General features: G+C 37.2%; 1 protein-coding gene across 1 annotated transcript; it reads left to right on the top strand.

The window, feature by feature from the left end:
• The first annotated feature begins 32,340 nt into the window (after nt 1–32,340).
• Nucleotides 32,341–33,874, top strand: LOC145030821 (CRIB domain-containing protein RIC4-like). Its single transcript, XM_078979246.1, has 3 exons — nt 32,341–32,647; nt 32,797–32,967; nt 33,435–33,874. The coding sequence occupies exons 1-3, from the start codon at nt 32,521–32,523 to the stop codon at nt 33,716–33,718; spliced, it is 582 nt and encodes a 193-aa protein (XP_078835372.1). The 5' UTR covers nt 32,341–32,520; the 3' UTR covers nt 33,719–33,874.
• The last annotated feature ends 38,215 nt before the right edge of the window (nt 33,875–72,089 follow it).

Below are 72,089 nucleotides of genomic sequence, written 5' to 3' on the forward strand. Positions count from 1 at the left end.
TTGTATTCATTACATGTTCAAAAGATAAATACATAAACATCTTTCAAAAGAAGTAATTAACGCCAGCGCGTTAATCCCAAAAGTTGATTTCCAAACCTGCTTAGCGGTTCCCTGAGAATACAAGTTATTTCAAAGAGAAAGTATCAACAATTAAGTTGGTGAGTTCATAAGTGGTTTAGAAAAAAATGAATGCCATTCCAAACTGAGTGTATGTTTCCCAGAAAACGCAGTATTTCAAATGTAAAGAGTTATGACTTGTTGTGTTGAAAATGAATGTATTAGATCCAGAAAATCCCATATTTTCCCTAATAGTTGAGATATGAATTGTTGTGTTTTCCAAGAAAAACCCTTATTTTCTTATAAAAGTATGAAATGCACATGAATGTTCGTGTTATAAGTTGTAAATAATTGCACTAGGAAAATCCCTTATTTTCCTATTGGTTGTTTGGTTTTTATACATGAAAAACCCTTATTTTCCTAACATAACTAGCAGTCTGTAAGACCGAAAATCGCAAGAAACCGACGTTCTTTAAAAGTTGTGTCATAGTTTTATATAATAAAGCTATACGAAGACCGCATTTGTTAGATGAAGAATAGTTTTAATAGATACTCGTTCATAAAATCGTAATACCATAATAATTGTATATCCGATGAGTTTTATAACCATACTAAACATAATATGCCTGTAACGACGTTCTTCAAAAGTTGTGTCATAGTTTTATATAATAAAGCTATACGAAGATCGCATTTGTTAGATGAAGAATAGTTTTAATAGCTACTCGTTCATAAAAGCATAATACCATAATAATTGTATATCCGATGAGTTTTATAACCATACTAAACATAATATGCCTATAACGACATTCTTCAGGCGTCGCAGCGTTATGACAACTGTCACCCTAAAGGACGAACTGTAGCTAACAGTCAGGGTGCGGGATCATGACTTCCCGTATAGATCTATACACATTTGACACGTTCTCCGAACGGGACACTCTGGTTATAGACAGGACTTGCAGCATTACTTTCTAATAAAGAAAAGTAACGTTTGAAGATATATATATATATATATATATATATATATATATATATATATATATATATGTATATATATATATATATATATATATATATATATATATATATGTCATGGATTCTCAACTAAGCCTGTATTAAAGTGATAGTTTTGTATGCAAAGTTTATCCTTTTTCACAATGTTTGACAAAGAATAAATCATAAGTTTTTAGAATGTATAAAACGACTTAACAATGAAAGGTACTTTGAACTCATTATATACTTTGTATAAGTCTAATGCACGGAAAGTATGACAAGAGTTTTCCATAGTAGTAATGAATTCCAAGTGATTTATTCGATAAAACAAGTGAAGTGAAACTTTATAAAATACACGATAATAACCATATGTTTACTTGTATTCCCCCCTAAAAGAGTATAAAAGCATTTAAAATGTATTTAAAGTGTGTTTGAAATGGGTATGAACTCACTTGGTTGAAGTGGTTGATTTGAAGTAGTCGGGAGAAGAATCGAGCAGAACTTCGACAGGAAGAGTTGAAAACGGGGAAAAATCTCTGGATTCTCGGGAACACAAAACCTTCCTTCGGGACTTGAAGGTGAAAACCGGGGCTTTGGGAGCGCTTCGGGAGCTTAACCGCAGAGTTTCAGCACGAGAGATGGAAGAATGGAGCACCTAAACCCGACACCCCAAGAGTTCTATTTATAGGGGCAATTCTGGTGTGCCACGTCGTGGCTAAGGTTGGCCACGTCGTGGGAGGAAAGACTCATCCTCTTCTGTTGATTGTACGCCCTCAGTCACTTGCTGGATCACGGCAAGCTTGTGCCACGTCGTGCGACGCCTGACAGCCTCGGATTTTGGACCCCGAACTTGTAAAATCCATAACTTCTGCGTACGACCTCCGTTTTCGACGTTCTTTATATGCACGCGTAGCTAAAAACATGATCTACAACTCTCATTTAGACTTCATTGGCTAATTTTTAATTTGTTTTTAATTATTTATTTTTAACGGGCCGGGACACGAAAATTCCGTTAAAATCCATAACTTCTTCATCCGATGTCCGTTTTCGTCAGACTTTTCGCTGTTGCACTACTAATGTTGAGACCTTAGATTCTAATTTAGGTTGTTTTGGCCAAAAGTATCTCGAGCTCTATTTCGAGTTTTTAGCTGTCTACTGCTATACCCGAATCTTGGAAAAATCATAACTTTCTCATACGAAGTCAGATTTGGACGTTCTTTTTATGTACGCTCACGGTTTGAGGTTATTTATAACTTTCATTTAGATACTTAAGGCTAAAAACTATTCTATTGAAACTTTGCGTTTTTCGTTTAATCGATGTTGCCGGTTTTGTCGGAAATCTTAGAATGGTCATAACTTCTTCGTTATAACTCGGTTTTTCGTGTTCTTAGTATTTCTATAAACCTTGACACATTATCTAACATAATAAACATCCCTATAGAGACTTTTACACATTTCATTTTTGAAGTTAATTACATTATTTCAAAAGTAGCCACAATAGTTGAATTTTTAGGTCATTACATAGAGTTGAAATATCGGGTTGTCACATCATCCCCTTGTTAGAGGGAATTTCGTCCCGAAATTTTAATACAAAGGAAAAGTGTAACAACGCAAATTTTCAAACAAAATTTTCATTTCAAATAAAGTGATTTTATTCAAAATAAATATAATTATTCCAAGTTTTATGTCAAAATACAATCATAAAATTCCCAAGATCTAAAAATATCAAACAGTGTGTACGCATCACGCCGGCGCCTTCCCACGGTCCTCGCTAGTACCTGAAACACATACATAACAACTGTAAGCATAAATGCTTAGTGAGTTCCCCAGTATACTAATTACACATATACGCCTTTCCAGGCCCTGACCTTCCGGTCCGCGACACAACGCCTTCCGGCCCGTAACATAATCGCCTTCCGACCCATAACATATTCGCCTTCCGGCCCATAACATATTGCCTTCCGGCCCATAACATATTGCCTTCCGGCCCATAAAACATACACAGCACATATAACAATTAACTTACCACATATAGCACATATATCACATATCATATCCGACCTTCCGGTCACACAGTCAAACCCTTCCGGGTACAGTATAGTGAGAAGACTCACCTCGTGAATATCGAAAGCTAGCAACTCCTGAAATCACTCGTACTCGATCCGCCGAGCTACAGACTCCCTATAATATCATATATCCCTTCTTAACACTTTTATCATTCAAGACAACTGCCCCTAAGAAATCACATGTAGGTCAACTCTGGTCAACGGTCAACGGTCAACTTGACCGGACTCGGTGAGTGCTATGGCGACTCGGCGAGTCTAGACGTCCTCACAATTTCCCTGATGTTCCCTTTCTACTCGTCGAGTATCTCTCTTGACTCGACGAGTTCCTCGTGGAAGAATCGCGGGGCCACCCCGACTCCACTCGCCGAGTCTGAAGAACAGCTCGACGAGTCCCAGTTATTGTCCAAGCTACTCGCCGAGTCTGTTCATTGGACTCGGCGAGTCCATGCCATGCAGTCGACCAAACTGCTTCCTAAGGTCAGAATTGTTCCGACCAATCATGGGTCTGGTCCTCCTAAACTGTCTGGTCCTCCTAAACTGGTCCATCACATAATGTCTTCATTTACGTGCTCATGCTACACCCCAAGACTTATAATTTACATTTTAACTTAAGGCATAAGGATTCCAATCCAAAACCTCTATTGATTCCCGAAATGCTCAGGCATGGGACATTCTGGACCTCTAAAGGTCCCAATACAAGGTTCCAATCGTTTGGGGACTAAGGTGCATTCAATCTAGCCACCAAAAGGGTTCCATAAACCCTAAATCCATATACACATCAACATGGAAGAGTGTAATTCGATTTATTACCTGAATAACGTGTTCTCTGCGTCCCCAAACCTCAGAGCGTGATTCTCTTGCTGTTCCTTTAGCAAAGCCCTTCTCTTCCTTGCACAACAAATCTTCTAAACTCAACATTGATCTTCAATCCTTGCTCCAGATGCACACAATCGGTTTAGGGTTCTTCTCAGTAGGCTAAAACGGACCATGACGGCCTATAAGTCCATTTTATACGTTCCAAAACCAAACGGCTAGGGTTTCCGCTGAACAGCGCAGACTCGCCAAGTCCATATCTGGACTCGTTGAGTCCAGTCGCGAACCCGCGACCAAGTCTGTGGTCCTACTCGGCGAGTCTGGCTCCAACTCGCCGAGTCCCTTCTTAAAACACCCCAAAAACATAATTATAACAATACCTGAAATTCCGGGCTGTTACAACTCTCCCCCACTAGGACTAGACTTCGCCCTCGAAGTCTCACTCTGCAAATAACTCCGGATGCTGCTCCCGCATCTCACGCTCCGGCTCCCAAGTCATCTCCGATCCTTTTCGGTGTTACCACTGAACCAACACCAGAGGTACCTCCTTGTTCCTCAGAACCTTGATCTTCCAATCCCTGATGGCCACTGGTCTCTCGGCATAATTCAGGCTCGCATCCACCTGAATATCCTCTAATGGAACCACTGCCGATTCATCAGCTATACACTTCCTCAACTGCGATACATGAAAAGTATTGTGGATCTGTCCCAACTCTGCTGGCAACTCCAACCGATAGGCTACCCGGCCTACCCTTGCAATCACACGAAATGGACCTATAAACCGGGGCCCCAACATTCCCCTCTTCCTGAACCGGATCACTCCTTTCCAAGGAGAAACCTTCAGGAGAACGAAGTCGCCAACCTGAAATTCAAGCTCGGATCGGCGTCTGTCCGCATAACTCTTCTGTCGGCTCTGGGCGGTCAATAATGTCTGTCTAACCTGCTGAATCTGCTCTGTCGTCTGAAGTACGATCTCTGTACTGCCCATCACTCTCTGTCCCACCTCTCCCCAGCAAATGGGGGTCCGACACCTCCTACCATACAACAACTCAAAAGGTGGCATACCAATGCTCGAATGATGGCTGTTGTTGTAGGAAAACTCTGCCAAAGGTAAATACGCATCCCAGCTACCCCCGAAGTCTAACACACACGCTCGAAGCATGTCCTCCAATGTCTGAATCGTCCGCTCGCTCTGACCGTCTGTCTGGGGATGGTATGCGGTACTAAAATGCAGTTTAGTACCCAGCTCCTCATTGAATTTCTTCCAGAACCTGGAAGTGAAGCGTACATCACGGTCCGAAACAATCGAGATCGGCACTCCATGCCGAGATACTACTTCCCTCACGTATATCTCTGCCAACTTCTCCGCTGATGAACTCTCGCTGATGGCAAGGAAGTGTGCACTCTTCGTCAACCTATCTACAATCACCCAAATTGCATCGACTCCCCTGGCAGTTCTCGGCAATTTGGTGATGAAATCCATAGTAATCTGTTCCCACTTCCACTCAGGAATCTCCAAAGGCTGCAACTTGCCATGCGGTCTCTGGTGCTCGGCCTTAACTCTACGGCAGGTCAAGCACCTCTCAACGAACCAGGCGACGTCTCTCTTCATACAGGGCCACCAGTATTCCTTCCTCAAGTCCAAATACATCTTCGTAGCACCGGGATGGATCGAGAATTTTGATCTGTGAGCCTCTTCCATCAAAGTAGCACGCGTACCGCCCATGAACGGTACCCAAATCCGACCCTGAAACGTCAAAAGTCCTCGTCCATCCTTAACAAACTCTGAAATTAACCCAACGACTCGCTCTTTCTTCTGCATCTCGGATCTCACAGCCTCGGCCTGTGCCCCACGAATAGCATCCAATATCGGAGTCATCACCGTCAGTCTCAGACATACATCTCACAATGGAGTGCTCTCCGCCCTGCGGCTCAATGCATCGGCTACCACATTAGCCTTGCCCGGGTGGTACAGGATTTCACAATCATAATCCTTGACCACATCCAACCACCTCCTCTGACGCATATTTAGGTTGGGCTGATCCATCAAATACTTCAAACTGTTATGGTCCGTGTATATCGTACATCGAACCCCATACAGGTAGTGACGCCAAATCTTGAGAGCGAACACTACTGCCCCCAACTCTAAATCGTGCGTGGGATATCTCGCCTCATGAGGCTTTAGCTGCCTCAATGCATAAGCTATCACATGACCTCTCTGCATCAACACTGCACCCAGTCCCGAAATCGATGCGTCGCAATATACGACAAAATCTTCCATCCCTTCCGGGAGAGCTAATACCGGGGCTTCGCACAGTCTCTGGCGAAGTGTCTCGAAGGAAGTCTGTTGCTCGGGTCCCCATGAGAATGTAACACCCTTCTGGGTCAATTTGGTGAGTGGCACTGCGATCTTGGAGAAGTCCCTAATAAACCTCCGATAGTACCCCGCCAACCCAAGGAAACTCCTGATCTCAGAAGGTGACTTCGGTACCTCCCAACTCATCACTGCCTCAACCTTGGCCGGATCGACCAATATCCCTGCCTGATTAACAACATGTCCAAGAAATTGGACCTCCCGCAACCAGAAGTCACATTTAGAGAACTTTGCATATAGCTTCTCCGACCTCAGTACCTCAAGGACCTCCCGCAAATGTCCCTCATGCTGCTCTCTAGATCGCAAATACACTAGGATGTCGTCGATAAATACAATCACAAACCGATCCAGCATCGGCCTGCATACCCTGTTCATGAGGTCCATGAACACCGCCGGGGTATTGGTGAGCCTAAAAGGCATCACCACAAACTCGTAATGCCCATATCGCGTCCTAAATGCTGTCTTCTGGACGTCCTCATCCCGCACTCTTACCTGATGGTACCCTGACCTCAGATCGATCTTGGAAAACCAAGATGCCCCTTGCAACTGATCGAATAAATCATCGATCCTCGGTAACGGGTAACGGTTCTTGATCGTCACTTTGTTCAACTCCCGGTAATCAATGCACATCCGGTGTGAACCATCCTTCTTCTTGACGAACAGAATCGGTGCTCCCCACGGCGAGCTGCTCGGCCGAATAAATCCCTTCCCCAGCAACTCCTGGAGTTGCAAGGACAACTCTTGCATCTCTGGAGGTGCGAGATGATAAGGCACCTTCGCAATAGGCGCAGCCCCCGGAATCAGGTCGATACCAAACTCTACTTGCCTCGCAGGAGGTACTCCCGGTAGCTCCTCGAGAAAAACATCTGGAAACTCACGCACCACTGGGACCTCCTCCACTGACCTCGGTCTCTCGGAAGCCTCCCGCGTATCCATCACATACGCCACAAAACCCTTACATCCCTGACGAAGCTGCGGGCACTCGGCCTTCCGATGGCCTGTCTGGTTGCAATGAAAACAAACCATAAACCCCTTAGGACAATCCCTGGCAATATGTCCCTCCTTGCCACACTTGTAGCAACCACCAGCTCGACATGCCCCATCGTGACCCTTGCCGCACTTTCCGCAAGTGCGGCCCTTCGGACCTCCCGTCCTCAAATCGGCGGACTTGGTCCGCTTGGCTGCCGGCTGAGACTGAGCCGGCCGCCGGTCCACCTGCCGAGACTCGGCCTCCTCCCTAGCCTGGGTCTCCAACTCGATCTCGCGCTTCCTGACATTCACCTGAAGCTCAGTAAAAGTACGATAGGTGGAGTTCGACACAAACTCCCGGATATCCCTCCTCAAAACACCTAAGTACCGGCTCATCCGTGACTGCTCTGTAGACACCAGCTCGGGGCAGAACATCGCCCTCTCATGAAACTTCCGCGTGACCACCGCAACCGAATCAGTACCCTGCTTAAGGGTCAAGAACTCCTGAATCAATCGTTCCCTCTCCACTGGGGGAACGTACTCGTCCCTGAACATGGCAGTAAACCTCTCCCATGTCACTGCTGTAATCTCCGCCAAAGTGAAGTTCGCCGTCACGAACTTCCACCAATCCTTCGCTCCCAGACGGAGCTGGTTCAAAGCGAACCGTACCCTCAGGTGCTCCGGGCATGAGCAAGTGTAGAAGCACCCTTCAATATCGGCGATCCACCTCATCGCAGCAATCGGATCCTGCGTCCCATCGAACTCAGGGGGTTTCGTGTTGCTGAATTCCCGGAATAGCAACGAGTCGCCCCCTTGTGGCCTGGCAGCGGCCACGGCTGCGGTAGCGGCAGCGGCTGCAGCTTCAGTCAGTGCGGCGTACCGCTCTTCGAACGTCTCCATCAGGGTGGTCTTAATAGACCCAAACATCTCCGGGATCTCAGCCCGGATCGCTGCAGCTACCTCCTCCTGAATCATCTGACAAATATCCTCGTCGCTCACACTGCTCGAACTCGCCCCGTGGCGTGTCGTAACCATGATGTCTCTAAAATACAACATAAAATTATCAGAGACTCCATCAAATACAATTGTACTCGATAACGCAACCCTACTCAGTCTTCGATATCCAGGGATTCTTACTTGGGTCTCCCACCGACCCGATGTCTTCGGTAGTATGGGCCCAATACTACCGACCACACCGTATCAGCATTCGTCCCAAATCTTCCTCCCCAAACCCCGAATAGTGAGTACTCTACTTTTGATATGCACTAACTACCTGCACGCTATCAAATATCTCATATCGGCAACTCCCTAGACTAAGGCATCACAAATCAGGCCACTCTAGTCCTATCATGAATACCTAGTCTTCTAGCATGCATAACAATTCGTAATTCATTGCATAACATAACATTGTAAGGTATTCTGGGGATCTTTACCGTTCGGGCGCTGGCTGATCGTACACACTGCTTCTTTCTTGTTTACCACATTATCTTTTATAAAAGTTTATGCCTTTATTTTTTATTTATTTTTTATTTTTTTTAAATTTTCCTCGAATCCTCGGTTTGAGTTTAGTTACACCCGAAGTTACACCCGAAGGTACACCCGAGTCCCTCAAACCAAGGCTCTGATACCAATTGTAACAACGCAAATTTTCAAACAAAATTTTCATTTCAAATAAAGTGATTTTATTCAAACTAAATATAATTATTCCAAGTTTTATGTCAAAATACAATCAAAAAATTCCCAAGATCTCAAAATATCAAACAGTGTGTACGCATCACGCCGGCGCCTTCCCACGGTCCTCGCTAGTACTTGAAACACATACATAACAACTGTAAGCATAAATGCTTAGTGAGTTCCCCAGTATACTACTTACACATATACGCCTTTCCAGGCCCTGACCTTCCGGTCCGCGACACAACGCCTTCCGGCCCGTAACATAATCGCCTTCCGGCCCATAACATATTCGCCTTCTGGCCCATAACATATTGCCTTCCGGCCCATAAAACATACACAGCACATATAACAATTAACTTACCACATATAGCACATATATCGCATATCATATCCGACCTTTCGGTCACACAGTCAAACCCTTCCGGGTACAGTATAGTGAGAAGACTCACCTCGTGAATATCGAAAGCTAGCAACTCCTGAAATCACTCGTACTCGATCCGCCGAGCTACAGACTCCCTATAATATCATATATCCCTTATTAACACTTTTATCATTCAAGACAACTGCCCCTAAGAAATCACATGTAGGTCAACTCTGGTCAATGGTCAATGGTCAACGGTCAACTTGACCAGACTCGGCGAGTGCTATGGCGACTCGGCGAGTCTAGACGTCCTCACAATTTCCCTGATGTTCCCTTTCTACTCGTCGAGTATCTCTCTTGACTCGACGAGTTCCTCGTGGAAGAATCGCGGGGCCACCCCGACTCCACTCGCTGAGTCTGAAGAACAGCTCGATGAGTCCCAGTTATTCTCCAAACTACTCGCCGAGTCTGTTCATTGGACTCGGCGAGTCCATGTCATGCAGTCGACCAAACTGCTTCCTAAGGTCAGAATTGTTCCGACCAATCATGGGTCTGGTCCTCCTAAACAGGTCCATCACATAATGTCTTCATTTACGTGCTCATGCTACACCCCAAGACTTATAATTTACATTTTAACTTAAGGCATAAGGATTCCAATCCAAAACCTCTATTGATTCCCGAAATGCTCAGGCATGGGACATTCTGGACCTCTAAAGGTCCCAATACAGGGTTCCAATCGTTTGGGGACTAAGGTGCATTCAATCTACCCACCAAAGGGTTCCATAAACCCTAAATCCATATACACATCAACATGGAAGAGTGTAATTCGATTTATTACCTGAATAACGTGTTCTCTGCGTCCCCAAACCTCAGAGCGTGATTCTCTTGCTGTTCCTTTAGCAAAGCCCTTCTCTTCCTTGCACAACAACTCTTCCAAACTCAACAATGATCTTCAATCCTTGCTCCAGATACACACAATCGGTTTAGGGTTCTTCTCAGTAGGCTAAGACGGACCATGACGGCCTATAAGTCCATTTTATACGTTCCAAAACCAAACGGCTAGGGTTTCCGCTGAACAGCGCAGACTCACCGAGTCCATATCTGGACTCGTCGAGTCCAATCGCGAACCCGCGACCAAGTCTGTGGTCCTACTCGGCGAGTCTGGCTCCAACTCGCCGAGTCCCCTCTTAAAACACCCTAAAAACATAATTATAACAATACCTGAAATTTCGGGCTGTTACAAAAAGTTTTAGGGGCTGAGGAAGAGGTGTGGATACTTCTGTTGCATTTGATCTTCTCGTTCCCACGTGAACTCAGGTCCCCTCTTAGCATTCCATCGGACCTTTACTATTGGAATGCGGCTCTGTTTAGTTTGTTTAACTTCCCTATCGATGATCTCGACGGGTTCTTCCACAAAGTTAAGATTTTCATTTAGTTCGATCTCATCGAGTGGAATTACAAGTGTCTCGTCGGACAAACACTTCTTTAGGTTTGATACGTGGAATACTGGATGTACTTTGTTAAGCTCGGTTGGAAGTCGGAGTTTGTAGGCCACTGGACCAATTCTTGAAATGATTTCGAAGGGTCAAATGTACCTAGGATTTAGCTTCCCACATTTTCCAAAGCGTATCATGCCCTTCCAGGGTGAGACCTTCAGTAGTACACGATCGCCAATCTGAAATTCCAAGGGTTTACGTCTTTTGTCGGCATAGCTCTTTTGCCTATCCCTTGAGGATTTCAGTCGTTCTCGTATTTGCACGATCTTTTCTGTAGTTTCTCTGATGATCTCCGAACCAGTGAGGGTGCTATCAGGGACTAGACCTTTTGCTAATTGTGTGTCGCCCACTTCCGTCCAACACAGAGGTGATCTGCACTTACGGTCGTAAAGGGCTTCAAATGGAGCAGTATTGATACTAGTATGATAACTATTGTTATAAGAGAACTCGACCAAAGGTAAGTGAACATCCCATGCCTTACCAAAGTCGATTACACATGCTCGCAACATGTCCTCCAAGGTTTGCATCGTCCTTTCACTCTGTCCGTCAGTTTGGGGGTGATAGGCTCTACTCATGTCCAAGCTTGTTCCCATGGATTTTTGCAATGATTTCCAGAATCTAGACGTGAATATGCTGTCTCCTATTCAGTTATTGCGGTCAAAATTTCAATAGCGGTCACATGCCGCTATTTGAGATCACGGTTATCTCGATGGTATAGCGGTGATATAGCGGCTTTTTAATATTACGTATAATTTATAATTTTATATTATATTTGTATAGAAATTATATATATTTGAGTATTAATACTATAGGTCTATATAGAATTAATATCATAAACCTAAAAAATCATATAAAAACATAACATAATATTCTATTATGGTAATATGGAAACTAGGTAGTGTCAAAGTATCAAATAGAATTTAATTGTATTGCTCGTGTTCAATATCGTATTAGTAGGTCATGATTGATATAAAGAGTTAAGTCCCAAGTCGTAGCCTCATAGGTGTGGTTCAATTTACACAAAGCATTAATGGAATCCGAGCATAGCAGTTCAAGTTATCGTGAGTACAGAAAGACATGAGAAAGAGAGTTGTCGGTAGACGTAGTTGCTTTGAATGCTTTTAGATATGTTAGTTGTTTGAGCATTTTAAAATGAAAGTGTAGTGAGATCATTAAAACTAGTTTTTCATTGACAAAGTAACCAAATGACCCAAAATGTGAATGAAAATGGAATAGCGCCCGTAGTGCCGCTATAGCGGTTATTGAAATAACGGTAAATAGCAGTGAATAGCGCCGCTAATAGCGGTACCGCGAAATGAAAATGCTAAGTTGAAAATAGCGGTTACTGACCTCCGCAAAACGCTATAGCGCCGCTATAGTGCGCAATTGATAGCTTAGGTTGTCTCTGTCCGAGATGATAGACATTGGCACTCCATGGAGTCGTACGATCTCTCGGATGTAGATTCTCGATAAATTTTCCATTTTATCAGTTTCCTTGATCGATAGGAAATGAGAGGACTTGGTTAATCTATCGACGATTACCCAAATAGTATCTTGGCCACCCTGAGTTTTGGGCAGTTTCGTTATGAAGTCCATGGAAATCTGCTCCCATTTCCAATCAGGAATTTCAGGTTGTTGGAGTAGCCCTGAGGGTTTCTGGTGTTCTGTTTTTATCTTGGCGCACGTCAAACACTTGCTCACATATGTAGCGATCTCTACTTTCATGTTTGGCCACCAGTATAGTTGCTTGAGATCTTGATACATCTTGTCTGAACCGAGATGTACGGAGTATGGAGTCTTGTGTGCCTCGCTCATAACTACCTCTCTAAGTCCACCAAACTTGGGTGTCCATATTCGGTTCATGAGGTAGCGTGCTCCGTCACTCTTGATTTCTAAATTCTTGTCCATTCCCCTAAGGGTCTCACCTATCACATTTTCGGGTTTCAAGGCCTCTATTTGAGCTTCCTTGACTTGTGCTGACAGGTGCGAATGGATCGACATGGCTAATGACTTCACTCTTCGGCTAGAGTACTCCTTACGACTAAGGGCATCTGCCACGACGTTTGCCTTTCCTGGATGATAGCGAATCTCACATTCGTAGTCGTTGAGCAATTCGACCCAATGTCGCTATCTCATGTTCAACTCCTTCTGGTCGAAGATGTGTTGTAGGCTCTTGTGGTCTGTAAAGATAGTGCATTTGGTACCATATAGGTAGTGTCTCCAGATTTTAAGAGCAAAGACCACCGCCCCAAGTTCTAAATCATGAGTGGTGTAGTTGACCTCATGCGTTTTCAGTTGTCGTGAGGCATATGCAATAACCTTTCCCCTCTGCATTAGTACACAACCCAGCCCTTGCTTCGAAGCGTCGTAATACACCACAAAATCTTCGGTCCCTTCTGGAAGAGAAAGGATGGGTGCACTGCAAAGGGTCTGTTTCAAAGTCTGAAATGCATCATCTTGCTTTTCTCCCCAATTGTAGGTCACACCTTTCTGGGTTAAGGCGGTAAGAGGCTTTGCGATGCTGGAGAAATTCTGAATGAACCTTCGATAATAACCAACAAGACCTAGAAATTGGCGAATTTCTGTTGGTGTAGTTGGTGCAGACCAGTTTTTGATAGCCTTGATTTTTTATGGATCCACGTGGATTCCTTCCTTGCTGACCACGTGACCGAGGAAGTCCACCTTTCTAATCCAAAACTCACATTTTGAGAATTTTGCATACAGTCTCTTAGTCTGTAACGTCTCTAAGATTTGCCTCAGATGTTGACTATGCTCTTCTTTATTCTTTGAATAAATGAGTATGTCGTCTATGAATACTATCACAAATTTATCCAAGAATGGATGACATACCCGATTCATTAGATCCATGAATATGGCCGGGGCATTGGTTAGTCCGAACGGCATCACTACGAACTCGTAATGTCTGTATCTCGTTCGGAAGGCCGTCTTAGGAACATCACTCTCCAGGACTCACAGCTGGTGATATCTCGACCTCAGATCGATCTTGGAGAAGTAGTTGGCTCCTTGGAGTTGGTCGAATAAGTCATCGATTCGGGGTAGGGGGTATCGGTTCTTGATGGTAAGTTTGTTGAGTTCTCGTTAGTCGATGCACATTCTGAATGATCCATCCTTCTTTTTCACAAACAACACGGGTGCTCCCCATGGCGAGAAGCTCGGCCTGATGAATCCTGTTCCAAGTAGTTCATTCAATTGGCTGGATAGCTCTTGCATCTCTGTCGGGGCTAATCGATAGGGTGCTTTGGCTACTGGGGTAGCCCCGGGAATCAGATCGATTCTGAACTCAACTTGTCTCGCGGGAGGTATTCCCGGAAGGTCCTCGGGAAAAACGTCGAGAAAGTCGCATACATCGGGCACATTCTTGATGTCCTGGACTTCGTGTTTCACATCTACAACATGTGCCAAAAATGCATGACACTCCTTGCGTAGGCATTTCTGAGCTTGGATACTTGAGATGATATGAAGAGTGGTACTGGGTTTGTCGCCCAAGACAATGAAAGTTTCTCCGGTTGGCAGATTAAGGCGAACGACCTTATCGTAACATAGAATGTCCGCATGATGAGAACTCATCCAATCCATGCCAACGATGACATCGAAACTCTTAATCAAGACTGCCATGAGGTTGATTGAAAATGGATTATCGTTTAAAGTTAGGGTGCAGTTTAAGTATATCTCCTTAGTGCCTTCGGTTTTCCCGTTGGCCATTTCTACTATGAATGGTTCACTTAATGATTGTGGTATTGATTTTAGCAGGCCTTTAAAGTCGTGACTCACAAAACTCCTTTCCGCTCCACTATCAAACAAAATGCATGCATACGAGTTATCGAGAAGAAACGTACCCATAACAACAGTAGAGTCCGCAATGGCTTCACCTTGTCCCATTGCGAAAACTCAGCCCCTTCCGCCGGTATTCCGGTTGTTTTCCTTTGGGCAGTCCCTGCGGTAGTGCCCCGTGTCTCCGCACTCAAAGCAGGCACGGCTTACCCCGGTATTAGTAGTGGGGACGGATGGTTGGGTTGGCTCTTTGCAATAGCAGGATGTATGTCCCTTCTTATTACACTTGGTGCATTGAAGATCATGACAAGGACCGTGGTGGTGGAAGTTGCATCGGTTGCACTTAGGAAGTTTCCCATTATATGAGCTTGTGGGGGCAGGGTTGGCAGGTACAGTCATAGTGTGGGTCGCTATTACTTGTTGTTTCTTGGGGTTTTCCTGGAGGGTTTGTCCCCTCCTTTTGTTCCAAGGCCTACTCTGGCCCTGAGCCTCCCTAGATGGATTTGCGGTTGTTGCAATGGTACCCTGTTTTACTCCGTGGTCGATGAGTCGCTGATCCAGACGTTTAGCGCTGTTGTAGGTAACAGGGCTGGAAGCTAGGACATGCCCTTGAATCTGGGGTGACAACCCCCAAATGTACCTTTCAACCTTCTTTGATTCTAGGTTGACCATGGTAGGGAACAATGCAGCGAGGTCGTTGAACCTAGCTGTGTAGGCGACTAGGTCAGACCCAGTCATTTTCAGATTCCAGAGCTCCTGCTCAAGCTTTTGCACTTCGCCCCTTGGGCAGTATTCTTCCAGTAGTAGAACCTTCAGATTGTCCTAACTCATGGCGTTGGCGACAGTGAGCGTCACCAAATTCACATGGCTTTTCCACCAAGTGAGGGCTCGATCTATGAAAGTGCAAGCAGCGAACTTGACTTTGCTTGCTTCTAGGCATGAGCAGATCTCGAAGACCGTTTCGGTCTTCTTGAACCATTGCATTAGTGCAATGACTCCCCCAGTTCCATTAAAAGTTTTTGGTTTAGCATTAGAGAACTCCTTGTAAGTACATTCTCTTACTTGGCCATGACCAGTGCCATGATTTGGATGATTCGTGCTGCTTCCTGACCCTCCATTTCTGTGGGAGTTTATTTGCGAGAGGGCTGCAGTTACTGCTGCTGTGATAGCATCCTGGACCATGGCTGGGTCATAAGTTGGTGGTGGAGGTGGTGGTGGTGCCATGCCCGGCCTGGGCCTTAGGTTTGGACGAGGAGGCATCGCGCTGCCAAAAGAAAATGAAAGATTTATAAGTTTTGGTAGTTCAGAGTCGAATGATATGGAGTTAACTCCTAATAGTTCTAAGAAATTAGGTTTGACTGACACAAGGTTTTGAGCTTAAAAATAAAGTTTGAATATATGTTCCTATGAATTGAACGAACTACGCATGATTAACAACAAGGAAAGGGATATACCCTTATATATATTAAACATATAGTTGTGTTACAGCGGGGTTTAGACAAAAGTTCTTGACCTTTCTAAAGGCCTCCGATTATAGAACAATTTAAAGAAAATAATACTTTTATCCGAAGTCCTAATTTTTAACAAAATTTGAGAGTCGGGCAAGTACTACTTGTGGTGCGGTTTGCGTTTGGAGCTCGACTCCGTGTCGGACTGCTTCGACTCCATGAGGCGCCTATCAAATGCAGCTTGTTGTTCCCTCAATTCTGCAAAGGCTGCATTTGCTTGTACTTGAAATGCTTCGGCGCGAATGCGGATGTCGTTCTGCAACATCTCTAGGCGGTTGATATCGGCCGTGTGGATTTGTACTTCCACATTGACCTCTCGGATTCGGTTGGCTTGCACTCCGGATTGATAGCACTGGTTGGCGAGTTTGCCAACCATGACCGGAAGTGCTCGGTCGGCTGATCCCCCACCTCTGACATCATAGAAGTCTCGGCACATGCCGTAGGGAGGGCGTAAGCTTTGTTGTTGGCTCCAATGATGGAGGTGACTTCCCCACACAGGAGTGGGTCCTTGGAAGTTCCTCACGTGGACGGGACGTTGTGGGATTCGTGGATTGATAATTTCTGGCTCCGAATCTGTGCCAGAGTCATCCCCTTCCTCCAACTCTATAGGCTCTTCGTCTTCTTCAGGATCTTCTTCGATCCATCCTCCATTACCTTGGTGGTAGTAGGGGTCATTGGGGTGATGGAATCCCGCCATTTAGACTGTACGAGAATAGGGTTAATAATTTACTATAAGCTAGAGCACATGAGACTTACCCTTAAGTTTAATGGTTGACGGCAACACAAAACTCCCTTAGTTTTATGTAATGATGTGCTTTTGGTAAGTTTTAAAATCGTTGTCCACTGCAGACACTCCTTGGCATACGTTAGTCGGCTCTCGGACAAATATAGTTGATCAGGCTATATTCTTCCCAGTTCCGATTACATAACCCAAGGCGTACCTGTACTGCACAACTTATTTATAATACTTATAGAGTTATTCGATATGAAACTGTTATTAGTATGAAATGAATGCATGCCTACTTTACAAAAATGATATGTGCATATTTAGTGTGTATTAAGTGTAGTTTATTATTCATATATTAGCTAAATTGTTGCATATTATGGACAAAAAGTACTTAAAAGTGTTAAATTATGTTTTTCAGTCCAAAGATGAAGCTCGGAAGCGAAAGGAAGCAAGAGAAGCGGTTAGGAGCTCAAGAGTGGAAAGAAGAAAGAAAACACCCATAAAAGGCTTCTACTCGTCGAGTCGCCCCTTGACTCGACGAGTCCGGTCGCGGATTCAGAAAGATAAGCATTTGGAAGTCAAGATAGTTATCAGGTTACGACTAATGTGAGAGGGACTCGACGAGTCACCATATGACTCGACGAGTCGGGACGCATATATAAAGATAACTCTATAATGCGAGAAGGGAGAATTCTGGGAAGTTTCGGAAGTGTTTAGCTGCGAATAAGAAGCCTGAAGAACCCTAGAAGTCGACCAAAGAGGCTAGAATCCAATTCCGGGAGTAATTAAGGCGTAATTTCACCATTCTACTTAATTCTTTTGTTTTGTCAACATGATTAAGCAACTTGAACTTATATGTTTGCTGTCATTTACCTTAGTTATGAACTAATTTCTTTAGACTTCTGTTTGGGGATACAAAGTTGACAATATGGTTTGATTGATTGGTAGGATTAATTCTAAGTTGGTGATTAATTGTTATTTTAGCTTGCTAAAGAACCTTGTGTATGAATGATAATTAATTTTCTGTTAATAGGAAGATAATTGATTAGCATGAACATCTATTGATTATCAACCTCATATGATATGTGACCACTATATCATATGTCTAGGATTAATGAATATGAAACTAGGATTAATAAGGAAATTGAGTAAACTCATGTGCAAGCTTGTAAGATGACCATCGAACAAGAGGTTAATTAAGAATAATGAATTAATTAGCTATTGCAAGTCTAACTTAACCCGAATAATTAATCTAGTAAATATAATTAAATTAAGCAATTGGCCACTGTTTGAATTAGTTTATTTGCTAAGGATTAGGGTAGTGAACACAAACTTAATCACTTGAATCGGTAACCAACGAAAGAATTAATCCATTGCACTATTACCTTAAATCAACCATAAAGTTAACCGAGTTGAACTAAACAGAAGTTTCTTTCCCATTATTGAATCTAGTTAATTTGTTCTTTTCTAGTCTTGCATTAGTTTTAGTTAGTAAGTTTCTAGTCTTGTAAAACTAGAGAAAAAACCCCTATTTGCTTAATTAATTTAGATAGAATTAGTTTTTAATTTAATTTGTCGTTCCCTGTGTTCGATACCCTGCTTATTTAGCTATACCACAATTGATGGGTTCACTGCATTTTGTGTGTTATTTGATAATTAAAGTAGGATTAAAACTAAGTGAGTTTTACACACATCAAGTTTTTGGCGCCGTTGCCGGGGAACGGTTCTAAAATTAGCATTAAAATTCTAATTCAATCGATCCTTTGTGTAAGATTCATCTTATACAAAGTTAATTTCTGTTCATTTTTTTTGTTTAAGTTTTAGTAAAAAAAAAAAAAGAAAAAAAAAAGAAAAAAATTATTAATCGCTGATTTTAACTTGAACTCGCCGAGTGCATTCGCCCCGACTCGGCGAGTCTGACGCTGAATCAGATTTAATTTTTGTTCTCTTTTACGCGCTTTGTTTTGTTTTAGTTTGCAGTTGGTTCATGACTCGAGGATCTGCTACGCCTCTAGTTCCCCCTCTTGAAGATCCGGAAACCGCATTAAGAAGAAACAAGGGCAAAACCGTTGGAGAAACCGCTTCTTCAAAGAACTCACCACTCAAAAATCTCAAATCCGTTTTTAGCAAGAAGAGGAGCAGCAAAGCAGGAGCATCCAGTGCGTCGTTGACAACCGAAGATCCGATTCCAAAAGACACCGATTACGAGACCGAAGAAGAAAGCGAGCACACATCCGAGTTTGAAGAAGACTTAGCCACAGCTATGGCTAATATTGACGAAATCCCCATGGGGGAGTGGAAGAAAAGGATGCGTGATGACACCGGCCCGGGACTTGTGCAACCCGCAATCCCTACTACCGCTACGTTTGAACTAAAGGGCCATATTCTCGCTCAACTCAAGGAGATACCATTTCACGGGAGAGATCATGAAGACGCCTATAGGCACTTAGATGAAGTAAATGATGTGGCGGATTACTTCAATGTACCTAATGTGCCCCGCGAGATCCAGCTACTACGCATGCTTCCTGTCACATTTAAAGGAGCTGCAAAGGATTGGTTGAAGTCACTCCCTCCTGGATCAGTTACCACATGGGCCAAAATGAAAGAAGAATTCATAGATCACTTCTGCCCACCTTCCAAAATAGCCAAGCTAAAGAAAGCCATTGCCAACTTCGAGCAACAACCCGGTGAATCCCTTTATGAAGCTTGGGAAAGATACAAGAGCCTACTTCGAAATTGCCCCCACCACGATCTCAATAGCCAACAAGAGGTCTCTATCTTTTATGATGGAGTGAATGTCACCACGAGGCAACTACTCGATTCACAAGGCCCACTCACCCGAAAGCCACCTCCGGAAATAAAAGAGTTAATTGAAGAATTCTCCAGGCACTCGAGAGAATACCACAACCCGAGAAATGAAGTGAGTCGCGGTGCAGTAAATTCGGTAAACGATGGTATGGCGGCGGTGATAGCTAAACTCGATAGCCTAGACCGAAGAATGACAAAAATGGATCAAACGATCCATGCTATTAGAGTTGGATGTGAAAATTGTGGCGGTCCCCATCTTACCAAGGAATGTGATCGAGACGAGAATGGTAATAAAAAGGCTCAAGTATTTTACTCCAACGGCGATAGATACGATGAAGACTGGAGGAAACCGAAGAAGGAATGGCTCCCATACGAAGAGTACAGAAAGGCTAAGGAAGAGAAATATAAACAAAGGGAGAGGGGGTATTATCAAAAGGAAGAACCGGTGACGGACAAGAAGACGAATTTAGAAGAAATACTTACAAAATTCATAGCCGCGTCCGAGAAAAGACATAATGATCATGATGTGGCAATGCAAGAAACCAGAAACATGTTGAGGAATCAGCAAGCTTCTATTCTCAACATTGAGAAACAGCTGGGCCAACTTGCACATCAAGTAAACGAAAGAAGACCGGGCCAACTTCCGAGCGACACCCAACCCAATCCAAGAAACGAGAACGTGAGCGTAATAACCTCCAGCGGTGAAGAAGAATCGGCAGAAACACGAAGAGTTTCCAAGGAGAAGGCAGAAAAGGAAGAAAAATCAGAACAAGAAGAACTCGATCCGACTCGCCGAGTCACCAAAATGGACTCGACGAGTCCAGTCGGGAATAAAGAAAATGCCAGATTTCTGAAGACATACAATCCTCCTTTGCCATACCCATCCAGAGCCATGCCTTCAGAAAAAGTTCAAGCCTATAGAACCTTCATGGAGCATGTTAAAGCTTTACAAGTCAATATGCCATTTGTGGACATAATGCTCCAAACTCCTAAATACTTTAACTTGCTTAAGGGCCTGTTTGCTGCTAGGAAGGATCTTGTTGAAGTTGCGGAGATATTGATGAGTGAGCTGCTTGAGAAGAAGGGTGATCCGGGTAACATAGTAATTCCGTGCCAATTTGGTAATGAAGTTTTTACACGAGCATTGGCTGATTCAGGGGCAAGCATTAATTTGATGCCCTATTCATTCTTTAAGAAGCTGAATTTACCAGCACCAAAGCCGGTAAATATGAGAATCCATTTGGCAAATAAAACGATAATTCACCCACAAGGTATTTGTGAAAATCTCCTTATCAAGGTGGACAAGTTCATTTTCCCAGTAGACTTCGTGGTGGTGGAGATGAAAGAAGACCCCGAAATACCAATTGTTTTGGGAAGAACATTCTTAAACACCGCAGGTGCCCTAATAGACATATGTGAGTCCACTTTGACATTAAGAGTGGGTGATGAGTCGGTGATGTTTAAAGCTAATCCAGAAGTCAAGCAAGAAGAAGTAAAAGGAATGGAGGTCCAACACGCCGATGTGGCATGCCTTGATACAAGGCCAATTGGAGAAGAGTCGAGCATAAAAGAGGATGAGGACATAAATGGAAGCAGAGCGGAAGCTGATCACCAATTTACTACTAAACCTAGAGCACGGACCGCTATGAAATATGAAGTTATCAAATTTAAAAAAAAGGAGGTTCGAAAGTTGGTGAAAAAGCATGGGTTGAAAAAGAAGAAGAGGACAAGAAAGGCCCAACCAGCTGAGGATGATACAGAGAAAAAGAGAAGAGACGAATTAAAAAGGGCTTACAAGAAGAAGATTCACGCCTACAAGACTAAGTATAAACCACAAAAAGTGAGGCGTACATTCCCGATGCTTGAAGATGACAAAACGTAAATGGGAAGGAGTCTAGCTAATGACTCCTCAAAAAGAAGCGCTTGGCGGGAGGCAACCCGTCATTAGAGTTTGCTTTCTTTTACTCTTTATTTTTTATTTTTGTTTTGTGTTTCAATTTTAATCTTCCAAATCATCGGACTTGTCTGCTTAAGGGAGCGCCTAGCTTAAGAGTGGGGTGAAAAGATTTTGAATAAATAACAAAATTTTAAAAATTAGTAATGTTTTACAAGAGACTCGCCGAGTCTGACCCTGACTCGACGAGTATATACTGATTTCAGAAAAAAAAATTTGTAACTGCGCGATTGGACTCGCCGAGTCTGACCCTGACTCGACAAGTCGATTTTATTTACAGAAAAAAAAATAAACATTTTCGAAATTACTTTTACATCTAATACGGTTTTAACCCTAAAAATTCAGTTTCCACACCACACTCGCCGGGTACAACTCTCTCTCAAACATTCAAGTGTTCTTCAACCTTTCTTCCAAATTCTCAAGAATTAAACTCAAAAGGTAACAACTTTCTTCTTTTTTTCTAGATAGAATGTGATTATAAGGTCATCTACACTTGCAATTTCATGAAAAAAAACCCGTTGTTGAAAAAGTGACTAAATTATAGGTTTTCGATTTTGTCATGAATATTGTTGTTTTGAACGTTTATTGTGGCCTTATTACTTAGTAGGAAGTCCCTGAACAAAACCCTTGCAAGAATTTAAAGGTTACATGGTTCAATTTTGTGAGACCCGTCGACCGACTCGTACAGGTCGCGCGACTCGCCGAGTCGGGCATGGACTCGACGAGTCCAGTCGATTTGCAGAAACAGTTCGTTTTTTTTACATTCTGTGTTTTCTGGGTATGGTTTATATGTTTTGCAGGAATCATGTTTAGAAGAGGACAATCTTCAAGTGGTAGCCAAGGGGAATTTCCATGGTTAAATTTCCCACAAATCGAATCCGCTTCAACAATGCGGAAGTGGAAGAAGCTTTCCGATATCAAAAAGAAGGAGGTCTATGTACCGAACAGAATTGATTGGGAGTGGTTGCAAAATGTGCGATATGAAGAAGAATTAGCTCCGTACCTTTTAAAGGAGTTTCAACATAACGGCGAGTCAATGATATGTGATGGGTGGAGCCGGGTCTTCCGCATACAAGAGCCGGTATATTTGGAGCTTTGCTTGGAGTTTTTCTCCACGGTATCATTTACCGGTGGAGTAGATGTATATCATCCGGCGAGTTTCACTTTTTGTCTTGGGGGCGAGTATCGTCAATGCTCGGTGGTGGATCTTGCTTGCCGACTAGGGATTTATGATCAACCTTTGGTTTCAACAAACCTCTTTCGGGCCTTTTTGGCAACCACTCACATGGTGTTTCCCGATGGGGTTACTAGCACGGGTTGGTGGAATACTATAGGGAATAAAGTTTATATCCCGAAGTCTGCGCAGGAAGGGAGCATCCGGTCCCTGACCCACCGCCTCATTCACCGCCTTATTTCCTCCACCATCAACCAAAGGAAGGATGATGACAAGGTTTCCAACCTTGATGTTTTCTACCTTTGGAGCATTATCACGCCCGGCGTCTTTTGCAACATCCTGTGGTGCATTGCTTCATACCTCTGAGCGGGTGCGGTCAAAGATCGCAAAACATCGCGTATCAATGGAGGCATGTTTGTCACTCGATTGGCTAATTCATTCGGGTTGATGAACCGTGGTGCCTGGAACCTCATGACATTGATCCCGACACCCCCATTTCCATTCTTTTCCGCAGAGCACGAATCATTGAAGACTATGGTGGTGGCCATTATGCCATTCCAAATGATGACCCAGTTGTAGGTCCCGAAGCACCGGGAAGGAGGGTGAGATCGCGAAGGGAAAGGGATGTGGAGGATGAGCCGCCAATGATTCCGGTAGAGACTGAAGACGTACCAATGGATTGGTACAATATAGAGATGAGGCGGATGCAAGACCAAATGGCTAGGGGGCTAAATTTTAGCAACCAATCCCACATACGACTTTTTGACCACTTCAATATTCCACATATTGATGGTGGGAATTATCCATACATTCCATCGTGGGACGAGATGATTAGTGCACACCAAAGCAGAGCTGGGGGAAGTGGAGCCAACGATGATGAGGAGGAAGATGAGGATTGATTTTTTGTGTTTTTGTGTTCAAACAATTTGCAATTTTTATTTTGTTTTGTTTTTGGTGTGTATGCTTTGAGATATTATTTTGTTTAATAGTTGTTTGCTTTAGTTATTTTCAGGATTGCATTTTGATTGCTTGCTTAGGATGAGGTAAAGCATGGATGTTTTTTGCGTGTGCGAGCGAGTCAAGGAAGCAAGTTTTTAACGTCAAAGTGTCAAGTCCGGTCTTAGGGGTATGAGCGATTGAGTCCGCATGTGAGGAAGGGTTAACGAAGTTGTGAGAGGCTAAAACAGTTGCCACATACCAAGATTTTTCATTCAGGTGCCAACTCGTCGAGTGCACTAAGCTGACTCGACGAGTCGCTTTGTATTTCCAGAAATTTTTAGACGGCGCGCTGCTACTCGGCGAGTCCATCATCAGACTCGACAAGTCATTCATTTTTTGAGCCGAACGACTGCTGATTTGATACTAATACTTATACCACTTGCATCCTTCTAATTCCATATCCATTCTTGAAGATCTTATGCCGATTTTCGCATATTAGAGCGACCCACACGAGGCATGGATGAGATTTTTCCATGTATGAAGTTTATTGAAGATGGAGTTTAAATGAGAGTGATCAACCTATCCACTGCTATCCCAGGGGAGTTTGTTCCAATTCCCTCTTTATTTTTCTGTTTTTATGCTTAATGTGCAATGAGGGCATTGCATCACATAAGTGTGGGGTAGGGGGTTGGTTACATAATAGTCAATTTTGCATACCAAAAGGATTATTTAGGATCTAATTTAGAAAATTTTGGTAAGAAAATTAGGATTCCATGTTAGAATTGTGTTAATAATTGCATGAAGACCCAAATGTTTAGTTGAGCCTATATACGTTCTAGTGCATTTGTGGCTTCCTTATTTCAGTGAAATCATGAGACAAAAACACGACCTTGCTCAGCCTGAGGGATGTAATATGTTTAGCAGCCTAAACCTGAAATGTATCCAGGAAGATTTTTATCATTAGCCAATAAAGGTTGAGATTGAGCGCCCCTGCTTAAGCATGTAGGGATTTGAGTGAAAAAGTGAGGTATACATGTAATAAAATAAAAAAATAGAGAATTACAAGAAAAAGTTTGAAGAATTTTTGGAGCATCAAAGTTAAATATCAAATATGAAGATCGAAAATTCTGAAGAAATTCAAAAAAGTTGAAGATACCAAAAATCAAACAAAGGTGGTGAATTCAGAGTTATCCAAGATCAAATTATCAAGCAAGTGAAGAATTCCAAAGAGCTCCATAGTGGTATCGAAAAGTTGTAATTCTAGATGATGTATGCTTGGGTTGCTCAATTAAAAATACCTTGAGGGTAAAGAGGTTTTCTGAGGATGGATTCGGAGGGTTGCATAAAATGAGCATAGTTCGGGGTGAGTGGGCGAATGTATATGAGGATTGTGAGTATTTGAAGTATGGGGGGTTTTTAGGAATTTTAGACACAAATGCATGCGTTGCGGTCTTGGCATAATGGCTGGGTTGGATTGGAGTTATTATATGTGATTCTAATGTGTTAAAATTCAGTTTTGCTTGAGGGCAAGCAAAAGACAAGTGTGGGGTATTTTGATATGTGCATATTTAGTGTGTATTAAGTGTAGTTTATTATTCATATATTAGCTAAATTGTTGCATATTATGGACAAAAGGTACTTAAAAGTGTTAAATTATGTTTTTCAGTCCAAAGATGAAGCTCGGAAGCGAAAGGAAGCAAGAGAAGCGGTTAGGAGCTCAAGAGTGGAAAGAAGAAAGAAAACACCCATAAAAGGCTTCTACTCGTCGAGTCGCCCCTTGACTCGACGAGTCCGGTCGCGGATTCAGAAAGATAAGCATTTGGAAGTCAAGATAGTTATCAGGTTACGACTAATGTGAGAGGGACTCGACGAGTCACCATATGACTCGACGAGTCGGGACGCATATATAAAGATAACTCTATAATGCGAGAAGGGAGAATTCTGGGAAGTTTCGGAAGTGTTTAGCTGCGAATAAGAAGCCTGAAGAACCCTAGAAGTCGACCAAAGAGGCTAGAATCCAATTCCGGGAGTAATTAAGGCGTAATTTCACCATTCTACTTAATTCTTTTGTTTTGTCAACATGATTAAGCAACTTGAACTTATTTGTTTGTTGTCATTTACCTTAGTTATGAACTAATTTCTTTAGAATTCTGTTTGGGGATACAAAGTTGACAATATGGTTTGATTGATTGGTAGGATTAATTCTAAGTTGGTGATTAATTGTTATTTTAGCTTGCTAAAGAACCTTGTGTATGAATGATAATTAATTTTCTGTTAATAGGAAGATAATTGATTAGCATGAACATCTATTGATTATTAACCTCATATGATATGTGACCACTATATCATATGTCTAGGATTAATGAATATGAAACTAGGATTAATAAGGAAATTGAGTAAACTCATGTGCAAGCTTGTAAGATGACCATCGAACAAGAGGTTAATTAAGAATAATGAATTAATTAGCTATTGCAAGTCTAACTTAACCCGAATAATTAATCTAGTAAATATAATTAAATTAAGCAATTGGCCACTGTTTGAATTAGTTTATTTACTAAGGATTAGGGTAGTGAACACAAACTTAATCACTTGAATCGGTAACCAACGAAAGAATTAATCCATTGCACTATTACCTTAAATCAACCATAAAGTTAACCGAGTTGAACTAAACAGAAGTTTCTTTCCCATTATTGAATCTAGTTAATTTGTTCTTTTCTAGTCTTGCATTAGTTTTAGTTAGTAAGTTTCTAGTCTTGTAAAACTAGAGAAAAAACCCCTATTTTCTTAATTAATTTAGATAGAATTAGTTTTTAATTTAATTTGCCGTTCCCTGTGTTCGATACCCTGCTTATTTAGCTATACCACAATTGATAGGTTCACTGCCTTTTGTGTGTTATTTGATAATTAAAGTAGGATTAAAACTAAGTGAGTTTTACACACATCAAAAAACTGAATAAATTTAATTTTAAAAGTATGACTCTTACTCAGAGTGTTTTTGCCCAGTTGAGTTTATAGTTGTATACCAAAAAGAAATGGTTTTGATATACTTAATTCCCTATAAATAAAGCTCTGATACCAATCTGTCACACCCCCAAACCAGATCGGCGGAAACGTTCGGGGGCGGAGGACGCCATATTCAGTATCATAACAGTTCATAGAAAGGAAAGTACACACCACCATATATATATATATATATATATATATATATATATATATATATATATTAAAGTTTCCAAGATGTTTACATAATTGTATTCATTACATGTTCAAAAGATAAATACATAAACATCTTTCAAAAGAAGTAATTAACGCCAGCGCGTTAATCCCAAAAGTTGATTTCCAAACCTGCTTAGTGGTTCCCTGAGAATACAAGTTATTTCAAAGAGAAAGTGTCAACAATTAAGTTGGTGAGTTCATAAGTGGTTTAGAAAAAAATGAATGCCATTCCAAACTGAGTGTATGTTTTCCAGAAAACGCAGTATTTCAAATGTAAAGAGTTATGACTTGTTGTGTTGAAAATGAATGTATTAGATCCAGAAAATCCCATATTTTCCATAATGGTTGAGATATGAATTGTTGTGTTTTCCAAGAAAAACCCTTATTTTCTTATAAAAGTATGAAATGCACATGAATGTTCGTGTTATAAGTTGTAAATAATTGCACTAGGAAAATCTCTTATTTTCCTATTGGTTGTTTGGTTTGTATACAGGAAAAACCCTTATTTTCCTAACATAACTAGCAGTCTCTAAGACTGAAAATCGCAAGAAACCGACGTTCTTTAAAAGTTGTGTCATAGTTTTATATAATAAAGCTATACGAAGATCGTATTTGTTATGACAACTGTCACCCCAAAGGACGGACTGTAGCTAACAGTCAGGGCGCGGGATCATGACTTCCCGTATAGATCTATACACATTTGACACGTTCTCCGAACGGGAGACTCGGGTTATAGACAGGACTTGCAGCATTACTTTCTAATAAAGAAAAGTAACGTTTGAAGATATATACGTCTCATGGATTCTCAACTAAGCCTGTATTAAAGTGATAGTTTTGTATGCAAAGTTTATCCTTTTTCACAATGTTTGACAAAGAATAAATCATAAGTTTTTAGAATGTATAAAATGACTTAACAATGAAAGGTACTTTGAACTCATTATATACTTTGTATAAGTCTAATGCACGCAAAGTATGACAAGAGTTTTCCATAGTAGTAATGAATTCCAAGTGATTTATTCGATAAAACAAGTGAAGTGAAACTTTATAAAATACACGATAATAACCGTATGTTTACTTGTATTCCCCCCCCCCCTAAAAGAGTATAAAAGCATTTAAAATGTATTTAAAATGTGTTTGAAAGGGGTATGAACTCACTTGGTTGAAGTGGTTGATTTGAAGTAGTCGGGAGAAGAATCGAGCAGAACTTCGACAGGAAGAGTTGAAAACGGGGAAAAATCTCGGGATTCTCGGGAATCTCGGGAACACAAAACCTTCCTTCGGGACTTGAAGGTGAAAACCGGGGCTTTGGGAGGGCTTCGGGAGCTTAACCGTAGAGTTTCAGCACGAGAGATGGAAGAATGGAGCACCTAAACCCGGCACCCCAAGAGTTCTATTTATAGGGGCAATTCTGGTGTGCCACGTCATGGCTAAGGTTGGTAACGTCGTGGGGGGCAAGACTCATCCTCTTCCATTGATTGGATGCCCTCAGTCACTTGCCGGGTCGCGACAAGCTTGTGCCACGTCGTGGGAGGCCTGACAGCCTCAGATTTTGGACCCCGAACTTGTAAAATCCATAACTTTCGTGTACGACCTCCGTTTTCGACGTTATTTATATGCACGCGTAGCTAAAAACATGATACACAACTCTCGTTTAGACTTCATTGGCTAATTTTGAATTTATTTTTAATTATTTATTTTTAACGGGCCGAAACACGAAAATTCCGTTAAAATCCATAACTTCTTCATCCGATGTCCGTTTTCGTCAGACTTTTCGCCGTTGCGCTACTAATGTTGAGAACTTAGATTCTCATTTAGGTTGTTTTGGTCAAAAGTATCTCGAGCTCTATTTCGAGTTTTTAGTTGTCTACTGTTATACCCGAATCTTGGAAAAATCATAACTTTCTCATACGAAGTCAGATTTGGACGTTCGTTTTATGTACACTCACGGTTTGAGGTTATCTATAACTTTCATTTAGATACTTAAGGCTAAAAACTATTGTATTGAAACTTTGCGTTTTTCGTTTAATCGATGTTACCGGTTTTGTCGGAAATCTTAGAATGGTCATAACTTCTTCGTTATAACTCGGTTTTTCATGTTCTTAGTATTTCTATAAACCTTGACACATTATCTAACATAATAGACATCCCTATAGAGACTTTTACACATTTCATTTTTGAAGTTAATTACATTATTTCAAAAGTAGCTACAATAGTTGACTTTTTAGGTCATTACATAGAGTTGAAATATCGGGTTGTTACAATATTTTATATAGTAAGCCCATAATATATGTCCATAAAATTTTATATAGTAAGCCCACAGTTGCGACTACTACAATTTTCATCCGGACTATTAATCCTACATAATCTTTTATTTTTAAGCATTTATTTAACGTAATTCGTTAATTTTATAATAATGTTTTATATAGTAAGCCCATAATATATGTCCATAAAATATGGACGCAATATATAAATATCATTTATATTAACCTTATTACGTACGAAGGATTTTTATTTATTTATTGTTTAATCTATTCGATGATTTAATTGTTCAATAAAATGAATATTTATAATTTATAACGCTTAAAATGTCTAGCCCCAATTCACTATGTTATAACAAAGGAGCACTTGCGATTCATGGAGAATGTGACAAAGGAACAAATTATTTGAGAAGGAAATAGATCTCGTGACAAATGAGCAACTCTTTTAAAAGGGGGTGTAGAGCACATGTAAGTGAAATGGAGGATCCTAGTGCATGGATGTACCATCTATAATCAAGATGCACCAGCTTTGGAAAGCCATATGATCCTTGGAGAGCCACATGTGTTCCTTGGAGAGGCATGAAGGATAATACCCCATCCTTGGAGAACCATGTGATTCTTGGAGAGTCACATGTGTTTAGAGAGCCATGAAGGAGGATAGACCATTCTTGGAGAGCCACATGCGTTCCTTGGAGATCTATAGAGGAGGATGCGCCCCATGTATTTGTTGGAGAACCATGGTATCCCATATGAGCAACTTATGCTGTGAAGTTCCCTATGATGCTCAAGATTGTTCAAAGTTGCTTAGAATTTGAATATGCTTAAGGATTATTGCTTGATGCACCACCATGATAGTTGAGGAGCAATTATTATCTTGATGTGAAACTCTTGCATCTTCATGAGCCACTATAGATCATGATGACACATCATGTGTCTTAGTGATGCTTATTCAATACATATCAAGTATGAATATTCCAGAAGCTGTTGCATAATGGATTATGATTAGTTGACACTATGGATGCCAAGTAGTCATTTGAAAGTGTATTGTGTTCTAAAGTGATAGGCGAATCTCTGTTGATTTGTACTTGTAACAGCTGTTTGAGATCTCATAAATAAATAATACTCTCCTCTTGTCCGTGGACGTAAGTCACCTTGAATGAACCACATAAATACTTTGTCTTGTGTTCTTTTAGTTTTGCTAGTTCTCTGTTTTTACTTCCTAACAAATGGTATTAGAGGTATGGTATGTGGCATAAGCAATGAAGCTAATTCCCTTTTCATTGTTTAGTCTCACATAGCTTTTTTCCATTCCCACCCTGTTTGCCTCTTAACATGTACATTTGGTTAGCCTACCATATCCTTAAATCGTCACTTTCATCCTTTCATGCGAGATTCCAATTTTATTCTTATGATTACAAAACTTAATGATCTTATTAACTTATAACAACTTAATTAAAAGCTATAACACGTAAAATTTTAGAATTTTTTAACCTTACTAAAATATTGTTTTTCACACTAATTCATAGTTAACTCTAAAAAGTTTTCATTAACTTTTAGAATATTCATTTATAACAGCACTTTTAAAGAAATAGTTGTCATATATATATATATATATATATATATATATATATATATATATATATATATATATATATATATATATATATATATATATATATATATAAATAAAAGTATCGAAATAATAAAAAAGTTCAAGTAACTTAGAATTACATGTGAGATGAATAGATTCATATGTGAATGTGAATATTTATTCAAATTAACATGTAAATTCTATATATTAATATTATTGATCATTCAGGCATATAATCATTTCCATAGATAATTATCATTTATATTTATTTTTCAAATAGAAATAACAATAATGTAGATTATAAAATTAGTTAATATTGAAGTTTAGATTTACATTTGAATCCGGGCTAGAACTTTGTAATAAAAAGTATGTTTTTTATATATTGCTATAGATATTTATTTATAATGGATAACAAATTTTGATACGGTTTGAATTCTTTTTCGATAAAAGATAAACTCTAATAAATAAAATGACTCATTTCATATATACACGTCTACACCGTAAAAACTAAAATTATATCGATAAAATTGGTTCATTGCTTCCTTTCCTATTGAATTTGTTTCTATATATTTATAGATTTGAAATATCATTCTATATCTTTTTTATATCCATCTTCCTATCAATATTAATTATGATAATAGTCATATTTAATAAAATTAATAATATTTTAAGACATTTATTATAACTTTTAATTAGATATGAGTATGAATTGAAAGAGAAAGTATGAAAATATTTAATTATATATATATATATATATATATATATATATATATATATATATATATATATATATATATATATATATATATATATATATATATATATATATGCATTAAGTATATATACGTGTGTATGTCATATGTAATGTCTATATGTATGTATGTATATTCTTTAATACAAAACCAATGATGATGGATTGCTGGCGACACACTCTTTGGTGGTTGTAGTAGACAGCACTTTCCAAATTTGCTTATTTTTCTTTTAGATAACAAACATAAAAAATCCACCGAAAAACATACATTTAATTGTGGCTTTCGTTTTAAGAGTTTTATGTGTTCCTTTTGGCCTTTCACTTTCATCTTTAGCATGACTTTTCTAGTTTTGATTATTGATGTATAACCTATAATTACAGATTAAAGGGGTTTGTTAACAAGTTGATATAATATCTCGTCTATTAAAATTCGATTTTTTCATAAATAAAACTACCTAAAAAGCATAGCTTATAAATATAATTTTAATGTTTCGATATGGGTCAAATAGTTTCATGTCTGGTGATTTAGGGGATAATAAGAATTATGATGTGCTTTGGATTGTTCTCGATTCATTTATTTTATTTCATTTAGCTAACATCTACACTTTACTTATTTGATACAAGATTAATGTATGTCGACTCATTTTCGGTAAACATGTGAAACTTACCATCTTAAATTTATTAAATAATGTACAAATATGAATTTGAAATAATATTTCATAATTATTATCTAGATTATAAAATCGGAACTTTTACATAAAGAAAAACTAAAAAGACGAAAAGGCATAGCTTATAAGTATAATTTTAAAGCGGAATCATTCTATCTTCATTACAAAGCATATCCAGCCTTCACTCTATTATAACTAACCCAATTATATTCTTACAAATTCAATTGCAAAAATCTCCATCACTATCACTATCACCAACTATCACCAACACCACCATATTTGTTGCCTTTGCCACCACAATTACAACTGTTGCAAGCATCCGTTTATTGCACCAATGAAAGATCGAATGGAACGTTTTATTGCATTTCCCTTTGCTACAGGTTGTGTTTCCGCCTCTAGCGTTGTAGTTTCTGGAAACAATGATAAAAGATCGAAGGAAGATATTGACTCACCTCACATGGGTATCCCTCCATTTTCCATGAAATACAATTGTTTTCTTGAATTATAAATGATGAAATCAAGAACGTCTAATGTCCTTAATTTCATCATATTTGACTGTTATGCTGTAGTTTATGTTGTTTTATGTTGACATTATGATGTTTCATTGTAGTGTGCAGATCGTATAGCCTCCCCAAGGATTCGAAATTCAATGAAAGAGCCCCCATGTCGAATGAAAACATGACAAAGAGTACGTTTCGGTTCACGGCACTTCCAAAGCCTAACGTATCCGTTGCATTCCATCGGCTCACTAAGAGCATCAAAAGTTTGTCTCAATCACTTGGTAAGCAAAAACCAAAAAGTGTCACCATAGGTTTTCAGATGTAACTAGTTTTTTTATATATTATTTTTTATCGTTAATCGTTGTGTGATAAATTATGTTTAAAAAATAAAGAAATATGAGACTTGCAAAATGGTTGGAAAAACAAAATGAGAACAAATTTAGAAAGAATTTGGATTTAATGTGGAAAAAATCATTTACCTCACTTTTGTTTGTTCAATCATTTTATCTTACATTAAGCCAAAGATAAAACTCATATAGCTAACTTTACATGTTAAACCGTGTCCTCATTAAAGTCTATTAACCTTGAGAAAATTGAAGGAAATGATAATTAGAAATCTTAAGTGTGTAGGAAGATGGTAGGAGATAAAAATAGGAGGATATTTGATCTCTAGTTACAAAGATACATACAAATATTTGTTCCTCGATTAAGTCTTGTTGACATTCAAAACTTGTTTTACATTTCATAGCGTTCAAGGATGAGACAGCTGATTCGCAAATGGAGATGGAAATCGGGCTTCCGACCGATGTAAAACATGTAGCGCATGTTGGATTCGATGGATCAGTAACCTCAGAACTCAACCGCCCTCGCAATCTCAACACCACAGATTTTCTTGGGTTTTGCCCGGTTTCCTTTGCACAACTTGAGGGACGACTTGCCATGTGTGCACCATTGGATGCATCTCATGACACCAAACATACACCACCCATTGCAAAACGAGCTAGAAACAAAAGCGAAGCAAGTACCATGTAAATTCTTACCATTACATCAAATTGTACAAGTAATACTTTTGTTCACTTGAGTATGTATGTATTAAATGTCCTATAGTTACTATTTTTGTTGTGTTGGAAAATACCATTATGTGATCTTGATTATTATATATATATAATATTCATATGTTTAAATTAATATTGTGCTTGGTAATATTTCTCTTTTACCATTATCAAAAGTGTGTTCTGAAGTTTAATAGATGGAGAGAAAGAAAGCGATCTGTAAATAAACATAGAAGAAATAAACTATCTCTTGTTCGCGATGAAACGCTTATCTTGACAAAACTATTGTTATCTTGATTTCCATCTAACTAAACTTCAGAATTATCTTATAAAGATTATTATTATAAAGTTATTTGTATCATTTATGTTTCTCTTTAACAGGAAAACATGGAGAAATTTTAAAACATAAAGGTTGCTTTTACTTTTGGTTTTGTTAGAAAATGGTTTATTTGAGCTATCAGACTTTGTTAAACATGTCTAACTTTATTTATTTTATTTTTGAAAGAATATTTTAATAAGATAATTTTTGTAATCATATTTATTTTAGTCATTTCTATAATTCAACAAATGGACATCAATCCAAGCTAACATGGCATATATATTTTGACTCGTTTTTATATGTACTTTGTGTGATCTAAATTCTTTTTAATTTGTTGTTCAACCTATCCAACTTAATTTATGAGAATATGATTAAATTTATTAAACGATGGAAATATAAGTATTATCCTTTTCTTTAATTATAAATTCATGAAAGTTTTGTGTTACTTTTAATTTATGATTTTATTGCATTAAACGTGGATATCATGATCTTTGCGAACATGAAAAACATGATATGGAACTCTTGAAATTGGTCACCAAGATAACTACCAATAATTTGCCATGATAGCCTCCATAGGACGTCCACATAACGGCATCATAGACCCGCCGAGTATCTAGCCAACCATCGTAAGTGGGGTTGATATATTTAAATCATTATTTATGAAGAACGAGTACATTGTATAATATTATAGTAGTATACGTGTGACATTCTCAAATTTATCGATCAGAAAATACCGATTTAGTTTATGTTTTTAAAATAAAATCAGAGTAAATTTCCAAAAGATATTGCGGAATTTGTTTCCAAAACAAAATATAATAAAAATTTATCAAATCATTTCTTAAAAAAACATATTTTCATTATATAACAAAATCTCGGAATGTTATGTTCCGATAAAGCCAAAAAGCATAAACAGTAAATTATAAACCTTACAACAGTTATTTACAACTACTTATTTATAATTCAAAAATCAATCTTCAACCTCCAAACTATGCTCTGGATCCACTATTTGTAATGAGGGATGGTTTTAAAGGGTTCCTGGTGTGGTACCGGTAACCCCTAACTTTTTTGGCCGCAGTGTAAAATTTTTCAATTTTTCGATTTTTTTTAACTATTTTTCATGTATCGGCAACTCCTACTCATCCAGGCAACACGTACTATGTATTCTTGCATTCGTCCCTGCTTGTAATAAAAAGCTGAGTGGGTCGGGCTTGGGAGTATGGTGAACATATAGGGTTTTCAACCCACAAATAAATAAATTTATTAATTTCATCAACAAAAATAAATTTATTAATTTCATCACACAACAATAAATTTATCAATCCAAAATAAATTTATTAATTTTATCAACTAACAATAATCTTGATTACTCATTCTCGTTATCCTCACTTTATGTCCATAAACATCTATCACAAGGGACCTGGTCTCACATTTATCATCAAGGTGACAACACTGCTTTAGGGGATTTCTCGGCAATTTATGTCAAATAAGGCAACCATTTGGGGGATGGAGTCTACCATTGAGCACTAAGTTCACAAACTCCTACATGTTGCGAGCCTGCTAGCGTTCCACTGGACTTTCTAGAAAAGTTTGTGGTCATCATCTGTACTTCGTTAGATGACTGAAACAACAACAATATCGAGGCATCTCATCATTTTAACACAAATCAACTAATTCATCTACCTATGTTATACCCAACATATATGTATGTATGTATGTATATATATATATATATATATATATATATATATATATATATATATATATAGTTTAAATCATTTTAAAACCTATATAAAACATTCATTCAACGCCATCTCAAATAGATAAACAATAAATATACACATAGCACGTGTTTTATAGAAAATACTTCGTATGTATGTGTAAGATGAAAGTGACCACACACTCACTTGATTTAACGATAATCGGGCAGCACCTCGTTTCTTAAAACGATTGTTTTCTTATAAAACCGTGATGTTTTCTCAAAAACCGGGCTTCATGTGGAAAGAGTTTCGACTCGAAAACTCTTTTTCTTGGGATCTTTGGGCTCTCCGGGACTTGCTTACGATGCTAGGATGATATATTAGGGTTAGGGGTAATTTTTGCAACAAAAGGGAAAATAGAGGGTGAAAGAAGCAAAAGTTGTAACATCAATGCGGTTGGCTTCGGTTCCTATTTATAGGGGACCGAAACACCTTAGTACGTGGGGCGTACAACTCAGTTACGCGGGGCATACTGCCTCGCACAACTCTTCGTTGGGCGTAACTTCGTACGCTGGCCATATGAAGTGGATTAGGTCGGACTCGTCAATGCTATGATACATAACTCACATGTGAAGGAGCAGGGACGGTGACAGACTTCAGAACACTTACACAAGTACGTTGGGCGTACTCCCTCGGACCAACCTTGAAGTTTGTGTCCTAAAATTCAAAATTTTGTAACTTTCACATACAAAGTGGATTAGGTCGGACTCGTCAAGGCTATGATACATAGCTCACATGTGAAGGAGCAGGGACGGTGACAGACTTCAGAACACTTACATGAGTACGTTGGGCGTTCTTTATATCCACATGTAGGTATGATCGTGCTCTACAACTTTCGTTTAGACTCTGTCAGTTAGTTTTGACTTTATTTTTGAAGTTCAATTTTTAACAGGCCAAGACAGGAAAACTTCGTTAAAAATTCATAACTTCTTCATCCGACGTCCGTTTTTGTTTTTTTTTTTTTTTTTACTGTTGAACTACTATCAACAAAATCTTCGATTCTTATTTAGGTTGTTTCGGCTAAAGATCACTCGATCTAAAATTTGAGTTTCGGGCTGCATATTATCATTCCAAATCTTAGAAAATTCATAATTTCCTCATACGCTGTCATATTTGGAGATTCTTTTTATGCACGCTCTCGGTTTAACGTATACTATGACTTTCATTTAGATCGCTAAGGCTAAAAAGTGCTTTATCGTAAATTCCCTTTTTTCGTCACACAACTTCGTGCCGGTTCTATTGTGAGACTTCGATAAGTCATAATTTTTTCGTTACAACTCGAATTTCGGTATTCTTTATATCTCCAAAATCCTTGTTTTAACCACTACAACTTTCTTAGTAGATATCGAGTTTATCTAAAGTTTATTTTCGACGCTTATTTTTATCCTTAATTCATTAAATTATAATAATTAAGCATCAAACACATAATAATCAAATAATACATCTTTATTATTTCAAAACAAATTACAAAGGTTGACCTAGACTATTACATTATGATTAGTGCCTAGCCTAGAAACACGGGCGTTACAATTCTCTCCCCCTTAGGATGATTTCGTCCTCGGAATCATACATCAGCAAACAAATGCGGGTAGCGACTCATCATGTCACTTTCCATTTCCTAGGTGAGATTTAGCCCATTCGCATGTTTCCATCGCACAATCACTAATTCGACCACTTGCATCACAACTTCTTAGTCTTACGGTCAACGATTACCTCTGGTTCTTCGATTAACCTCTTGCTTTCATCCAACCATAATTCAGAAATTGGAATTATGTCCGGAACTTCTCCCGTGAACTTCCTCAAATAACACACATTGAAGGTGGTATGAATAACATCTAGTTCTTATGGTAGTTCTAGCTTGTAAGTTTGGTTCCCAACCTTCTAAAGAACTTTAAATGGTCCAATACACACTGGACTCAACTTTCCTCTTTTACCAAATCTTATAAGTCCTTTCCACGGCGAGACTTTAAGTAAAACTGAATCTCCAACTTCGAATGTTATCAGTTGTCTTTTCTTGGCATCATAGCTCTTTTAACGATATTGAGCTGCTAAAATCCTCTCCATAATCACTTTCAACTTTTCAGCAGTCTGATGAACCATCTCGGGTCCCATAAACCGCTTTTCTCCAGCTTTAAGCCAACATGATGGCGTTTGACACTTTTCTCCAAACAAGGCTTGATAAGGTGTCATCTTAATGCTCGAGTGGAAACTATTATTATAGGAAAATTCTACCAAAGGTAAATGTTCATCCCAATTACCTTGGAATTCTAGGGTACATGCTCTTAGGATATCCCCCAATGTTTGAATTGTTCGTTCGATCTAACCATCGGTTTGTGGATGGTAAGCTGTACTTAGACACAATTTTGTACCAAATTCCTCTTCTAGACTTCTCCAAAACCTCGACATGAAATGACTATCACGATCTGATATAATCGTCAGGGTGTAACATCCCGGAATATCAAGAGTAGAGTTGAAGGGCTAAAAGTGAAATTTGTATAAGGGCAACTCGGCGAGTCCATGGGTGGACTCGGCGAGTAGGGTCGCGACTTTGATCGCGTGTTAAGTGGCCTACTCGGCGAGTCCAAAGATGGACTCGGTGAGTAGGTGCTGAGTGGAGAAAACCCTAAATCCGAAGGATGAGCCCTATTTAAAGGACATTATACCCTCTCCCCAGCCTCTTTGATCTCCCTTGAAGTCTAGAAACCCTAAATACGTGATTGTGGAGGATTTGAGTGCATTTGGAGCTTGGGGAAGTGATTGTTGAAGAGATCTTGGAGAGTTAGGAGGCTTGGAGCAAGGGGCTTTGCTTAGATTCTGATTCCTTGCTGTTGGGGGCTTCATTTTGAGGTAATATCTCTTTCTTGGGCTGTGTTCTTCTAGATTCATCATTTTGGGGTTGTGTGGGAAGCTTAGATTGTGGTATCTTGAGTTTGAAGGATAGATATGAGGTTGCTACCTCAGATCTGGAGTGGAGAAGGTCTTAAGTGCATTAAAGTCCCTGTTCTTGAGTAATTGGTGAAGCCATCATATCCCAAACCCTAGCCCTAGAGGGTAAAATGCTTAGATCTCTTTAGATTCACGTAAAGTTTCCCACTTTATGTGATGGATGGCCTTAGGAGGGGTAGATCTATTGTTTGGATCATTTGCATGGCTTGGAAAGCCTCTGTATGGATTCAGACCCGGTGGAACTCGGCGAGTCACATGGGTGGACTCGGCGAGTTGGATGAAGATAACCTGGAACTCGGTGAGTTGGAAGAACAACTCGGCGAGTAGGTTGAAGATAGTCGTAGACTCGGCGAGTCTGGTCGTAGGGTTCAAGTTTCTTTTGGAAGTGCTGTGACTCGGTGAGTCAAGGGATGACTCGGCGAGTTGGGTCGCGAATTGAAGGAGGTTCTGTGTATGAGGACTCGGCGAGTCATCGGGTTGACTCGGCGAGTAGAGTCAGTCAAGGGTAGACTTTGACTTTGACTTTGACCAAGAATTGACCAATTGACTTCCAGGGGTATTTTTGTATTTATTGAGCTCAGTCTTTTGGTATTATCAATTGTGGAGTTCGCATCGGATGGTGGAGCAGCGTGATCTGTCTTTTCAGACAGCAGTTGCGAGGTGAGTTATCCTCACTATATCAACAGGGTCTAAGGCACCAAGGCCGGCCCTTTATCGGATTGAGATCCGAGTATCTGTTGTTATGTTATTGCTTTGATACGCTTGCATCCGGGTAGTTAGGATGGTATTCTTTAGAGACCTGGTTAAGGTCGGTATCCTGGTATATAGGATGATGTTATGCTAGTGACCGGTTAGGTCGGTATCCTGTTAGAGTATGTTGTGTTATGTGATCTGCTAGATTGGTTTGACTGAATATGAATTATTATGTGATTGTATGTTTATGTGCACATGGTTGTTTGGACTGGAGTTGGGTTGAGGCGGGTACTGCTTCGTGCTGTAGGCCAAGATACCCAGGGCGGACCGGTTATTCCGAAGGCCCAACGAGCGGTCCGGATAGGATGTAGGCCCCACGAGGGCGGACCAGACGTGCCGAGGCTCGGAGAGTGGACCAGGCCAACTGAAGGCCCGATGCGGGCGGACCAGTCGTACTGTAGACTCAGAGAGTGGACCAGGTGGGTTGAAGGCCCGGTGCGGGCAGACCAATCACACTGCAGACTTGAGGGACATGATTGGACTCGGAGGGTGGACCAGGTGGACTGAAGGCCCGACACGGCGGACCAGTCTCACAGTAGACCCGATATGCATGGTTGTTCTGCGATTTGTTATGATATAGCATGTTATGAGTATGGTATATGTGGTTGGTATTTTGGGGGGTATCTCACTAAGCTTTCGGGCTTACAGTTGTGGTTTAATGTTTTTCAGGTTCTTCAGGAGACCGTAGCAAGGCGAAGGCGTGATCGTACCACTCCTCGTGTTTATATTTTATGATATGGACCTGGGAATGCTCTGATAATAAATGTATTGAAAACCTTTTTGTAATAACTTAATGAATTGGCAAGTTTTTGAAAAGTTTAAATTTTGTTGAAAATTTGATCGTTACACAGGGGAACACCATGAAGTCTCAATATCTCCTTCACATAAGCATTTGCAAGCTTATCCATAGACCATTTTTCATTGGCTGCTATAAAGTGTGCATTTTTAGTAAACCGATCAATGACCACCCAAATTATGTCGTGACCGCTCTTCGTTCTGGGCAGTTTAGTCAAAGAATCCATGGTGATGTCTTACTATTTACCCACCAGTATTAGGGCTTCAGATCCCTATTCATTTTCGTGCTGTCGGGATGAATTGAGTACATGGTCTTGTGAGCTTCCTCCATCAGAAGATCTCTTATTCCTCCCATCTTAGGTACCCAAATCCTATCTTGGAATACCTTTAGTCCTTGACCGTTTGTATCGAACACTAACGTTTTGCCCAAACATTCTTCTTTTCGGTCATTCTTCTATAAAGACTCTATCTGAGCTTTCTTAATGGTTTCTACAATTGTTGAGAAAACTTCAATTTTCAACGCTCTTGGCTTTTTCCTTTCAAGGTTTACCTTCCGACTGAGAGCATCGGCAACAACATTTTCTTTACCAGGGTGGTAAAGTATCTTACAGTTGTAGTCCTTGAGTAACTCTAGCCAGCGTCATTTCCTCATGTTCAATTCCTTCTGATTAAAGAGGTACTGAAGACTCTTATGATTAGTGAAAAGTTTGCACTTTGTGCCATAAAGATAATGCCTCCATATCTTTAGGGTAAATACTACCGCTGCCAACTCCAGGTCATGAGTGGGATAGTTCTTTTCATACTCTTTTAATTGTTGAGATGCATATATTATCGCCTTTTCTCTTTGAGTTCGATTCCATCAGGAAAAGAAAGAATCGGTGCTTCACATAATTTCTTCATTCTTTTCACTCCAAATATAAGTAGCTTCTTTGTGGGTCAAAGTTGTCAATGGAGCAGCTATCGAAGAAAAGCCTTGGGTAAACCTTCGGTAATATCCAACTAATCCTACAAAGCTTTAGATTTCCGTAGGACTCTTTGGTTGTTCCCACTTTGTTATAGCTTCAATCTTATTTGGGTTAACCATAATCCCTTCTTGGTTAACCATATGACCCAAAAATTGGACTTTTTGAATCCAAAAATCACATTTAGAGAACTTCGCATACATCTTCTCCTTTTTTAATACTTCTAACACTTCTCGCAAGTATCTGCCATGCTCCTCCAGGCTTTTCAAGTTAATCAGAATGTCATCTATGAACACTATCACAGATTTATCTAGGAATGGTTTACAAACCCTGTTCATAAAATCCATGAAGGCTGCTGGAGCATTGGTTAGTCCAAACGACATAACCAAAAACTCATAGTGTCCATATCTTGTTCTGAATGCAATTTTCTTAATATCCTACTCTCTTACCTTTAGCTGATGATATCCTGACCTAAGATCCATCTTAGAGAAATAGTTCGAACCATGCAACTGATCAAACATGTCATCAATAACACCGGAGCTCCCCAGGGTGATGAACTAGGTCTAATGAAACCGTTGTCCAACAACTCATAAAGTTGCATCATAAGCTCCTTCATCTTTGTTGGTGCTAATCGATATGTGGCTTTTGCTATCGGTGTTGTTCCTGGTAACAAGTGTATTCTAAACTCCACTTGTCTCTCAGGGGGCAATCCAGGAAAATTTTTGGGAAAAACTTTCGGATATTCACACACCATTGGTATACTTTGCACTTCTTTCTTCTCCTTCTTGGCATCGATTATGAATGCCAAGTATGATGTACATCCTTTAGACAAACATTTCTGTGACATCCCCAATTTCACGACCAGAAAAGACCGATTTTGTTTATGCTTTATGAAAATCAGAGTACCTCTTTTAATAAAAATTGTTGCGGAATTTATTCCCAGAAAAACACGATAAATACGTTATCAAATCATTTCCGAAGAAACGTATTTTATTCATTTTAAAACATTTGGGATGTCATCATCAATACAGAAACATAAGCATAAACAGAACTTATATTCATTTCACTAGTGATATATATCTCCTTAATCTCTCAGTGTAAAGCAACTTCGTATCGATACCTATGATACAGTTAAACTGAGTGGGTCAGGCTTGGGAGCCTGGTGAGCATATAGGGTTTTTACCCCACAATAAATAAATTTATTATGCTGAAACATCAAACAATCAACCCAATTACCCAATCCCCATTATCTTATTTATTTCTTAAGGATTTACCCTAAGAATCAACTATCACTCATTACTAAGGATTCATCCTAAGGAATAGGCACGAAGTCCATCGCTGCCCAAGGTTTATATTACAAGCACTAACAACGTCGATCCCCACATACTGATCCTATACAGTGATCTTACTAGATCTAGCCTAAAGGATCGATATGAACAATCAACTAACGAATATGCTTCGGAAATTCCCTAGCAGCAAACGAGGATCGAAGAAGACATCAAATGAATGGAATAAGTTTAACCACAAACCTTTATTCGTAAAAGAAAGAACCATCATACAATTAATTCAGGGGTAATTATTAATGCCTAGGTTGTGGTCTGAATATCGTGAGGTATATAACCCCCAGACGCACCCTATCCAACATCGAGAATGGAAACACTGACTAATGCCTAGGTTGTGGTCTGAATATCATGAAGTATATAACCCACCAACTCACACCTATCCGGCATCGAGAGTGGAAACACTGACTCATGAAGCTCGTCCGATCATTTCATAAAAGAAACAAAGACTCCAAATCTCTTCAAAATAAAGGTATAGGGAAAATACTAATAAAGTACTCCTGTATGCTCCCGTACCCCGACACGTAATAGTGTCAAAAAGAAGAACTAACGGATGAACACATAGTTCAAAAACACCTAATTGAACATATAGTTCAAGAACACCTTATGAACATATAGTTCAAACATACCTATCGATTACAAGTCTGCTAACGTTCCACTGGACTATCTAAAATAGTCTGTGGCCGTTGTCTATACTCTGCTAGATGACTAGATCATCTTAAACATCGATACCTCTCATCACCTTTTATTTCATCACACATCATCAAATTCATCTACCTATTTTTTACCCAACATATTTGTAGATAAAAATACATATACAGTTTAAAACTTGTATAAAAAATCTATTCAACAGTCACCTTAATTAAACAATTAATATAATTACACATACCACATATTTAAAAGAAAATACTTCATATATATGTGTAAGGTGAAAGTGACTATACACTCACCTTAGTAGCGGGAGTAGATAGCATCTAAAAACGATCAACGCCTCGTGATCGTCGGGTTCAGGAAGGGAAAACGGCCTTCAGAAACGAGAGGGAATGAAAGAAATGGTGTACTAAGCCTTGGGGTCAAAATGGCTATTTATAGTAGGATTTTATTACACTCACGTCGTGAGTGTCATAAGGCTCACGTCGTGAGTCTCATGATTCACCCTGTAGACTTGCCATTTGCATCCTTAGCTTCGGATGGTGGCCATGACACCTCACGTCGTGAGTGTCATAAAGCTCACATCGTGAATTGGATCTTATCCTCTCGCAGCTTCTAGATTCCAAATTATGACAGAATGTCGTGAGCGTCATAAAACTCACGTCGTGAATTAGCTAGTTTAGGGTTTTTAAAAGCTAAATCTTCGAAATGCCATAACTTTTGCATACGAACTCTGTTTTTGACGTTCTTTATATCCACGCATAGGTGGAGACGTATTCTAAAACTTTCATTTAGGTCCCTAAGGCAAAAAGTCCTCTATCATAAATTCACTATTTACGTCTCCTGGTGCCGTGCTGGTTTTGCCAAAAAACTTCGACGACCCATAACTTCTTCATTATAACTCGGATTTCGGCGTTCTTTATATGTACGGAACCCTTGAGACATATTCTACAACTTGTTTAAGGTTATTTATTATAAATAATCTTTTGTCAAAAAGTCATTTTCGGCCCCTATTATCTCTAAATTGACTAGCCCGGATCTACGGGCGTTACAATTTCCTAGCTTTCATTTGGGAAATGATTCCAAAATTCACTCTACGCTTGTATCTATACACCATAAATGACTCTTTTCCAGGCGGGTTTACCCTTACTATCTTTTTTTTCTTGCATAGTATTTCAGCATCATTGGCGCTAAGCCAATCCATTCCTAGAATGATGTCAAAACCATTTAACTCAATGGGTAACAACTTCTCTTGGAATTCGTTTAGGTTTAATTCGATGACAATGTTTTTAATACAATTTCTAATAGGTATGAATTTTCCACAAGCAACTTCTAAAATTAGGGCATCATCAAGCTTTTCTATAGGCAATGCTAGTCTTTTACCAAATTTATTTGATATAAAGGAGTAATTCGCTCCGGAATCAAACAATAAATTAGCATGCAATCCATTTACTAGAAATGTGCCTGATGTGACATCCATTGTATCCTTTGAGGCATCCAATGTCATTTGGAAAGCTATGGCTTTTGTCTTTGGTGGGAGATAAGGCTTTGCTACATCCTTCTTCTTCGGGCAATCCTTCAAAATGTGCCCTTCTTCATGGCATCCATATCAAACCCTTTTATTGGTTGTGTAGTTGTTGGCGTAGTGCTCTTCCTTTCCATATTTAAAAAAAGTGACTTCTCTATCATATTTTCCATGGTGCTTCTTCTTGCATTTGTCGCACCATTTGGTTTCACCTCTTCTTGCTGAAATTTGACAACCCATCAAATTTCCTTTTCTCACCAACCTCCGCTCTCTCCAAACCCTTCTCTCGTATCTGGGTCTCCACATTCTTAGCAGCCCAGATGGTGGCTTTCAGAGTGGTTGTTTGCTTGACCATTGGACTAGAGTCCGTTGGTAATCCGAGGGCAAACTTGTTAACCTTGGAGAGTTCGGCTGGAACTAGGTATGGAACAAGCTTCATTTTCTACGTAAAACTTATAGCGTATTCAGTGATGCTCATTTTTCCCTTCTTCAAATTCTAGAACTCATTGTTGATTTCTAGAAGATCCTACTCAGAGCAGTATTGCATCTTCAGTTGTACCATAAAATCCTCCCAAGACATCTTACTAGCTTCTCCCTTAGGCATCAAATCAACTAGTAGCTTCCACCAGTTCAGTACTCTAGATTTTAATATAGGAATTGCGAGATCGGTCTTTTGCCTGTTACTATACTCACAACTTTCAAACATTGTCTCCATTTTGGAGATCCAATTCATGACTTCCACCGGTGTTGGTCTTCCAAATAGGCATGGTGGTTTGGATGCCATAAAATACTTGTAATTGCATCCACATCCGTCATTTCCTTCATTCTGATGGTTTCGTCTAACTATCGGTGGGTTGGCTTGACCAATAGCCCCACTCTAGTTTTCTCCTTCTGATTATCCATCATTTAATTTCGGCTGTTCACCAGGCACCAAAATTTCCTCTTTGTTCTGTTGAAGTAATCGCCTTGTTTCCACCATTTGGCGATCCAACATCATTTGCATCATTGCTTTTACCCCATCCATTTGTAACACCATATTTATTTATTTAATAAATAAATAAATTAATGAATGAATAGTATCCTAAAATTAATAATTATATAGCAAGGTGTTGGTCTTGAGGAGCTATTGGTCACAATTTTAGAAGTCGGGGATTAAAAGTGTAAATTCTGGACTCAGTTTATAATTGTTTATGAAGATAGGGGCTCCGTGGTAATTATTTGGATTTAATTTAAAAGGAAATGACATGGAAGGGCTGATTAGGTCATAATTAACATATTTGGGGTTGTTTGGTAAATTTTGTACCTAAGGTGTAAAGGATTTTAATGTTGGGGGTTTAAATGGTAATTATCGGATTTAATTTGAAGAAAATTTCCATAGCTAGGGTAGAAAGGGTAAATATTGGATTACTTTCGAAATTATTTATGGTAAGGAGGGGACTGGTTGTAACATCCCCATTTTCACGGCTAGAAAAGACCGATTTTGTTTATGCTTTATAAAAATCAGAGTACCTCTTTTAATAAAAATGTTGCGGAATTTGTTCCCAGTAAAACATGATAAATACGTTATCAAAATATTTCTGAAGAAAAGTATTTTTAATTCATTTTAAAACATTTGGGATGTCATTGTCAATACAGAAACATAAGCATAAACAGAACTTACATTTATTTACACTAGTGATCTACATCTCTTTAATCTCTCAGTGTAATGTGACTTCATCTCAACACCTGTAATATAAATAAACTGAGTGGGCCAGGTTGGGAAACCTGGTGAGTACATAGGGTTTTCAACCCACAATAATATAATTATTATGTTTAAACAATCAAACAATCGACCCAATTACCCATCCCCATTATCTTCTTTACTCTTAAGGATCCATCATAAGAGTCATCTACCCCGCATTCGTTCATTCTGAAGTCCTTTGCTTCCAGGGTTATAGGGCTGGCACTAAATCCATAGCTGCCAATGCTCGTTCGTAAAGCACTAATTTCATAGTTGCTAGGTACTAAATCCATTGCTACCAGTGTTTATCTAATAGGTACTAAGTTCATAGCTACCAATTCCTAACATGTATTAAGTCCATAGCTACCAGTGTTTGTCCAATAGGCACTAAGTCCATAGTTGCCGATGTTATTTGTTAGGCACTAAGTGTATAGCTGCCAATGTTTACTCACATCATCTTTTATCTCTCTTAATTCATCTACCCATCTTATACCTAACATACTTGTATATTTAAAATACGTATACAATTCAAATCATTTAAAACATCTATAAAAAAAACGTTTATCCAGCATAGACAGCAAGTATTCAGATAATATGCACACATAGCATGTAGTTTATATAAAATACTTCATATCTATGTGTAAGATGAAAGTAAGTATGCATTCACTTGAGAAGGTGGTGACTCGGTACTCAGACATCGCTTCGTTTACTTTAAAATAATTTCCTTCGATGAAACCTAGTATTATTACCACTAGATTTTATTCTAATATTTACCATGACTAATTATTAGTCTTATTATTATTATTATATAAGCGTTTAAACAATACTTTCCAACCACTATGTACAGACACGGGCCAGACATAAAACATCGGAGGACAGGACCATTTTGGGGTATATCACTTCTGAAATCCAACAACCCTATGCGGCCCTTTAAACCAGATTCCCCATACCGCGAGTAGTTAAAAAGATATTATAATGACACTGATATAAGTCATAATAATAGCTCAAATATTTATTATAAATTTATAATAACAATACTAATTTTAAATATAAACTATATTTAAAATAGAGTAAGCATAACTTACTTACAAGGGGATTTTAGCTAGGAATCGGGCTCTGCAGGGGCATAACTTCATTGCTGAATCTTTCTAAGAAAGATTCATGTAGCGCTTCAGCGTTCACCTTACTATACTAAAACTACAGAAAGAGAAGTCGAATCACGAGGGACCGAAATGCTCGGGGGATAAGGAGAGAAAGACTCTTGAATCAAGAGAATGGTGCAAGAAATATGAGAGCCCAAGGCTCTTACTTATACTAATTAAATTTTCAAAAACTACCCTCCATAATTACTTAAAGACCTTTTAGTTATATAAACAACTAAACACCCCTTTATAATACTATTTTAAATAGATTTAACGATATTTGTAATAAACTAATGTCGAAAGAACTCAACATTAGTCTTATAATGACCGCATCGTCGATACCTTTCTAATGATATATATATATATATATATATATATATATATATATATATATATATATGTGTGTGTGTGTGTGTGTACGTATATATGATTTGTATTTTATTTTAATACGTAAATATGCTATTATAACTTGTAACTCGTTCATACGAACTCTGTTTTTGGCGTTATTTGTATCCACGGATTGGTGGAGACGTACTTTACAACTTTCGTTTAGACTCCGTCGGCTAATTTTGACTTTATTTTTAAAGTTATATTTTTAACATGCCGGGATAGGATTGGTCCGTTAAAATCTCATAACTTCTTCATCCGATGTCAATTTTTGTCTGTCTTTTTATCGTTACACTACTAATAAGGAGATCTTCGATTCTCGTTTAGGTTGTGTTAGCTAAACACCACTCGATCTAATATTCGAATTTCGGGTTGTACACTGCTAATCCAAAACTTTGAAAAATGATAACTTCCTCATATGAAGTAAGATTTGGGCGTTCTTTTTATGGACGCTTTCAGATTAACGTACTCGACGACTTTCGTTTAGATCGCTAAGGCTAAATCTCGCTCTATCATAAATTCACTATTTACGTTTCTCGGTATCGTGCCGGTTCTGTCGCGAAACTTCGACGGGTTATAACTTCTTCGTTATAACTCAGACTTCGGCGGTCTTTATATGTATGGAAACCTTGTAACATATACTACAACTTGGTTAAGATCATTTGTTCTAAATAATATTTTGCCGAAAAGTCATTTTCGATACTTATTGCCTCTAAATTGACTAGCCCGGATCTACAGGCGTTACTCTGGTTGTGACAAATTTGTTGGAAGTTTGGGTGGGATACGGTACTTAAACCCGGTGCATTCTTTACCTCCCATATTTTGACGAGCAAACCCTAAACCTAAAAACATCACACAACTGCCACCTTGTGCTCTTCTCCAACCGCCGCCCTCACTTCAATGATCTACGCCGCCGCCAACCCTTTTGGTTGTTGTCACCAGCGTGCGTCGCAGCTGTCATCTCCTTTGGCGGAAGCAAGTCGATGGCATAGGAGTCGGGTGTGCCTCTTGCCTTCTTCCTATCACCTTTCTTCTCCTTCTTTCGTTCTGTCGTTGCTATTATTTGCATCCAGATTTGCGACCTCTCCTTCTCCGTTTTTTTGGTGATACATCTCAACCACGACCACCGCCGCCGCAACTCTGAGCGATTACCTTTTGTGCTCCGGATGTCGCCTGCCACCTAAAGTGACTAATGTAGGTGCGTTCTTCACGATGAACTCGTGTGGTGTGGGTTACTACTTAGCTGTGAAGTGTAGATAGATGCTCGTTTGGCTATCAAACCTGAGAAAAACCACCATGGCTGCCAACCATTGTGGCTGCCACCGCCATTTTCTTTTCTGCCACCTTTAAGCACAGTGTATGGGTAGCTGGGTGTGTGTGTTTTGTATGAGTGAGAGAGATTGTATGGGTTTTGTGGGTATGATGTTGTATGTACGATTCTTTGTCCAAAATTCTCGAAGAACAACCACCACCACCACCGTGAGGTGGTGGGTGCTACCATGCACCACCGTGTGTATGTGTGTGTGTGTGTGTTAGTAGGTTTGTGTGTGTTTATTTGAGATTTAGCATTGTAAAGTGTAATTACAAATTGGAATAATCAAATGAAAACTGAAAACCACCACCGTGAGGTGGCGGTTGCCGCCACCGGCCGCCGTGTCGTGTAGCGGTGTGCTTTGATGGTGTTTTGACTCATTTGGATGTTTGTACAAGGGACTAAGAAACCCTATAGGCCCCATAAGGCTTAATGGGTTTAATAAACCCTAATGGCCCAATGAATCTTAATGGATCTAAAAGCCCAAATAGATGACTAATGGGCCTAGTGAAACCTTAATGAGTCTAATGAACCTTAATTGATCGAAAGATATATCAATTGGGTCTATTGGGCTAAGATGGGGTTGGAAACCCAAATTAGGGTTTAGAAAACCCTAATATTGGATTTATGGGCTTGGACTTATTGGGACTCACTTTTAGGCCATTGGAATGGAATTGCGTGATTAACCCCAATCCAACCATATGACTTATTTAGAAGAATGACGGACTTAATGGATTAAGTCTTTAATAGGTTAAGTGAGAAACACTTAACCCTAATCGTCATTTTATGTGAAAACCCTAATTTCACTTGGGTTTTATTGTTGGGCCTTTCTATTAGGCCTTGAGGATTGGGTTATTAATGGGCCATCCAAAGTCAAGTAATTGGACTAGAATAATTAATGGGCTTTGAGGTAAGGCCTATATAAGGAGTTGGGTCCAATTTGGAAAATTGGGCCATAGATAGACCACAGTTTGGGCCTTAATGATTATATAATGTTGGGCCTTAGAATAAGACCATGTATAGGCTTGAACCTAATTTGGAAAATTGGCCCATATGTTGGGCTTTGATTCCTAGTTGACTTTAGGTCTATGGATGGGGCCTTGGGCTTGAATAGGCCAATTTTGGGGTAATGTACTAATTATCCAAAGTAGGTACTTATGGTTATGTGGTGGAACTCAATTATTAATTTGGGTATTGATTGATGTTGGCAGTTTGGGAATCTGTCAACCAGTAGTTGGAAGTTCATCCGCGGGACTTTAGCAGTGTGAGGTGAGTCTTCTCACCATACCCATGGTTCTATGGCACCAACGCCGGCCCATTATGTGTTTATGGTATATGTGTTAGTCATTATGTGCTTTTATATGATGTGTGATTTTATGTTTGCATGAAGACCCTGGGGAGAGCCCGTGGCATTGGATGTAAGACCATGTGGGGTAGATCATGTCAGTACTAGGTAAAGACCATGTGGGGTAGCCCATGGCATTGGATGTAAGACCATGTGGGCTAGCGCATGGCATTCTTACATGTTTTTGTATGCATGGCTTATGTGTTATATGTAGCTTTTATATCTAGTAGGATATGTGGTACATGTAGCTTTTATAGCTAACAGGATATGTGATATGTGGATTGTGTGTATGGTATGCTCTGGGAAACTCACTAAGCTTCGTGCTTACAGGTTTTGTTTATGGTTTCAGGTAATTTATTTTTAAAGGAAAGGAGTCGGCTCAATCGCAGCGCATCACACTATGTTTTCCACACATGAGATCTTTGGGATTACACTCTGATATTATTTTATGATGACATGCTTGATTATTGACACACTGGTTTGACATGAGATATTATTATGACTGTTTTATACTGATGGTTTTATGTAATAACTTAAATAAAACAAAATTTTTGGTATTGAATTTTGTGTCGTTACACCATTGTCATTGGCTCAGGTGCAGCTGCTACAACAGGTACTTGCTCAAGTACTTGGGGTTGAGGTTGTTGATTCCTGTTTCCGTTTGCATTTCCAACTCCACTTTAGGTTCTTGCCAATTTTATCTATACACCAAATAAGGCAAATTTAGATCTTCATCACTCCGAAACATTACATGCTAGTTCTACTATCGTAGTCGTACGCTTAGAATCATGGACACGTAAGGTTTCCAGATCCGGTCGGCAACAGACCATAGGTCCGAACAATTAACGACATATATGGCAAACATATAGCATTTAGCACATAAAAGCATTTTAGGCATCTTTCCTAAAATATATTATTGTTCGTGTCTAAAATATGGTAGACACTCATCTCACAATCATCACTTAGAATTCTAAGTTTAAGTCTAGAAATCCTCCAAATTCCTAGTTCACTTAAACTAATGCTCTGATAGCAACTGTGACATCACCAAATTTCTCAGCCAGAAAACACCGATTTAGTTTATGTTTTTAAAATAAAATCAGAGTAATTTCCAAAAAGATGTTGCGGAATTTATTCCCAAAATAAAATATAATAAAATTTTATCAAAGATTTTCTTCAAGAAATATATTTTCATTATATAACAAAACCTCGGGATGTCATGTTCCGATACAGACCAAAAGCATAAATAGTTGAGTGGGTCCGGCTTGGGAGCCTGGTGAGCATATAGAGTTTTCAACCCACAAATAAATAAATTTATTAATTTCATCAACAAAAAGAAATTTATTAATTTCATCACCCAAAAATAAATTTATCAATCCAAAATAAATTTATTAATTTTTTCAACTAACAATAACTCTGATTACCCATTCCTGTTATCCTCACTTTACGTCCCTAAACATCTATCTCAAGGGACCTTGTCTAACGATTATCATCGGGGTGACAACACTTCTTTAGAGGATTCCTCAGCAATACATGTTAAATAAGGCAACCATGTAGGGGATGGAGTATACCATTGAACACTAAGTTCACAAACACCTACAGGTTGCGAGCCTGCTAGCGTTCCACTGGATTGTCTAGAAAAGTATGTGATCGTCATCTATACTCCATTATATGACTGAAACAACAACAATATTGAGGTCTCTCATCATTTTAACGCACATCAACTATTTCATCTACCCATGTTATACCCAACATATTTGTAGATAAAAATACATATACAGTTTAAATCATATTAAAACCTATATAAAACATTCATTCAACACCATCTCAAATAGACAAACAATAAATATATACATAACACGTATTTTATAGAAAATACTTCATCTATATGTGTAATATGAAAGTGGCTACACACTCACTTGATTTAACGATAATCGGGCAGCATCTCGTTTCTTAAAACAATTGTTTTTGATAAAACCGGGATATTTTTAAAAAAATCGGGCTTCATGTGGACAAAGTTTCGGCTCGAAAACTCATTTTCTCGGGATCTTCTGGCTCTCCGGGACTTTCTTACGATGCTAGGATGATATATTAGGGTTAGGTGTAATTTTTGAAACAAAAGGGAAAGTAGAGAGTGACAGAAGCAAAAGTTGTAACATCAATTCAGCTGGCTTCGGTTCCTATTTATAGGAGACCGAAGCACCTTAGTACGTGGGGCGTACTGCCTCGCACAAGTCTTCGCCGGGCATACGAAATGGATCAGCTCGAACGCGTCAAGGCTACGATATGTGGCTCACATACGAAGAAGTAGGGAGGGTGACGGACTTCGGAACACTTACACGAGTATGTTGGGCATAATCCTTCTATACGTTGGGCGTACTCCCTCGTACCAACCACGAAGTTTATGCCCGAAACTTCAAAATTTCGTAACTTTCACATATGAACTCCGTTTTTGACATTCTTTATACCCATGCGTAAGTATGACCGTTCTCTACAACTTTTGTTTAGACTACGTCGGTTAATTTTGACTATATTTTTATCAGGCCGGGATAGGAAAAGTCCGTTAAAAATTCATAACTTCTTCATCCGACGTTTGTTTTTGTCTGTCTTTTTACCGTTGAACTACTATCAACAAGATCTTCGATTCTCGTTCAGGTTGTTTCGGCTAAAAATCACTTGATCTAAAATTCAAGTTTCGAGCTGCATACTACCATGCCAAATTTTAGAAAATCATAACTTACTCATACGGAGTCAGATTTGGACATTCTTTTTATGCACGCTATCGTTTAACTTATACTACGAATTTCATTTAGATCGCTAAGGCTAAAAAATGCTTTATCGTAAATTCATTTTTTATGTCACACATCGTCGTGTCGGTTCTGTCGCGAAACTTCGACAAGTCATAACTTCTATATTATAACCCGAATTTCGGTATTCTTTATATCTCCGGAATCTTTTTTTCAACCACTACAACTTTCTTCATAGATATCGGGTTTATCTAACGTTTATTTTCGATACTTATTTTTATCCTTAATTCACTAAATTATAATAATTAAACATAAAACACATAATAATCAAATAATACATCTTTATTATTTCAAAAAAGAATTTACAAAGGTTGACCTAAACTATTACATCATCATTAGTGCCTAGCCAAAAAAACACGGGTGTTACAATACGACTAAGAATACTAATTAAATAGTGATAGATTCAAGAAAAAATAGGAGCTAGAATAAACAGTTCACCGGTGAAGAAAAAGATTGGCTAAAAGAAAGAGATAACCCTTGTCGTATAAGAATTTTTAGATGTGGCCAAAAAAATATGTTTAGGCAAAGAATAGTCGTTGCTATCATGTTCAGCACAAAAGATAGATGACTCATTTAGTCTCAATAGATAAGAGCATGACATGTTGGGTTAAAGACTTCTAAAGTGAAGTCTCATCATGTCATAGGCTGCTAGAAGACACGAGACTTAAGGCATACGGGACATCATTTGTTCCATGGACATTGATTTGTCAAAACTTAGATACTTGATTTCATGAAATATCACTGTCAAAACATAAAATATACAATGATAAACCATACCTGATGAAGTTGATGTAAGAGTTAGCTTTTAGACGTCAATCACTTTCAAGCAATATTTCGATCTATCTCCATTAATTTCTTAGCACAGTTGCCACTGCCAATTTTGATTCCTTTTTTTTTTTTTTAGATTGTAGATTAGTTTAGCTCAGCTCCTTGTATTCTCTAGCCACAACTTTTATGACAACAATGTAGTAGTCTGACTACCATTGATAGCGACTTTTCTTTTGCATGCCTCAAACATGGCTTAGTTTATTTGCGTCATTGCATTTTAAGATAAAAATGTCCTCTTTTTCTTTTCTTAAACAATATTGTTCCATTGGGAGGATCTCTAGGACCAACTAGAAAAAAGTCATCTCCATTTTCTTTTCTTTAATCGAATGTGATGAACTCCTTTAATTATAGAGCATATAAAGATTCATGTCTTAACATTGATGGTCATGTGAGGACATTTCCAACTTCATCAATGTTTTTCAGGGATTACAATGATCACTCCATACATGCACCCAAAATGTTTCCAATCACCATAAATTTAGAACCATGCTTGTAGTCTAGAAGTTCAATGTTAAATCATTTACTGAAAGATTGATATTACTTGTGGATGTTCAAACATTTGGTACAAAGTTGCACACTAAAACTATACATTTCACTATTAATTCCTTAAAGTGATGCAATGATTTCACATGAGAGACCAAAATCTGTTAATTGAGTTTTAATAACATCAGGTGTTTAGAGACATATTGAGCATCATGTTGTGGATTCTGGTTCTCTATAGACTTTAACTACAAATTAATGCCTGGAATCAAAGATCTTTGTGTGCACAATAAAGATATCATTCTTAGAACATTAAGGAAGTAAATAACTTCTAATATTCATAGATAAAATGAACACTAGATACAACATTAAATTTTCTCTACCTAAGATGAAGAGTTTTAACTCCATTTAGTTATTTCAATGTAGCCTTCCTCATAAGTTTCTATTAGAGTGATAGAAAATATACATTAGAAAATTTAAGCTGAGAAGACTTCAACACACTTGTTTTTGTATTTTAATATTTAAAACAAAACTAGAAAAAAATATATAAAAGAGAAAACAAAAATAAATTTAATAACTAGAAACAAACTATTTAACTCAAAAAGAAAACTGATTAAAACTTTTGAAAAACATACACACACACACACACACATATATATATAATTTAAGAAAGCTTAAGAAAATAGTTTACAACACATACCATCTAAAATTACTTTTGTTTGACCTGGTGTAGATCTAGCATAGAACACGACAACCTTTGATGGAACTTATGAAGCATCCTAGTATCATTAGGAATTGTAGCCCCTAATGACCACTAGGGGTGTCCGTTTGGATGAACCGATTCAATCTGATCCGATCCAGTGAATCCAAATTGATTTCGGTTTTCAAAACACGGATCCGAATAGTCCAAAACTAAATTCAAATCCGATCTGATTTGACCCAATTACAATTCGGTTGGATCAGTTTTTTAAAATTTAGTTTTAAAAAATTGGAATCTTTTAAAATGACATATAATTATAACATTACCCACTTTTACAGAAGAAGCAAAATCAAATTATTTAGTTGTGATTTAAAATTTATAAACTACTAAGAATGTATATTGTAGTTTAATATTTTCTAGATAAAAAAACTTTGGAGAGAAAATGTTTATTAATGTTTTTTATTGATAAAATTGCAAAAATGGTCCCTGTGGTATGCTGATTTCTTTGGGTAAGGTCCAAAAAACATTTTATTAGCAAAAAATGTCCTTATTTGGTGGTTTATATGTGGTATTGTTCCCCATTTCGTTAACTTTAGACAAAATTACAAAAAATGGTCCCTGTGGTTTTTTATTTTATGTGGTTATGGTCCAAACGATTGAAATGTTGCAAATTTGGTTATTTTCAACTAGTTTTATTGTGGTTTTCGTCCCTCATCCATTAAGTTTAACTGGTTGGTTGTTAACTTTTTTAAAATGACAATTTTACCCTTAGGGACCATTTTCGTAGTTTTTTCTTTTACCATACTATAAGGACCATTTTTGCATATATTCTTTTTTATTTTATCGAAGTATTATATATTAATAAATATTAGTTTTAATGTATAATATTATATATTAATAAATATTGCTTTATTGAATTATTAATTTATTTTGGTTGATTTTTTTAACTTTTTTTGTTGGAGTAATTCCTTTTATTAGGTTATTATATATCAATACATGTAGTTTTTAATATAGAATATTTATATCATAGTAAATATAATATTATTGGAATATTAATTTCTTTTAGTTAATATTTTTAATTCTTTTTCTAAAATTATTTTTATTTGATTATTACTTTTAATTTATTATTTTCTACATATACTAAATATTGTTTTATTGGATTATTAATTTATATATATATATATATATATATATATATATATATATATATATATATATATATATATATATATATATATAATATGTAGCTTTTTATTTTAAATATTAAATATATATATAAATTAACATTTGGATATTATTTATTTAAAAGATATTATAAAATGATAAATATCAAAACTAATTAAATTTTGAGATACGATAAATTATTTTTATGTATCATAGTAGATGTTTAAGATGTCATACTCCAAACCTAAAAAAATACCATACTAGTATCTTTTAGCAGTAGCCTTTATAAAAACTCTTAAAAAGCTTGTACCCCTATAGTAGATGTTTAAGATGTCATACTCCAAACCTAAAAAAATACCATACTAGTATCTTTTAGTAGTAGCCTTTATAAAAACTCTTAAAAAGATTGTACCCCTATTGTTGATGATTAGCTCTTTCCTCTTTTTCCCTGGATATTTAATGTAAAAATTCAAAATTATAAAGCCCCCATCCGGTATATTCAATAGTTTGCATGGTGGTAGCTGGAATGTAATGTATTCCAATATAATATATAAATATACATTGTTTTAATTTAAAGGACGAAGTAGTCATTTGTAGAAGTTGATGTGCTTAAAATCTGAAATTGATAAAGTATACTGTTCAAAAACAGGATGATTTTTAATATATGTATATAATATTTATATCATAATAAATATAATATTATTGGATTATTAATTTCTTTTAGTTAATATTTTTAATTCTTTTCTAAAATTATTTTTATTTGATTATTACTTTTAATTTATTATTTTCTGCATATACTATATATTATTTTATTGGATTATTAATTTATTTTAGTTAAATCTTTTTGTTTAAAAAAAACATTGTCGAAGTAATTTTTTTTATTGAATTATTATATATCAACACATATAGTTTTTACTATATAATATTTATATCCTAATAGCTATTATATTATTTGATTTTTATTTTCTTTTAGTTAATTTGTAATTTCTTATTTTTAATCTATTTTTTATTGGATTATTACTTTTAATTTATTATTTTCTACATATACCAAATATTATTTTATTTGATTATTAATTTACTTTTAATTTATAATAATAGTTCTTGTTAATTTTATTGGTTCCACTATAAAGTCGTGAGATACGCAAAAATCGTCGTCTCTAATCATCGAAATTTTTAATTAACTACCAAACACCTTCATTTCATGTAGCTTATAATGAGAAACTATAGGGAAAATACCACCACAATCACTCGGTCAGCACCATTACTTATTAAAAATAATATTTATTGATATATAATCATCTAATAAAAACGAATTGATCCAACAAAAAAGAAATTATAAAAGAATCAACTAACAGAAATTAATAATCTAATAAAATAATGCTTTGTCATATATGATAACCCGTAATATATATATATATATATATATATATATATATATATATATATATATATATATATATATTATGATATAAGTATTATATATTAAAAAAGTATTACTTCGATAATTTTTTTGTTAAAACAAAATAGAATTAACTAAAATAAATTAATTATCCAATATAACAATATATAGTATATGAAGAAAATAATAAATTAAAAATAATAATCCAATAAAAAAATAATTAAAAAACGAATTACAAAAATTAACTAAATAAATTAATAATCCAATAATATAATATTTATTATGATATAAATATTAAATATTAAAATCTATATTTATTGATATATAATAATTCAATAAAGAAGCATTATTCCAACAAAAAAAATTTATAAAATCAACTAAAATAAACTAATAATCCAATAAAACAATATTTATTAATATATAAGATTATATATTAAAAATAATATCTATTAACATATAATACTTCAATAAAATAAAAAAGAATGTATGCGAAAATGGTCCTTATAGTATAGTAAAAGACAAAACTACGAAAAAAATGGTATGTGAGGGTAAAATTGTCAATTTAAGGAAGTTAACAGCCAACCATTTAAACTTAACGGATGAGGGATCAAAACCACAACAAAACTTGTTGAAAATGACCAAATATGCAACTTTGCAAATGTTTGGACTGTAACCAAATGAAATGAGAAACTTCAGGGAACATTTTTGCAATTTTGTCTAAAATTACACTGATATATTAGAAAATAATAATCCAATAAAATAATATTTGGTATATGTAGAAAATAATAAATTAAAAGTAATAACCCACTAAAAATTAGACTAAAAATAAGAAATTACAAAAATTAAGTAAAAGAAAATAAAAATCCAATAATATAATACCTATTATGATATAAATATTATATAGTAAAAACTATATGTATTGATATATAATAATTCAATAAAAAAGAATTACTTCGATAATGTTTTTTTAAACAAAAAGAATTAACTAAAAAAAATTAGTAATCCAATAAAAACAATATTTAGTATATGCAGAAAATAATAAATTAAAAGTAATACTCAAATAAAAATAATTTTAGTAAAAGAATTAAAAATATTAACTAAAAGAAATTAATAATCCAATTATATTATATTTACTATGATATAAATATTATATATTAAAAACTATATGTAGTGATATATAATAACTCAATAAAAGGAATTACTCCAACAAAAAAGTTAAAAAACTCAACCAAAATAAATTAATAATTCAATAAAGCAATATTTATTAATATATATTATTATACATTAAAACTAATATTTATTAATATATAATACTTCGATAAAATAAAAAAGAATGAATGCAAAAATGGTCCTTATAGTATGGTAAAAGAAAAAACTGCGAAAATGGTCCATGAGGGTAAAAAAGTTAACAGCCAACCAGTTAAACTTAACGGATGAGGGACGAAAACCACAATAAAACTTGTTGAAAATGACCAAATTTGCAGCTTTTCAAACGTTTGGACCATAACCACATAAAATGAGAAACCAAAATGACCATATTTGCAGTTTTATCTTAACTTTAATATTTGTCTGTTAACTTTTTTAAAATGATATTTTTACCCTAGGGACCATTTTGCACTTATCTCTTTTTACCAAATTATAAAGACCCTTTATGCAATTCTTCTTCTATAATTTATTGAATTATCATATATTAATTCTTCTTTCTTTTTATTTTTATTGAACTATTATACATTAATTCTTTTTTTAATTTTAATTTTGTTGCATTATTTTATATCTGATTATTATATATCAGTTAATTCTATTTTTAACATACAATATTTATATATTAATGAATATTACATTATTATATTACTAACTTCTTTTAACTATTTTTTTAAAAAATTCTATTGGATTATTCAAAAAAAAGTTATTAGATTTTTTATTAGATTATTACATTTAATTTATTATATTCTATATAAAATAAATAAAATTTAGTGGATCATTAATTATTTTTAATGTATAAATTAATTCCTTTTAATTTATTGGTTCTACCACAAAGTCTTTGAAATACGCAAAAGCACCGCATCTCACTGTCGAAAATCATCAGGACCACTGCTAATCACCTTCATCGGAGGTCCGACAGATACGCTACCAACCTGTTTCACACAACACCACTATCCAGTAGCCACTTGAGACAACCTGTTCACAATTCGTCAGAATCTTTTATATTTGTCACCAAGCTGATCGTTTTCCACTAGAACCATCACTATTTTAACCAGTAAGAAGTTCAACCCAAACACCCCTTTTAGTTCCTCCATTTGTCAGCTTATGCCACAAAATCATACTACCTGGTCAGTTCCTTCATTTATTGGATTCTACAACCCAGGCATAACCTTATAACATTGAAGCTTTAAGCCTATACTACTTGAAAAGATCTAGCGGTGGATCTGGTGGTTTGAAAACCCTATATCTAACATTTTCGCCATTGACGACAATATAGGTAGTCAATTGGTGTAGTTTTGGTTGAGAATGATAGATAGTATGCAACGATCGACAATTTTTAACAATATGATGTGGCGGCGTAAGGTGGTAGAAAGCAACAAATGGAGGAACTGACCATGGGTGTTTGGATCGGAGCTCCTGGTGGTTAACATAGTATTGGTTGTTGTTGGGCTATATAGTGGTGTGTCAATTTTATATTGTATTATTATAGTCCATTAGTAACGGGTTGGGTCTGTCCACCTGGTTTCTTTATTGTGCTAGGGTTAGGGTATTTATAGTGCATGCATGCACCATATTTTGTATCGATCTTCTTATAACCCTACATTGCCTTTACAGCAGCAGTTCTTAGTCGAGCTCTTCTAAGACAGTGCAAATTAATCTACTACGGGAAGCGGCGCTTTTATGCATTTTAATGACTTTGTGGTGAAATCAATAAAATTAAAAAAAAAATTAATATTACACACTAAAACTAAATTTATAATCCAATAAAAATGAATGGCTTATTTATTTATTTTTATGGTAAATTTAATGTAATCAAAAAGAAATTAAATAAATAATCCAATAAAAAATAAAAAGATAATTAATTAAAAGAAATTAACAATATAATAATATAATGTTTATTTATATATAAATATTATATATTAAAAATAAAATTAATTAATATATAATAATCAATTAAAAAATAATCCAATAAAAATGAAATTAAAATATGAATTCATGTATATTAATAGAGTTAACAGCCAAATGTTAAAGTTAACGAAACAGAGATCAGAGCCACAACTAAACCACCAAATAAGGACATTTTTTGCTAATAAACTTTTTTTGGACCTTAGCCAAAGAAATCGGCAAACCACAGTGGCCATTTTTGCATTTTTGTCTTTTTTATTAGGTGCAACTTTTTTAACCTATTTGAAAAAATAAATTACAAAATCAATAAATAATTATAGATATCTTAAAAAGAAATAAATAATAAATTGTTATTTGGTTTTTCTGGACAATTTAGTTCTTATTTTATAAAGCAAAACCAATCTGAAATCCATAATAATAATTTGGTTTGTTGAAAACCAATTAAAAAATCTGAATATTTGAACCAAATAGTCCAATCCAAATTATCCAATTGAACTTTTCGGTTTTATTTAAATAGTGAACAGCCCTAATGAACATCAGTGTTACTGAAGTAACCATTGACAGACAAATTTAGACATTCAACAAGAGAAACATGATATGAAATATAAAAAGAATGAGACAAATAATATTTATAAACCAAGATGTAACAACCTTAATTTATTTGCATTAGAAGAATATTTATTTCCATAAGATTATTTTGGTTTTAAGGGTATATAATGGAATAAAAATAAAGCAAAAGGGGTTATTTATAAAGTAAAAGAATTTATCTATATTTAAAAGGTACGATAATTTAATTAAACTGATTTATGGAAATATGAGATAAATATATGTCATTAAAAGGTGTAAATGATGTTGAGCAGCTAGAATGTCAATAAAAGGAACTTTAATTGTGAAGGTATCTAGGGTTGGGGAAGAAGGGATTTAAAGCCAAAAGTATAAGTGCTAATTGTTATGGAGCAAAGGTATCGGCATGATTTCCTTTGCATCTTTGTTTTTGTTCAATAAGCCTTCTTAGTAAGTTTGAAGAGAACCTTTTGATCGATACATGGGTTACTACTTTACATAGATATCAAAAGAAAAAAAAAGATGAACAAGGGAGACAAGATAGATGTTTGTGGTTGTTGCATTCGATCGAAATAGAAGTAAAAAAACACGAAACTTTATGCTATGGCCTTGTTGTGCGTGTAGGTCAGGAGGCAATCAAATTTGTGGATTGTTTCCTATGGTGGCATCGATTGACATTAAGAAAGAAAAATAAAACGATCGAATTAAGGGGTTATGAGAATTGACGATTCAATTAGAGAGAGAGAGAGAGAGGGAGAGAAAGAAAGAAAGAGAGGTAAAGAGAGAGAGAGAGAGAGAGACTTGGACAAGAATCATGGTGTGCTTGAGGCTGCGAATCAATTAGTAAGCTACTTGTTTTTTTTTCCACCTCATGCTATTAAATTTCAGTTGCTAGTGTTTTAGGAGGAATTATGAAGTTGAATTCTTTCTCATTGACTCTATTAATCTTCTACTTTCACTAGAATTCGTGTGACTTCTTGTATGGCTGAATTCCAACCATAATAGGTGTGTTCTTGATTTTTTTCTTGTTGTCAAATCTCTTCTAAAAACACTCTCTTATATGTTGGTTTTGATGTGTAAGAGTTGATTAGAAGTGTGGATCAATTTTCTCCATTTGGTGTCAAAATTTTGTTTCTTTTATTCTCTATTCTTATGATTTCTTGCATAGATGAAATCTAGCTTTCAAGAGGCTTCTTCTTGATTATTTTTCTGTCAAAATTCGTAAAATGTATCTTGACATGCCGGTATGGTTGACTAGGAATTGGTTGATGTTAAAGTCAAATCGTCTTTCTTGATGTTATGTTTCTTGTTTCTCTTTATCTCAAATTATTGTGGGTAATTTCTTGCATAAAATCCATGTTTTGAGCACCTATTAAGACTTTAAAACAAGCCTCTAAAGGCCTTGATATGTGGTTAAGAATGAGGAGATTTTGCTAGGAAAAACATGTAATCTTTTAGTTTGACAATTCTTACAATTTTTCATTGTATTGCTTTGTATTTTTCTGCCACAAAACCATGTTATAGGGGCTACAATAATAACCTTGAAAGTCATTCAAATCATTTTCAAAATTCTACCCAAGTTCCATCCTTACATGTGTCTTGATTTGTAACTTAAAGAAGTCTCTATTAGTGAATGTAGAATTTTGTGTTTGGTGTGTAATGGCATCCAACTTTTGATCATCCATTAACCAACTCGTTGGTCTTTTCATCATCACTTAGAGTATTTCTTATTATCTTCGATCAGGATTAGTCAAGTGCTAAATGGAATAATTCTAAGTCTTTTCCCTTAATGTTGAAGTTTATGGTGATGTTGGTGAAAACTTGCAAAGCTGGAAAAAATTGTTAATCTATCGTGCAAGGGATGTAGAGGCCATTCTAATCCAATCTATAGAAAATAACTAGACCACAAAGTTGTACAAAATCGAGTCTAGTTTTTATAAAGTCCAGAATCAACTCAATCGGAGTTATGGATTATGTTTTATTTTTAAAACACTAAATTGGGGTCGGACTACGAAATTGAAAAAATATATAAGAGTTGCTATTAAAGTTGTATTTTTGAAAAATATACATTATTTGTTAATTGCTTGTTATGTGTTGTTTTTATGTGAATCCTTGAGAGCTTCAAGTTAGTTCAAGACTTGAAGTAGAAAGAGAGTCTAATCAAGGGTAAAGGTGAGTTTGTGGTTTTCCTCATTATTGTGCATAATTGAAACATGCAATCAATAAATGGTGATTTAATTCATATTAGGATGACCTTGTCATTACTTGTGCTTGATGACGATATGGTATTTTTGATGCTAATGTATGCTTTATTCTATTTCCATATGATGAGTTATTTGCTATTATTCTTTCACTTTGATGAAGTTGATACATATGAAAAACTAGATTTTGGGGGTAAGTTGATACTTTCCTTAACCGAAAACTACATCTCATAAGTGGATTGTTGATGCAAATTAAGAACTATACTAGAATCATATATTCATGTAATAATTATCTAAGAATATGTTGTTTGCATCTTATGAATGGTTGCGACTTGGAATAAGTTGATATAGTGATATACATGTTAAGTGTTAGTTGTAATAACATGGGGTTATGATGGTTAATGAATTGGTAGACATGCTATAATATGGTGCTAATATGATAAATTTTATTACATGCTTCATTTCTCATTAAGGTTGTACGAGTAACATGTCTATGTTGATGTATGGTTGTTTTAACAGGGTATAGTTATGTTATGGTTAGAACCCTGCAAGTCTAATCAGTTGAAAGAGCTTAAGCCATATCGGTTGTGAGTTGCATGGTCTTTCTAGATGGTCGTGTGACATATGGTTTGCGTGCAACCAGTGCACAAGAACTAGAGTGATATCGGCTTTACGGTGTGGCTGGATCAAGCATCATGTGGGGAATCAGGAGGTGTATTGGTAGAATTGGCAATGTTTGTACCAATCCTAAATGACATCGTGATGTATTTGTACTTTGCAAAGTCGGAGTAATGAAAGTGGAGTCTCGGGGTAGGTGTTTCGGGTGGAAGTCATGAGCCACTTAGAACATTCGACTAGCCGTGCACACAAGTAGTGGACATGGTGTTTCTCTTGGGTTAGGTAGCACTAAAGGACACTTGTTTATCATATGGTTGGATAAATATAACTAAAAGTTAAATTTATAACTAAAAGGTGGTTATATAACAAAAGGTTGAATTTATAACAAAAGGTTGGTTTTATAATAAAAAGTTGAATTTATAAAAAAAAAGTTGGTTATAAAAGAAAAGGTTGGTTAATAATAAAATATTGGATAAATAATGAAAGGCTGGTTTTATATGAAATGCGATTGTTTATATGTTATACTGTTATTCATATATGTTATGTGATAGAATTGTGGTTGAACATTTATGCATGTAAGCATTTGAACATTCGATTGAATGATTATGATATGTGGCATTTGCTTCTCATTTTTATGTTTCGTTATAAAATGATTGATTGACCCATTTGCGGTTTGTATGCTTATACGCACCCTTCATAAACTCACTCAGCAAGGGCTGACACTTATGTCCTTTATCTTTTGTGTCTTATGATTGGTGCATGAAGCTTAGGAGTTTGGCCTTGGTGAGAGGGGTTGCTTATGTGGTAGTTATACTTATTAGATGATACCAATTTAGACACATTGGATGTTTTATCAAATTAAACATTTACTTTGTTACCTTTTAAATGGTTTGACGTTATGATTTGATTTTGAGGTAATGTGGTGATTTGAAAATGTTTTGAAATAATGAAGTCTTCCTCTAACGTATTATGTTAAAAAGTGTTTTAAAAATAAAAAATTAGGGTAAACGTCATGACGTTACACAAGATCATCATAGACACTGATTAAGTATATAAAAAAAATACTTTGAGCAATCAGAATTTAGAAAAGTAAAAAGAGAGATAAATGATATATCAATTGATATGAAAGAGTCATTAAATGATGAGATCAGTGAGAGCCATAATTGTAGTTTTTCAAAATAATATCATTTGTGAAAGTATTTTGAATTTTTAAATTTAATGGTGATAACTACATATTTAAAGGGTTTTCGATTTCCAAAACACCAACTCCCAAACTTTTAGTATAAATTCCAAGACACATCTGCATGTCTTCTTTGTCTTAAGCTCTTTTCATATGTTCTTCCTAAAAACTATTGAGAAACTATGATGGAGACACAATAGTTTTATCTTCTCAAAGGAAACATCATTTTGATGGATTACAAGCTCGATATATATCATCAATGGCAGGTCCTGTTTAGACACTCTTTGTAACCACCAATGTGATGAAATGTCGCAACGCCTAAAAAATTAAATAATATGCATAAAAATGCTACTCAAATACACTCAGGGGTAGTACAAGAAAGTAGGATTAAATCCACATGGACACATCCTAAAGTATATTCCTTTCTTGTGTAAGGCACACACTAGTCTGTGTTGGGGGGGGGGGGGGGGAGGGGGGAGGGTTGATGATTATTAAAACTAATTTGAAAGATAAAATTATAAAAAAGCAATTTAAATAGTAAATAGAAATTCAGAAAATGAAAAGCAATTTCAGTTTTGGGGTGACTCTCCTAATCATGCACGTAACCTTCAGCCTGATTATTGAATTATGTAATGTATAAACTGGTATTGAAAATCATTAATAAGCTCTAATATTTTTCTTTTACTAAAGTGTTTAACCAAAATAATCTCCTTGAATTAAACCTTACTTTTTACTGGATTAACTAAACAACCTCTTAATCAATTAAGAAAAGCAATATTAAACACAATGTAAAATTTCCCAGTAGTCCAATGCTTCTCACAAGCTCGGAAGTGTAAAAACTTGTTTGTTTTGATTTATAATAGAGCTAAATCCTAAACACATAACCAATCTAATATTTGTTACTTTTACTGATTCATAAAGACAATTATGGATCTAAATAATCATATAACTAGAATCACTCGATAACAATTAAAGTGGCCAACAGGAAATTACATCAAAATCAAACACTCAATGAAGCATAAAACTGATCAAAATAAATAGTAAACATAACCAAAAATTGTGCCTAATGATTACTTATACGAAAAATCGAGTCCTTTGTGAAACTGAATTCTAGGGTTTTTAGCCTGATATGGCTAAAAACGAATTACAGAAGATAAAATTAAGTTATGAATGACAAATAAAACTGAACTAATGTTACAAATTAAATCGTGTTCTTTCGATCTTTGTTCTTCACTCAAAACCTTCATAACATCATCATAGATCCATATGGAACCAAGTTAGGGTGACAAAAGTGTTACAAGGTAATATTTATAAGTATAGAGAGTCGTCGGCCCATCCCACGATCATTTTTCCGAGAAGCAAGATTGTGCTTTTCTTTTAAGTGTGTCCAACTCTCTTTTAATAAAGTATGTTTCTATTCTCAGAAGTTTTAATAAAACACTAGGAAAGGAACCCTAGGAAGTTCCTGGAATATGTATTGGTGCATAAGACGGCTTAAAGTATGAGGAGAGTATTAGATAGGAAGAAGTCACTTAGAGGAGTTGACCTAGTCCTTGAGGAGGCTATATATAGGTGTGGAAGGTAGGATTGAGCCCGTACTACTCGAAGCATAGGATTTATACCTGAGACCAAGAATACCACAATGAATCTAGGAAGTTTGAGAGTGTGAACCTCTTCGTGTGCTTACTGATTGTTTATGTCATCATGTTTTAGCATGGTAGTGACACGCAATGGAGCAGGCAATTCAAGATATAGATATGGTTTGGGCATGGTCACCGAACGAATTGATGAGTGATTACGCGAACTCAGTGCGTCAGAGGTTACTATATGCATCCTTAATGCAGCCCCGATGATGTTTGGGTCGATCAAGGAGGGTATCATTGAGCTGATAGAGGACCGCCTTCGAATCGCCTGGTCCGATCTGGCCGCTAGCGAGTCTGGGGACCATAGTATCTCCTTCAAGGATTTTTGGGGATGTGAGGCACCAAAATTATTTTGGGTTTTGAGAAATCTAACACTTCCTAAGTGTGCATGCAACCCTAATAAACCTTGGATCTATGTTTGTCTAAATACATGCAAAATAATAAATTTTCCAAGGTTTATATCCTATTTAACATGGCATGGGGAACATTTCAACATAAAAGAGTTAGAAGAGATTACATACCTTTTGGTGAGTTTGGTTCTAAGGAGTTTGAGGGCCAAGCACCAATAGTGTGAATGCCTCAAATAGAATCACAAAACACCACAAACTCTTGGAAAACTTTGAGAGAGTATACACACTTGTATAAAATCGGCCACACACAAGCACACACACACTAGCTCACTAGTTTCCTCTTAGGCTCCATTTCATGCTCCATAAGCATGCTTATATAGTGTGCATGGTTAGGGTGAAACTCTAATAACCCATGTCTCTTCCTTTCCAAGGATCCATGGGTTAAAAGCTCCATGGATCATCCATGGACTTCTACATAAGCCTAGCCCATTAACAAATGAGTATTAGCCCACACTATATAAAACAAATAGCCCATAATCTAATTAGTCTTCCTTTTAATCTCTAAATTAATTCATAATTAATTTAAGACTAAAACTAATTAAATAACGTAACTTCATATTAATATATTATAACTCATAATATATTAATAAACATATGTGTATAACTCTCATAAAATTACCCATAATAGTTTGGATGAGATGCAACCCAAATGGACCATGCCGGTCGGGTCAAGTATATACCAAATAAGTTATGGACTTAGACACCTTATTCAACAGACTCCCACTTGGATAAGTCTAATAACTGTATTTGCCTATAACTTCAGGTCCCAACCAGCAATCGTAGCTCTCGAAAACTCCCTCGAACTATGAAGACTCTGTTGAACTATGAAGCGCCATTTTAGATAAGTGATCACTTAATCCTCTGTTCTCATGATATCAGCCGGACAAACACATGGAACTATGTCTTGCTTATTGTCTAGCAGTTGTTTCTCGATTTTCCGATTTTTTTGACGAAGAACTTCACTGAACACATCGGTTTAGTTCTGACCAGGCCTGGTACATGGGTCAACACAAAATCATCGAGGGGCCCAGATATCGCTTCTATTTCTAGAAGGAACAGATAAACTTCGACTGATATGCTTGTTCTACTACTTATTGAATTGTACACAAAGGCACGTTTTATAACATCAAGTTACTGATGCGTTTACGTGCAATCAATGCACAACCAACTCATAGGAAACAACTCATATCTCTAGGTTTAAAGATTTCTATGATATTATCGTCTCACGATCACTCGAGATAAATTCCATGAAGTGATACAAGTGAGCGTGGGTTTATACCAATACTCATAACTTATGAGTACTCATGAATGTTGCAGCAACCATTGCCATGTCTAAACACCTTTAAGGCATCTACAAACCCAATTCATGACAATCTTGATTCATACCTACTTCCGACGTATGATCGATTGTGGAGGTTCGAATAAATTAATTATTTTGGAAGTCAAAACATGCAAAACTGAAACAATAGTAAATAATTGACAATGATAGTAACACTTTACTCATAAATAAATCACAAATTTTATTCATCATCAAACGTTGATTACATTTTACAAGTTTCAGGAAAACTATTTAATCTGTAAAACTAATATCGTCCCTCAGCCCGATGCGTCTCGCATGCTGAAAATGCTTAACCCTCGTCAGTCCCTTCGTAAGGGGATCTGCAGGATTCTCATCCGACGATATCCTCCTTGCCACGAGGAGTCCTTCTTCAATCTTGTGTCTTATGAAGTGATATTTTCTGTCAATGTGTCGGGATCTACCATGATCTCTTGGTTCCTTGGCTAAGGCAACCGCACTATTTTTGTCACAGAAAATCTCCATAGGTTCCTTAATAGCTGGTACAACTCCAAGGCCTCCGATGAAGTTCTTTAGCCATATCGCCTCCTTTGCTGCTTCACTCGCTGCTATATACTCTGATTCACAAGTCGAATCAGCCACTGTCTCCTGCTTGGAACTCTTCCAAGAGATTGCCCCTCCATTTAAGGTAAAGATCCAGCCTGACTGAGAGCGGAAATTATCCCTATCAGTGTGAAAACTAGCATCACTATACCTTAATACTCTCAAGTCATCACTGCCACCAAGGCTAAGGATCCAATCCTTAGTCCTCCGCAGGTACTTGAGAATGTTCTTTACCGCGGTCCAATGAGCCTTGCCAGGGTTCCCCTGATACCTGCTGACCATGCTCAAAGGAAATGCCACATCAGGACGGGTACAAGTCATAGCATACATGATCGAGCCAACTGCGGAAGCATACGGTAATTGGCTCATCTCAGCTATCTCTGCCTCTGTACTCGGACTCTGAGTCTTACTTAGTTTGGTATTGCTTTGCATCGGTAAATCTCCTTTCTTGGAATTCTCCATGTTGAACCTTTTCAACACCTTATCCAAGTAGATACTCTGACTAATTCCAATTAGTCTTCTACTCCTTTCTCTTAATATCCTTATCCCTAGGATATAGGTAGCCTCCCCTAGGTCCTTCATAGCAAAGCACTTCCCAAGCCAGGACTTAACCTCCTGTAAGGTTGGGATGTCATTTCCTATGAGTAGTATGTCATCCACATACAGTACCAAGAAGCTAACTATACTCCCACTAGCTCTGACATACACGCAAGACTCATCTTCGCTTCTCGAGAGGCCAAACTCTTTTACCTTCTCATCAAAACACAGATTCCAGCTACGAGATGCTTGTTTTAATCCATAAATGGATTTCTCAAGCTTGCATACTCTATTAGGGTACTCTGCACTGACAAAACCCTCTGGCTGATTCATGTATACATCCTCAACCAACTTTCCGTTAAGGAAAGCGGTTTTGACATCCATTTGGCATATTTCATAGTCATGAAATGCTGCAATGGCTAACATAACCCTAATAGACTTAATCTTTGCTACCGGCAAGAAGGTTTCATCATAATCAATACCTTGAGTTTGAGTAAAACCCTTCGCAACCATTCGAGCCTTATAAGTATGCACTTTTCCTTCCATGTCTGTCTTCTTCTTGAAGATCCATTTGCACCCGACTGTTTTTCGGCCTGGTACATTGTCAACCAAGTTCCAAACTTGATTGTCATACATGGACTGTATCTCGCTGTCCATAGCCTCCTTCCATTTAGCAGACTCCGGGCCTGCCATGGCTTCCTTAACACTGCTAGGTTCATCCAAATTTACCAATGTACTATCACTGATAAATGCATCACCTTCCGTAGTAATATGAAAACCATAATAAAATGAAGGTGTGTTCCTAACCCGTGTAGAACGCCTTGGAGGTACAGACTCGTCAGCTGGATCAACAGGAGTTTCCTCCTCAGGTTGATTGCTAGTGTCTGAGGTTCCTTCACCAATTGATTCTTGAATTTCTTCAAGATCAATCTGCCTCCCACTTTCTCCTTGGCTTATAAATTCTTTCTCGCGAAAGATCCTTCTTCGTGCTACAAAGACCACATTCTCATTGGGTCTGTAGAAGAGGTAACCAAAGGATTTCTGTGGGTAGCCGATGAAAATACACCTTTCACTTCGGGGTTCAACCTTATCATGAGTTTCACGCCTCACGAAAGCCTCGCAACCCCAAATTTTGATGTGGTCCAAATTGGGAACCTTCCCAGTCCACATCTCATGAGGTGTTTTGGTAACCTTCTTTGTAGGGACTAGATTAAGGATATGGGCGGCAGTCTCTAAGGCATACCCCCAAAAAGAGATTGGTAACGAAACTCGACTCATCATAGAGCGAACCATGTCCAACAAAGTTCTATTACGCCTCTCAGCTACACCATTCAGCTGTGGTGTCCTGGGAGGAGTCAATTGTGAGACAATCCCACTCCTTAAGATAGTCAAGGAACTCGGTGCTAAGATACTCACCACCTCGATCGTATCGAAGCATCTTAATGTTCCTGCCCAATTGATTTTCTACTTCCTGTTTGAATTCCTTAAACCTTTCAAAGGTTTCTGACTTATGTTTGATTAAGTAGACAAACCCATATCTACTAAAATCATCAATAAAAGTCACATAATACCGATTAGCATCCCTTGTGGCGGTTTTGAATGGCCCACATACATCAGTATGTATTAGGTCCAACAAACCCTCATCCCTCTCACAAGTTCCAGTGAAGGGTGATTTTGTCATCTTTCCAAGTGGACAAGATTCACAATTATCATCCGATTTAAGGTCAAATGATTCTAAGACTCCACTCTTTTGGAGTTGGCCTATGCGTTTCTTGTTTACATGTCCAAGACGACAATGCCACAATGATGCTTTATCTAGGCTAGTAGAAGAATCAATATACAACACATTATTTCCTAAGTT

This window comes from Lactuca saligna, chromosome 2 (genome assembly GCF_052625555.1).
Source record: "Lactuca saligna cultivar CGN05327 chromosome 2, ASM5262555v1, whole genome shotgun sequence".
NCBI classification, from domain to species: domain Eukaryota; kingdom Viridiplantae; phylum Streptophyta; class Magnoliopsida; order Asterales; family Asteraceae; genus Lactuca; species Lactuca saligna.

Coding starts and splice junctions, on each gene's coding strand:
- LOC145030821 (XM_078979246.1), top strand. CDS start 32,521: ATGAAAGATCGAATGGAACGTTTTATTGCATTTCCCTTTGCTACAGGT. Junction 32,648..32,796: donor TATTGACTCACCTCACATGG/GTATCCCTCCAT, acceptor GTTTCATTGTAG/TGTGCAGATCGTATAGCCTC. Junction 32,968..33,434: donor AAGTTTGTCTCAATCACTTG/GTAAGCAAAAAC, acceptor TACATTTCATAG/CGTTCAAGGATGAGACAGCT.